The sequence below is a fragment of the Triticum aestivum genome, chromosome 6B, assembly GCF_018294505.1.
Source record: "Triticum aestivum cultivar Chinese Spring chromosome 6B, IWGSC CS RefSeq v2.1, whole genome shotgun sequence".
NCBI lineage: Eukaryota > Viridiplantae > Streptophyta > Magnoliopsida > Poales > Poaceae > Triticum > Triticum aestivum.
Genome location: NC_057810.1, coordinates 624,308,758 through 624,380,257, shown reverse-complemented (window position 1 = coordinate 624,380,257; position 71,500 = coordinate 624,308,758). Strand labels below are relative to the sequence as shown.

General features: G+C 48.6%; 2 protein-coding genes across 3 annotated transcripts; one reads left to right on the top strand and one right to left on the bottom strand.

The window, feature by feature from the left end:
• Window positions 1-27,787: 27,787 nt before the first annotated feature.
• LOC123138363 (protein CTR9 homolog) lies at window positions 27,788-44,975 on the top strand. The gene is made up of 24 exons (XM_044558327.1): window positions 27,788-28,077; window positions 28,641-28,707; window positions 28,859-29,050; window positions 29,900-30,000; window positions 31,086-31,172; window positions 31,251-31,367; window positions 31,458-31,521; window positions 31,601-31,815; window positions 31,961-32,045; window positions 34,278-34,378; window positions 34,459-34,551; window positions 35,938-36,006; window positions 37,352-37,444; window positions 37,528-37,782; window positions 38,891-38,971; window positions 39,039-39,200; window positions 39,580-39,675; window positions 40,930-41,031; window positions 41,113-41,220; window positions 41,289-41,513; window positions 42,944-43,210; window positions 43,301-43,372; window positions 44,085-44,375; window positions 44,581-44,975. Exons 1-24 carry the CDS (start codon window positions 27,937-27,939, stop codon window positions 44,701-44,703), a joined length of 3,207 nt encoding a protein of 1,068 aa, XP_044414262.1. The 5' UTR covers window positions 27,788-27,936; the 3' UTR covers window positions 44,704-44,975.
• Window positions 44,976-51,722: 6,747 nt separating this feature from the next.
• On the bottom strand, window positions 51,723-58,115 carry LOC123138362 (actin cytoskeleton-regulatory complex protein PAN1). 2 transcript variants are annotated; one of them, XM_044558325.1, is made up of 7 exons: window positions 57,722-58,115; window positions 55,236-55,388; window positions 55,068-55,152; window positions 54,903-54,986; window positions 54,677-54,798; window positions 54,253-54,329; window positions 51,723-53,431 (listed from the first exon to the last, which is right to left on the bottom strand). In XM_044558325.1, exons 1-7 carry the CDS (start codon window positions 57,868-57,870, stop codon window positions 52,134-52,136), a joined length of 1,968 nt encoding a protein of 655 aa, XP_044414260.1. In that variant the 5' UTR covers window positions 57,871-58,115; the 3' UTR covers window positions 51,723-52,133. The 2 variants fall into 2 exon arrangements, with proteins under 2 accessions (XP_044414260.1, XP_044414261.1); XM_044558326.1 differs by having other exon boundaries at window positions 55,068-55,131; window positions 57,722-58,112.
• Between the last annotated feature and the right edge of the window lie 13,385 nt (window positions 58,116-71,500).

The following is a 71,500-nucleotide window of genomic DNA, read 5'->3' as shown; positions in this document are numbered from 1 at the left end:
CCCGAACTGTGCGTCTAAGGCTAATGGTAACAGGAGGCGGGTGAGGGAGTCCTGGATAAGGGGGTATCTGGATAGCCGGACTATATACTTTGGCCAGACTGTTGGACTATGAAGATACAAGATAGAAGACTTCGTCCCGTGTCCGGATGGGACTCTCCTTGGCGTGGAAGGCAAGCTTGGCGATCTGGATGTAGATCTCCTCCTCTGTAAACCAACTCTATGTAACCCTAGCCCCCTCCGGTGTCTATGTAAACCGGAGGGTTTAGTCCGTAGGACTCACAATCATCATCAACAATCATACCATAGGCTAGCTTCTAGGGTTTAGCCTCTCTGATCTCGTGGTAGATCAACTCTTGTAATACTCATATCATCAAGATCAATCAAGCAGGAAGTAGGGTATTACCTCCATCGAGAGGGCCCGAACCTGGGTAAACATCGTGTCCCCAGTCTCCTGTTACCATTAGCCTTAAATGCACAGTTCGATACCCCCTACCCGAGGGCCCGAAGCCGTCCAGCGCCCGGGGTCGTTTATTGGTGCTTTCATTGAGAGTTCCTCTGTGCCGTCACGATAAGGCTTGATGGCTCGTCTCGTTGTTAGAGACAACATCACCGCCGGGGGAAGCCTGGCTTTAGGCCAAACTCTCCGGCTGGGCGGCTTCGTTATGACCGCCTGAACGGCTATTGCACCGACAATGACTTCTCAAGTCATTAAAAATAGCCTCCACGTTGATTCAGGATTCTACGAATAGATGGATCCAATGGAGCTTTTCTCCCTCAATGAGATCTTGGATCGCATCGCCGCCCTGGGCGTCGCTATGGGCTATGACCGGATCGGGCTTAAACCCGATCAAAGGGAGATTCACTCTCCACCGGTCACCCATGAGATAGCGGTAGTGCAAGAGCATCATCCTAATTCTCCCTCCACTTTGAGGACGAACTATATCCGGATTTCTGAGCTCTTCGAGTCGGACACCCGCTCGTGGGAGGACATGACCCCGGTCCTGGACTCATGATCGGGGGGCGGGCCGAAAAAGTTGGGTAATGCCCCAGAACCCGAGCCGTCAAGCTCGGAAGCTTCTTTGCCCCTGGGTCTCAGATCGGGTCGGGATTCGGACTCAAATCCACCCACCCACCCAGATTTATCCAATCTTTCCCATATCAGACAAGAGCCCCAAGAAACAGTACATCACTACTGGGCCAGATTCCTCCTTGTGATAAACAGGGTCATGGACTGTCGCGAGGTAGATGCAATCTCCCTCTTTTGCAAAAATTGCACGGACAAAGGGATTCTCAATGCTATAAGCCGCCGTGACATAATACACTTCGCTAACTTAGCGGCCATAGTGCAAAAGTACTGCGCGATGGAAAGCGCCTGGAAAACCCAAACAAGTTTCTGGGACAGTCCGGCTCTAGCCAAATCCCCTGTCCGAACTAAAAGGGTAAACTCTCGTAAGTCACCCGATTCAAGTACCAAAAAAATAAAATCCACCGCAAGGCGCGGAACCATATTGGAAGAATGGCTAAACGGGCCGTGCAAGATTCATACCACACCAGATACTACGCCAACGCATAGCCTTAGAGCATGTTGGATACTCCGGCAGGTGGTAAAGAGCGGTGAAGATCTCCTCATAAAACATCCCTCCGGAGACAACAATACGGTATTTACAGTCTTTGAGACTTTCGCCTCAAATAATAGGCGAAAGCGAGCTCAGCGCAGCCTCGCAGAAGTTTGCCACGTGGCAACAATAAACCCATGGAACGACACGGCTATAACCTACAATGCCAGTGACGAACCCCAATTCCGGACAGTCCGAGCACCAACCGCTTTGGTCCTTAGCCCAATTGTGGATGGCTTCAGGGTTCAGGCTTACTAAAGTGCTCATGGATGGCGGAAGCGGACTAAACCTCATCTATGAGGAAACCCTCAACAAGATGGAAATTGACAAGAGCCGCATTGAACGAAGCAGCACTACCTTCAGGGGAATCATCCCTAGTCGAGAGGCACAATGCGCGGGAAAAATCACACTGGATGTGGTATTCGGCACACCGAAGAATTACAGGTCCGAAGAAATTACATTCCAAGTAGCCCCGTTCAGCAGCGGATACCACGCCCTCTTAGGGTGGGACGCATTCACGAGTTTTCAGGCTATACCCCATTACGGGTACATGAAGCTCAAAATGCTCGGGCCCAACGGAATCATCACTCTAGCTAGTGATCCGGACGTCGCACTCCGCGCCGAAAATAAAATTGCCGCCCTCGCCCTGGAGGCATTATCAGAAGCCCTCGCGACCGAAGAGCTGACAACACTACGAGCAACAGTGGACAGAGACGATGTGATACTGGACAAGCGACCTAAATCCACCTCCTTCAAGCCAGCAGATGAGATAGTCAAATTCCAGGTCCACCCAACAGACCCTTCAAAGACAGCTTCCATAGGGACACAGCTGAACCCCACAATAGACGCCGCACTGCAAGACTTCCTGCACGAAACTTGGGATATTTTCGCCTGGCATCCTTCAGACATGTCGGGCATCCCACGCAGGTTGGCCGAACATAGCCTCAATATACTAAAAGGATACAAGCCAGTCAAGCAGACTCTTAGGCGCTTCTCAGAGCCTAAGCGGCAAGCCATGGGAGAAGAGCTAGCCAAGCTACTCGAAGCCGGATTCATCAGAGACATCAAACATCCGGATTGGCTAGCAAACCTGGTAATGATACCAAAAAAGGACAAATCCTGGTGCTTATGTGTCGATTTCAAAGACCTCAATAAAGCTTGCCCTAAGGATCCCTCCCCCCTCCTCTGCATTGATTAGATAATCGATGCCACCGCAGGACACGATTCATTGTGTTTCCTCGACGCATACTCCGGATACCATCAAATCAAGATGGTAGAGTCCGACCAGGCTGCAACAGCCTTCATCACCCCGTATGGGCCCTTCTGTTTCAACACCATGCCCTTCAGGCTAAAAAACGCCGGCGCAACCTATCAATGCATGATTCATACATGCCTGGAAAAACAAATTGGCAAGACAGTAGAGGCCTACATAGACGACATGGTCATCAAAACAAGACACGTCGAAACCTTAATAGACGACTTGAGGCTTACGTTTGATAATCTCCGAACATACGACATCAAGCTCAACCCGGAGAAGTGTGTCTTCGGAGTACCCTCCGGAAAATTGCTCGACTTCATCGTTTCCAATAGAGGAATTGAAGCCAATCTGGCAAAAATCTGAGCTCTGTCACAGTTGGAAATCCCAACAGACCTCAAGCAGATCTAGAAACTAACTGGATGTGTGGCTGCCTTAAGCCGCTTTATCTCCCGTTTAGGAGAAAAGGCACTACCCTTGTATCGCCTTCTTCGACGCACCGGACACTTCGAGTGGACGGATGCGGCTACGACCGGACTGGAAGAAATAAAGGCACTCTTGGCCACCAACCCAGTCCTGACCGCGCCAAATATGGGTGAACCCATGCTATTATACATAGCCGCAACAACCAAGTTGTGAGCGCAGTGCTCGTCGTCGAACGAGAGGCAGACGGACACAAGTTCCCGCTCCAAAAGCCGGTATACTACGTGTCCACTGTCCTCATTCCATGTAAATCTCGGTACCCACACTATCAAAAGATAGCGTATGCGGTCTTCATGGCATCCCAGAAACTATGATGCTACTTTCAAGAGTGTTCGATCACGGTGGCCTCCGAAGTTCCACTCAATGACATAATAAATAACCGCGACGCAACAGGCCGAATTGCTAAATGGGCTATTGAGCTCCTTCCGTTCGACATAACATACAAACCACGACGGGCCATTATGTCGCAAGTACTGGCTGACTTCGTCGCCGAATGGACAGAAGCCGAACTCCCTAAAGCGTACTCAAATTGGATCATGCATTTCGACGGCTCCAAAATGCTGGCCGGATTAGGAGCGGGTGTCGTCCTAACATCCCCCACCGGAGACACGGTACAGTATGTCCTCCAAATATTATTCACAGACTCCAACAATGCAGCCGAATACGAGGCTCTGTTGCATGGTCTTCGGATGGCAGTCTCCATGGGCATTCAACGCCTCGAAGTGCGCGGGGACTCGAACCTCGCAATATCTCAGGTAAACGGAGACTTTGACGCCAAGGATCCGAAAATGGCGGCCTATCGCAATACCGTCCTCAAAATGTCAGCTCAGTTCGAGGGGCTCGAATTCCACCATGTGGCTAGAGAAAACAACCAAGCGACCGATATCCTCGCCCACATCGGCGCTAGACGCGACCCCGTACCACCAAACATCTTCTTAGAAAGATTGTTCAAACCATTTGTGGCATGGGAAGGGGAGTCTGGCACCATTAGTCCGACTCCGAACACAACCCCAACTTCTGAACCTTCTGACGTAATCGGAGACTCTGCCACCGAAATAACATCTTCGGCCCACGAAATAATGGTTGTCATCGCCCTGTGGACCGAGCCCTTCTTGGCCTACCTTAATAGGCAGGAGCTCCCCGAGGACCAAAACGAGGCACGCTGCATCGTGCGATGCTCTAAAGCCTACAAAGTCCATGAAGGAGAACTCTACAAGAAGAGCGCCACCGGAGTGCTCCAACGATGCATCTCCGAGGAGGAAGGGCGGCAGCTCTTAGCCGAAATCCATTCCGGACTAGGCGGGGCACCACGCGGCAGCCCGAGCTCTCGTAAGCAAGGCCTTTCGGACAGGATTCTAGTGGCCGACAGCCCGGGCGGACGCACAAGACCTTGTCCAACATTGCGTTGGTTGTCAACTATTTGGCAATCAGAGCCATATGCCCCCTACCGCTCTCCAAACGATCCCCATAACTTGGCCCTTCGTGATCTAGGGGTTGGATATGGTGGGTCCCCTCAAAGGGGGAGCCATAAGAAAAATACTTATTGGTCATGGTGGACAAATTCACCAAATGGATAGAAGCCAAACAAGTTAAAACGGCCGAATCCGAACTAGTGATAGACTTCATATCGAAGGTTGTACACCGTTACGGTGTCCCCCACAGTATTATCACCGACAACGGCTCAAATTTTACAGCCGAGGAGGTGAAAGCCTGGTGTAGCAAAATTTGCATTAAGCTCGACTATGCCTCTGTCTATCACCCCCAAACAAATGGTCAGGTCAAACATGCAAATGGTCTTATTATGAGCGGCATCAAACCTAGATTAGTGCGATCCTTGAAGGAATCAGACACGCATTGGGTGGAGGAACTCGACTCCATACTCTGGGGGCTGCGGACCACGCCGAATCGCACCACCGGATACACACCATTTTTATGGTGTACGGCGCAGAAGCAGTGCTGCCCTGCGATATAATTCATGACTCACCTCGCGTGCACATGTATGAAGAGAAGGAAGCCGAGCTAGATCGGCAGGACAACTTAGATGCTTTGGAGGAGGAGCGTGATGTCGCTAAAGCCCGTTCCGCATTCTATCAACAACAGGCTCGAAGGTATCAAAGCAGAGAAGTACAGGCCAAAACTTATAACATTGGTGAACTCGTTCTACGCCTACCTGAGAAGAAGAAGGACAAGCTCAAACCCAAGTGGGAGTGTCCCTTCATCATTGATAAAGTTCTCACCGGAGGAGCGTACCGTCTGCGCAACGCCTCTGACAACAGACTCGAGCCGAACCCATGGAACGCGGCCAGACTCCGGAGATTCTACACCTAGCACCGAACCCAGTGTTCGTCTCCTCATCTCCGCCTCTTCGATTATGTTCCTTTTCCTCCTTTCTCGCCCTTTTTTTTCCTTTTTAGGCACATCCTTAAAACTGTACTGATGCCCTGAGCACCCCGAGCCCCTGGACCTTTCAAAACATCGGGGCAGACTGCGCCCCTCAAGACTCCGCGATAAGGAGCCGCCTTCTGGGAGTCGGCGGCAAGACCGCCGACTATCCCTCACGGCCGAGTCCCAAGGACGACTTCGAGATAAGCCGACTCCTATTGGCGGCTTCCAGAGAAGCTGGCTATGGGGAGTCGGCCCGTGACTCCAACCACCTCCTACCTTCGCCACGATGGACGGGACAGGGTACGGACGCCGCGTGGCCCATCCCCCTCCCGCCTACAAAGGGCCGGCATGGCTACAGTGCGCCGTATCAGTGGAGATCTCCATCCGGCGCGGCACTATTGCCATGCCTGCCCTGACCTCAGCCCCCATGGGCGGCGCATTGTGCCCACGACGGCCTGCCTGTACGACCCAGAGACGGTGGGTCCCACCCGTCAGTGGGGGTACAGAAGACGGCAAGAGCGCCACAAGACGGACCCGTTGGGAGTCGGCCCCGGGGAGTCGGTCGGCCCCTCCCACGGGCCCCACACGCCATTAACCAGACAAGATGGGGAATGGCAACAGTGATCGCCCGTCAGGCGGTGGCATTGTTGCCACGACCACATGACCAAGCCAACGTCATTAGAAGCACGGCTACAGTACCAGGCCTGTCGGCGGGCCCCAGCAGTCGGCGGAGAAGACGGCGGCCTAAGAGACAGACGGCTGGGACCCATACCCAGCCGGATTACCATTGTATCCCTGGGGGGCGGGCCTATATAAGCCCCCCGGGGCACCCATGCAAGGGGGATCGCCCCTTTAGACTAGACCAGATAATATAGGAAGGAGGGAGCTAGCCTCACCTTCTCCTACCTCCAGGAAACAGCTCAAGGAGCGACCTTGTACTCACTTTGCCTTAGTGATCATGCGGAGACCCCGCAGAGGAGCAGTAGGGGTGTTATCTCCACGGAGAGCCCTGAAGCTGGGTAAGATTCGTCGGCGTGCATGCCTTCGCCTCATCCCGTTTCCAGGCACCGACGACGTTCTACTCGCCCCCACCATGATAGGCCATCCTTTGGCATATGTCGCACCCAACCCCCGACATTTGGCGCCCACCGTGGGGCCTGGTGCACCGCCGTCCGGAGACCTGCTCTGGACGGGAACCCTCTTCCTCCCCAGCGAGCGTAGCCAGCCCGGCACGCCCGATGGCGCTTGCCCCGACGCGCTGCAAAGCGTCGATGACGCCTGCGCAGCGAGCTGCCTTGCCGATCTTCTTGGCGAGGCTCGCATCTCCGACGAGCCCGCATCCGATGCGGGCACAGGCTGCCCCGTGAGCCGCCTCGTTAGCCTCCTCGACCAACTCCATGTCTCCGGCGAGCCTACCGCAGACTTGGAGTCGGTCGGCTCCACCGACCTGATGCTTGTTGATTCCGACACAGCGTCGCTCGACGCCTTCCCCTCTGACGATCCTCTCCCATGAGCCGACAGTGGCGGCAACACCGTCACCGAAGTATTCGTCATCAGCCACGGCGCCGCCTCCGACGAGAACGCCCGCGACGCTCTACAGGCCACTTTGCACGATCTGTCCACCCCCATCCTAGCGGACGCTGACGCCGAAGCGCTGGAGGCACGCCGCCTTGCCCTCCTTGCGGAGGGCCAGAAGATTGCCACCATGAGACGCCTCACGGAGGCCCACCAGCGCGAAGTCGACCGTGCCGCCTTTGGCACGCCACCTCCAGAAGGGCCAAGCCGAGTCGGCGTCGTCAAGAAACGTGGCGCGGCCATCGCCAGCATGCTGGGAGCAGACCGCCCGGTCTACGCCACGCCCTCGAGAACCTACGCGCCGCCCAGTCGATCGTTGATGAGCTAAACGGACTGGGGGCCGACGAGCTCCCCTACATGACCAGACGCATCCAGCAGCTGATCGATGCGGCCGCAACCCGGCATGAAGCCGATGTCCGAGCTGGAAGCCCCCCTCGTCGAGAGCACAGCGCGACGTCACGTACGCCGACTGCGGGTGGCGCCCGTGCGAGACAAGAGAAGGAGCCGGCTGCTAGCCGCAGCCGGACTCGTATTACCATCGAGCGCGACGTAGAAGGCCGCCCCCGAGGAGTGGAGCGACGAGGCGACCTGCCGCCTCCTCCGCCTCGCGGGGAAAGATATCCTACCCCGCCGCCTGTCGAGCATCCGACTTGGTCACCGCGAAGGAGTCGGCGAGAATGATGCCCGCCATCGGATCGACCGCCTAGCGCGATCCCTGGCCCTGGAAGAAGAAGATGATGTCGGCCCGCCGTGTTTTGTCCCCCGCATCCGCGACGAGCCCTTTCCCAAAGGGTTCTCGCTCCCAAGAGACACGCCCAAGTACAACGGCTCCGTGAAGCCGGAAGACTGGTTGATCGACTACTCCACCGCCGTTCGCATAGCGAATGGCAATCGATGCGTTGCCATGAAATATGTCCCCCTGATGCTCCAAGTCACGGCGCGCACCTGGCTCAATAGCCTCAAGCCTTACAGCATCAACAGCTGGCTAGACTTCACCGAAGCCTTCATACGCAACTTCACCAGCACATACAAGCGGGCTCCCAAGCCCCGACAGCTCTCCTTATGCGTACAAGGGCCCAGCGAATCGATCCGCGACTACCTCACGCGTTGGGCCGAGCTCCGCAACTCCTGCGAAGGAGTACACGAGGTCCAGGCCATAGAGTACTTCACCGCCGGGTGCCGCGAAGGCACTCTCCTCAAGCACCGACTCCTCTGCGATGAGCCGGTAACCCTTGACGAGCTACTAGTCATCGCAGACAAGTATGCCACGGCCGACTCCTCAATGAAGACCGAACTCCGGGTAAACGCCTCTGGAAAAGTGCTGAAGCCGGCTCTCAAGACGTCGGCTGGAGAATCAAGCCGGCGCCCGTATCAAAACGATCACAAGCGCAAAGCCCCTCAGCCATCTTCCAGCAGTCGGCAGGTGGCCACGATCGAAGAAGAGCAGCCTGAGGGACAGCCGGCTCCGAAGAAGCAGAAGGGCGGTAGGCCGACTTGGCAGCCGGCTTTCTCCTACGAGCAGACTCTAGACGGCCCCTGCAAGTTCCACAGCGGCGCGAAGCCGTCGAATCACACCACACAGAAATGCCACTGGCTCACCAGAATCGCCAAGGGAGACAGCCTCCTGCCTCCTCCGCCTGCTGGGCCGCCGCCTCCACCATCGCCCCAGCAGCCGGTAGCCAGGCCAGTCAGTGCAATACAAGACGAGTACCCAGAAGAGCACGGAGCATACATGGTGTTCACCAGTGTGGCTGACGATCGACGCAGCAGGCGGCAGCAACAACAAGAGGTGAATGCAGTAGCATCAAGTACTCCAGAGTTCATGCACTGGTCCGAGAGGCCTATCAGTTGGAGCAGAAGCTGATCACCTAGAGGTGATGCCGAGTCCGGGCTCCTACACCCTGGTCTTAGGTGCCACTTTTGCCACAGACAGGCGGGTCGCTCGCTTCTCGCGAGTGCTGATAGATGGAGGCAGTAGCATCAACATTCTATACAAGGATACCATGGAGAAGTTAGGAATCAAGCAAAGACAGCTCCAGAGCAGCCGGACTGTGTTCCACAACATTGTTCCTGGCCTTTCCTACTCACCAATCGGCAAGATCCTGATAGACGTCCTCTTTGGAGACAAAGATCATTTCCGCCGAGAGCCAGTTTAGTTTGAAGTGGTGGACCTCGAAAGCCCGTACCATGCGTTGCTTGGCCGACCTGCTTTGGCCAAGTTCATGGCGGTCCCCCACTACGCCTACCTCAAGATGGAGATGCCGAGTTCCAAGGGAATTCTAACCGTAGCCGGCGACTACAGAAAGTCATCCGCTTGCGCGGCCGAAAGCAGTCGACTAGCCGAGTCCCTGGTGATCGCAGCCGAGAGGCAGCTTCTTGACCGGGTTGTGGCAATGGCCGGCAAGCAGCCCGAGATGTCGCCCAACCCCAAGGAGTCTAAAGCTGAAGGTTCGTTCAAGCCGGCCAAAGAGACAAAGAAGATACCCTTGGACCCGGAGCACCCAGAGAGGTACGCTGTCATAGGTGCAAACCTTGACAGCAAATAGGAAGGCGAGCTCGTCGATTTCCTCCGTGAGAATCGAGACATCTTTGCATGGTCCCCTAAAGACATGCCAGGTGTACCGACGGAATTCACCGAGCACAAGTTACATGTCCAATCTGATGTGAAGCCCGTCAGGCAGCCCTTGTGCCGCCTGTCAAAAGAGAAGAGAAGAGTTGTTGGAGAAGAGATAGCCCGGCTCCTGGCAGCCGGCTTCATTATGGAAGTATTTTTCCCAGAGTGGTTAGCAAACCCGGTCCTGGTGCTGAAGAAGAACAAGCAGTGGCGGATGTGTATTGACTACACAAGCCTCAACAAAGCTTGCCCCAAGGACCCATTCGCTCTGCCGAGAATTGATCAGGTGATAGAATCCACAGCCGGATGCAAGCTGTTGAGCTTCTTAGATGCATATTCAGGATATCACCAGATCAAGCTGAACCCGGCTGACAGACTGAAAACCGCCTTCATCATGCCGTTTGGAGCCTTCTGCTACCTGACCATGACGTTCGGCTTAAGGAATGCCGGCGCCACCTTTCAGCGTTGCATGCAGAAGTGCCTCCTCAAGCAACTCGGCAGAAACGCCCACGTCTACGTAGACAATGTGGTGGTGAAGATGGAAAAGCGTGGAACACTACTAGAAGACCTCAAGGAAACCTTTGAGAACCTGCGCCGATTCTAGATCAAGCTCAAACCTGAGAAGTGTGTCTTCGGAGTACCAGCCGGCCAACTCCTTGGCTTCCTGGTCTCTGAACGCGGCATAGAGTGCAACCCTGTCAAGATCAAGGCCATCGAGAGGATGGAGGTACCCACCCGACTGCTAGATGTGCAAAAGTTCACCGGCTGCTTGGCGTCCATCAGCCGATTCATCAGTCGGTTGGGCGAGAAGGCTCTCCCTTTATACCAGCTCATGAAGAAGACAACCTTTTTCGAGTGGAACCCCAAGGCGGATGAAGCTTTTCTCCAATTGAAGAAAATGTTGACTACTCCCCCTGTGCTGGCGACACTGACTCCCAAAGAGCCCATGCTCTTGTACATTGCCGCCACCAGCCGGGTAGTCAGCACAGTCATTATAGTCGAACGCAAGGAGGAAGGCAAGGCGCTACCTGTCCAGAGACCGGTATATTACCTGAGCAAAGTACTGTCGGCCTCCAAGCAGAACTACCCCCACTACCAGAAGATGTGCTACGGCGTGCACTTTGCCGCCAAGAAGCTGAAGCCTTACTTCCAGGAGCATCCAATCATTGTGGTTTGCACAGCCCCACTAGCCGAGATCATCGGAAGCCGAGATGCTTCTGGCCGAGTGGCCAAATGGGCCATCGAGCTGGCTCCCTACACCATCTACTACCGGCCCCGCACCGCCATCAAGTCACAAGCACTGGCCGACTTCCTCGTCGACTGTGCCGAGACCCAGTACCTACCGCCAGCGCCCGACTCCACCCATTGGCGGATGCATTTCGACGGCTCCAAGATGCACACCGGCTTGGGAGCCGGCGTTGTCCTCACTTCCCCCAAGGGCGACAAGCTCAGATATGCGCTGCAAATCCATTTCGCTGCCTCCAACAACGTTGCTGAATATGAGGCGCTCATCCACGGGCTCTGGCTTGCCAAAGAACTCGACATTCGCCCAATCCTGTGTTATGGCGACTCCGACTTGGGGGTCCAGCAGTCATCTGGCGACTGGGACGCCAAGGATGCAAACATGGTGAGCTACCGTTTCCTTGTACAGCAACTCAGTGGATATTTTGAGGGGTGCGAGTTCCTTCACGTGCCAAGAAATGACAACGACCAAGCAGACGCCCTGGCACGAATCGGCTCCACCCGCCAAGCAATACCATCTGGCGTCGCCCTTCGACGCCTCCTCAAGCCGTCTGTCAAGCCTTCACCAGAATCAGACTCCATCTTTGTGCCGGCTCCCTCCGAAGAAGTCGGATCCGACTCAAGAGCCTCAGCAGGCGGCATGAGAATCCTTGCAAATGACTCCAAGAGCGCCGCAGTCAAAGCCGGCCCGGGGACTTCAGAACCCGGCCCAGGGACTGCGGCGACCAGTCCGAAGACTCCAGAACTCGGCCCGGGGACTGCACCAGTCGGCCCGGGGACTTCATCAATCCAGCAAGCGGCCGTGGACTCCAGCCTGCCGCCTCCCAGCCCAGCCGCCCTCGTCCAAGTCGCAGTACTGACGGTTGAAGAAATAGCTGCACCCTCATGGGCCCAGCCCATCCTCAAGTTCCTAGTGAGCAAAGAGCTACCAACTGATGAAATCCTGGCTCGGCAAGTACAACGCCGAGCGGCAGCCTACGCCATAGTCAACAGAGAGTTGGTTAGGCGCAGCGTCACTGGTGTCTACCAGTGTTGCGTCGAGCCAGAGCAAGGCCAAGCAATTCTCAAAGACATCCATCAAGGCGAGTGCGGCCACCATGCAGCTTCAACAGCACTCGTCACCAAAGCCTTTCGGCACAGTTTCTTCTTGCCAACCGCCTTGGAAGAGGCCAAAGAATTGGTCCAAAAGTGCAAAGGGTGCCAGAAGTTCCGCTCCAAGCCACACCAGCCGGCTTCCGCACTCAAGACTACCCCATTGCCTGGCCCTTCGCAGTTTGGGGCCTGGACATGGTGGGACCATTCAAAACAGCACGAGGCGGCCTAACTCACTTACTTGTCGCGGTGGACAAGTTCACCAAGTGGATAGAAGTAAAGCCCATCAAGAAGTTGAATGGTCCGACTGCAGTGACTTTCATCGCCGACATCACGACTCGGTACGGCATACCACACAGTATCATCACCGACAATGGCATGAATTTCGCCAAAGGCGCCTTGGCCCGTTTCTGCGCGATACAGGGCATCCGACTGGACTTAGCGTCCGTTGCCCATCCGCAGTCAAACAGCCAGGTAGAGCGAGCAAACGGCCTCATCCTATCCGGCATCAAGCCTTGGCTGGTCGAACCACTGGAGCGTTCAGCCGGCTGTTGGCTTGATGAGTTGCCAGCCGTCCTCTGGAGTCTGCGCACAACTCCAAACAAGTCAACTGGCTTCACACCTTTCTTCCTCGTCTACGGTGCTGAAGCCGTCATCCCGACGGACATAGAGTTCGACTCCCCACGAGTCACCATGTACACCGAGGAGGAGGCAGAAGAAGCACGTCAAGACGGTGTTGATCTGCTGGAAGAGGGCCGGCTGTTGGCACTCAGCCGGTCCAGCATCTACCAGCAGAGCCTGCGCCGATACTACAATAGGAAGGTCATGTCAGGATCTTTCCAAGAGGGCGACCTTGTGCTCCGACTGATCCAGCGAACAGCCAGCCAGCACAAGTTGTCGGCACCTTGGGAAGGCCCCTTCATTATCAGCAAAGTACTGGGCAACGACTCCTACTACTTGATCGACGCTCAGAAGCCCCGAGCACACAAGAGGGACGACTCCGGCAAAGAGACGGAACGCCCATGGAATGCAAATCTTCTCCGAAGATTTTATAGTTGATGCAGTATGTATCACGCTACCCTTTGTATTAAAGTACCAAGACTTCAGGCCCCCCGAGACGAGCTCGGGGACTGCCCTTTTTGTTATCTGTATGATAAGAATTATGCCTTCGAGTATATTACTCTTTGTTATGCCGCTCGGCACCGGGCTCGACTAGTCGGCCCGGGGACTCGCCGCCTCGCACTATGAAATGCTTCCTGCAGTCGGACAAGTAGTGTGTGGTGCCTAAGCCATCTCCTGTCAGAAGCCGCAGCTCGCAGAGCGACTGTTTGGTGGGCAGGAGTAAGGAAGAATGGGCGCCCACATGAAAAATGGCTAAGGACTCAAAGCATAAGCATAGCCTAAGCCGGCTTCCCGCCTCTCTTAGCAAAGCCGACTCTTGAGCAGCCGGCTTGCCGCTTTCTATCCAACTTGTTAAAAGACTCTAAAAAATGGCCAAGTACTTGCCTTCCCAAAATAGCCAAGCATTTGATCCAGAGGCGGTCCGCAGAGCGGCCGTCTGACTGGCAAGGCGGCGACTAAGGGAAGGCGGCAAAGGAAAAAGCCAAAAGAGCAATGAGCAAGAAAAGATAGAACTCGGATAAATATTTACATAGGCCCTTGGCCGAATCTTCAAGCAGAAGTTCAAAATACACCCCGCGGGTGGAATTGTTCGAATTAACAAGTTCTTCAAAGACTACTAGAACAGATAAAATGAAGGCAAGACGGCAGCCTAGGAAGCGGCAGACGGGTTCGGAGGGTCGGAAGAGACGGCGGTGTCAGGCGCCGGGGCGGCCGGCTAGACGGTCTCGGCTTGGTCATCTCTGGCGGCAGCCGGCTCGGTCGGGCACGGCTTGTTGCTGGAGGTGCGGTCGAGCTGAGGTTGGTCGCCCACTCCGCCTTCTGGCGCCTCCGTCTCACCTCCATCCTCTGCCTCGCCTTCCTCCTCGGCGCTGGAACCGATCAACTCCGCCGAGTCCTCGTCGTAATCCGGGTTCATCCCGAACCACTCCGGCGGCGCCTCCCTGCCGTCTTCAGCCTGATCAGGGACGAAGATGCTGGTGTCGGCATAGTCAGCGGTCGCCGCAGCATGAGCGATGAGGGCGTCTTCCACAGCTACCAGCTCCGCTTGGGCCTCTGACCGGAACGCGGCCAATCGGTCCAGGTCCAGCCCTGAATACCACGCCTTGACGAATTCCAAGGCCTGGCGCGCTCCAGCCCGGGCCAAGGAACCCTTCCAAGCCTCAAGACGACCAGCTGCGACCTCCAGCCAGTCGGCAGTCCGACTGGCAGTGCACAGAACCGGCATGTCTGGCCACAGGGCGGCAATGGCCTGGACGCCGGCACGTTGAAGCCGGCGCAGCATCCGATGGGCCGGCCCCAGACGAGCCTCGATGCTCAGAAGCTGCTCGTCGAGGGTCCGGGGGGCGTTGGCGGCAATCTCCGCACCATCTTCCCTCCGCACCTCGCGATCAGCCTCGATGGCTTGAGTGGCCGCCTGCGAGTGGCCAGGGAAGAAGTCTGCCAAGACAAAAAAGAAGCAAGTCAAAATTAGGAGTTAGCCCGACCCAGAGTCGGCGGCTCAAAGGAAACAAAGAAACTCACCGTCGACGATGTCCTCGATCTCATGGGAGACGGAGGTCAGCTATGCCTCCTTGTCGGTCCAGGAGGAGCGCTCGCTTTCGAACTCGGTCAAGAGAGCAATCTCTCTCTTTGCTGCCTCGTCCTGCGCCTTCTTGAGCAGCTCCCTCTGCTCCGCCAGCTGCGCGGCCAGCAGGTCGCGCTCCGCGGCGAGTTTGCTGCACTCCTCCCTCTTGGCATGCAAGGCGGTGTTGGTCTCACCCAGCTGTTGCTGAAGAGTGGCGTTGGCCTCTGAAGAATAAAAAGGAAAAGACGTTAAGTCGTCAACAAAGAAGGTCGCCGGGAAGATCACTCCGACTCTCCGACAAGTCGGCAGTCCGCCTGCCCAACTCCTCAACATTGCGGTTGAAGGCAGTGACGCGGAGGTTGTGATACTCCTGTGATAGGAATTTGTAGACAAAGATAAGTATTTGAACTCGCCAGAAGGAGTTCCGAGCCGCCTGCTCAACAGCCGGCCCGAAACTCGGGGACTACACCTAGTGGGTGCGCTGGCACGCCCCCACAGAGAAGAACAAGGAAAAACAAAGTCAAAAATGAAAGCATACCCGGACGGCTACTCGTGACGCCAGATGCGCCTTGGTGCAGGCCTAGATGGCGTCGCCCTCGGCTTGCAGTTTCGCCTGAACATCCAGAAGCGCCTGGTTCAGCAGGCCCGTGCCGCCTCCTTGTACCCACCCAACGGGCGCGACACTCATCGCCTCGGCGTCTGGGCTGGCCGAGCTGGCGGCGCCGGTCTCCAGGGGGCGTGGCGCCGAAGTCGCCTTCTCAAGGCGGCGGCGCGCTAGCGAGGCGACTTGGAGGAGCAGCCTCGCCACGGACTCATCCTCAGTCGGCAACATCGGCGGGCCTGTCGGCTGTTTACCCTGCATACTCCCGGACGGAGACGGAGGCGGCGGTGGCGGCACGGCCATGTACGACATGGAGGCCTCGCCGCTTTCCCTCTCCATGATGGGGTTCTCGACGCCGGCCTCCCCAGTCTGCCCCGTGGACTCCGGGGGCGGCGGTGCGGAGTTCAACGGGATGATGAGCAACGTCGATTGGCGGTGCGCGGCCTCCTCAGCTTGCCGCCTTGCCGCAACGGCAGCTTCGGCCTCATCCAGCTTCCTCTGGGCGGAGGCCGCCGCCTTCTCGGCCTCCGCCTTCTCTAGATGGGCGGCCTCGTCCTCGTCGCGCTTCTCCCACGTGTTCCACTCCGTCGCCTCCCAGAGGTCGGCGGCGGGGTCAATCCGCTGAGTAGTGGCGGACGTCTCTGCCGACCCCATGACGGAGGTGGCGGCGACCCTCTCGAAGGTAAGAGGGGCCCTGAAGCAAGGAAGGCATGTAAATTTTTTTGGACAAGATTCACCAGTAGAAAACAAGACAAAGGCGGAGGCACTTACGCGGAGACCAGTGGCGGCTTCTTCAGTTCCTTACGGAAGCGGTTGGCCTTCGCGATCGCCTCCTCCCGCTTGGTCGCGGCGGCCACCCCCTTGAACTTCTTTGACCGGCCGCCAAGCAGGCTCGGCCCGGCCCGGCGCCTCTTCACGCCGCCTTGACCGTCCAAGCCGGCGGAGGAATGAGGCGGGGCGACTTCCCCCTCGGCGTCGTCATCAGGCCAGTCGGCGAAGGTGGCCGAGGGCCTGAAGCCTCCTCCTCTCCCTCCTCCTCCTTCGGCGTCGGCCTCCATCGCCGCGGCCCCCAAGTCAGGGTCGTCGACGTCGCTCTTCGCTCGGTCGGGGACGAACTGACGGGTCGGGCCCGCGGTGCCGGTTGAAGGCTAGATGAGGGGATTCTGACTCAAGAAAAACCAAGAAAATCAGAAGTCAGACTCAGCTGCAAAAGAAGACGGAGCAAAAAGAGAGATGACTTACAGCAGGCGGGGGGTTGGCGCGTGAGTACGGCTCCTTGCCGAACCGCCAATCCACCGTGAGACTGCAGTTCGCGATGTAATTCACCGTGTCCCCCACCTCCGCGTGGGGCATGTCCTTGGAGCACATCCGACTCGGGTCTCGGTGGCCGCTCATCTGACAGATCAGATGAGGTCGGCCTTGGAGCGGGAGGACTCGGCGTGCCACGAAGGCGGCCAGCAAGTCGGCCCCGGTCAGACCCTCCGACTGCGTCAGCACTTAGAGCCGCGCAACGGCGGAGGCGCCGACAGGAGTCAGCGTCTTGACCCAGTGGGACCAGCTGGGAAGCCTCCCAGCCAGTGCGCCGGCTTCGTAAGGTGGCAGATTGGCCCAGTCGCCGTCTGGGGCGACGTTCTTCACATAAAAATACGACCGCTGCCACATCTTCACCGACTTGATCAGCGGAATGGTGGGAAATGGGTTGTCGGCCACCGATCTCCGCATCGTGATGAAGGCGCCGCACTGGGCCGGCACGCTGGCGACATGCGTGCCGAGCTTGGACTGAAAAAAGTCCCCCCACAGCTCGATGGTGGGGAGAACACCGAGGAAGCCTTCGCACAGGGTGGCGAAGGCAGCCAGCAGCACCATCGTGTTCGGGGTGAGGTGGTGCGGCTGGAGCCCGTGAAACTCCAAGAAGGAGCGGAAGAAGCCGCTCACCGGCAGCCCCAGGCCGCGCATGAGGTGCGAGCGGAATACGACCCGCTCGCCCTCCTCCGGCACCGGCGACACTTCCCTCTCCGGCGTGGCGCGGGCTCGCACTAGGTCCGCGCCGGGGAGGCGATGCGTCCTACGGAGGAACTCGATATGGTCGTCGTCCACCTCGGAGCCGTCCCACACGTCGGAGCGCACGGCAGGAGGCGCGGTGGCGGAGGAAGAGCTCATCGCTGCGAGCGTGGCGTGGTTCGGCGCGGCGGCAGCAAGAGGAAGAAGAAGCAAGAAGAAAGCAAGGGGAGTAGGGGAAATGGGCGCGCGTGCTCCGCTGCCCCACCCCTCCCGCCTACTTATAGGCTCGTGGGCTGAGAAGCCGATGGGGCAGGCGTGGGATTAACTATGCACAGGACCCCACGCCCCCCATGATTTACCACACGGAGTAATTGCGCGCAGTTACGACGTGGGAATCCCAACCGTCCGCCCGGCCGCAGTGGATCCGTTCACGTGCCGAGGCGCGGTAGTGGCGGCCCCCGCCCGAAGCCCTGTCTCGTCGCGCGCGTGGGTGGGCAGACTGACCCCGCCACGTGGCGCCACGCGACAGACCCGCACCGGGCGGCTTCCCGGAAGCTTATCAGGCATGCTGCCTAGACCCCGCTGTGACCTTCAAACTCTCTAAGAGGCAAGACGGCTTTCTGCGAGTCCGACTCCAGCTAGTCGGCCTGGAGGAAGACGGCGAGCAAGGTCCAGATTCCACCAGAAGGAAGAAACGGTTGAGACTCCTCGATATATCACCCTCCGCGCCTCACCAGCTTCGGGGACTACTGTCGGAGTAATGGGCCACGGGTAGGCTAACCCGAGCCCCAGAACCTTTCAAAACATCGGGGTAGACTACGCCCCTCAAGACTCCGCGATAAGGAGCCGCCTTCTGGGAGTCGGCGGCATGGCCGCTGACTATCCCTCACGGCGAGTCCCAAGGACGACTTCGAGATAAGCCGACTCCTATTGGCGGCTTCCAGAGAAGCCGGCTATGGGGAGTCAGCCCGCGACTCCAACCACCTCGTGCCTTCGCCACGATGGACGGGACGGGGTACGGTCGCCGCGTGGCCCATCCCCCTCCCGCCTACGAAGGGCCGACATGGCTACAGTGCGTCGTATCAGTGGAGATCTCCATCCGGCGCGGCACTGTTGCCATGCCTACCCTGACCTCAGCCCCCATGGGCGGCGCATTGTGCCCACGACGGCCTGCCTGTACGACCCAAAGACGGTGGGTCCCACCCGTCAGTGGGGGTACAGAAGACGACAAGAGCGCCACAAGACGGACCCGTTGGGAGTCGGCCCCGGGGAGTCGGCCGGCCCCTCCCACGGGCCTCACACGCCATTAACCAGACAAGACGGGGAATGGCAACAGTGATCGCCCGTCAGGCGGTGGCATTGTTGCCACGACCCCATGACCAAGCCAACGTCATTAGAAGCACGGCTACAGTACCAGGCCTGTCGGCGGGGCCCGCCAGTCGGCGAGCCCCAGCAGTCGGCGGAGAAGACGGCGGCCTAAGAGACAGACGGCCGGGACCCACACCCAGCCGGATTACCATTGTATCCCTGGGGGGCGGGCCTATATAAGCCCCCCGGGGCACCCATGCAAGGGGGATCGCCCCTTTAGACTAGACCAAATCATATAGGAAGGAGGGAGCTAGCCTCACCTTCTCCTACCTCTAGGAAACAGCTCAAGGAGCGACCTTGTACTCACTTTGCCTTAGTGATCATGCAAAGACCCCGCAGAGCAGCAGTAGGGGTGTTATCTCCACGGAGAGCCCTGAAGCCGGGTAAGATTCGCCGACGTGCATGCCTTCGCCTCATCCCGTTTCCAGGCACTGGCGACGTTCTACTCGCCCCCACCATGATAAGCCATCCTTTGGCATATGTCGCACCCAACCCTCGACACCAGGCATCTCCTCTTCAGGGCGTCCCGTCAACATACCTGCAGACATAACTCTGTCAATACGCCTCCTCGCCGAACTATACTACAGTTTGTTCAAGCACTTACTATAAATGCCGCGTCGAAGCCTCTGATTCTCCTTCACGGAATCCGTGAGCTGAGCCCTAACATCTTTCAGTTCGACGCTCAGTTTGAGATTAGCATCTTGCAGCTTATTCTTCTCCTGGATAGACCGCGTGAGCACGCGTTCGCCTGCCTTCAGCTGACTTCGCAGATGCAGCTCATTATCTCCCATAATCTCCGGATTTCCTCCAGGATTGTCTGCCGAATATTTTGTCAGATTTATAAACCATGTCGAACACACAAACTAGCAGAATGAAATTCTTACCAGAAGAAGCCTTTTCGGACCCCCCTTGTTCGGCTACATTAGCCTTCATTTGGGCCTTACACTCCTCCAGCTCTTGAGACAACTGGGCATTCTTCTCTACAAGAACCTGTGCATTTACATGATCCTTAAATCAGTTGTGCCAACTGTTTCAAGTCTCAGGGGCTACTACTACACATACTTATTTATTCTCTTACCCGTATATCCTTGACATACTGGTCCCTTGCTCTGGCAAGTCCATCTTGAGCAGCGCAGATATAGGCGTGTCCGGAATTGAAGGCATTGAACGCCTCTTTGGAAAAAAAATACCACCACGGAGTACGGCTCGTTGGCGCCGGTGATTCATGGCGCTCTCTACTTCTGAATTTGTGGCGAAAAGCATATCCGTATCCTCCGCAGGAGGACAGTTCGACACTGTCCCCATGTCAGCCTCCGCCCATGAACCCGGTCCAGGAATCCGGCTGCTGGAGGCATGGCTGGTAGGGTCCCCGGACACAGTCCGGTGTTTCCTGTCGAGGCATAGTTCAAATTGTCACGCCTCGACAAAAAGACCAAATAAACCACGGGGCAAGTTTAATGCATACCTATGTGTCTGCGTATCACTCCTAACCGCCTTCCTTTTAAGCCTACCTTGTCTAGGCGCCCCTTGCTGAGAGGCCCCTGCGGGATCCGCATGACGTCCCGACCACCGTTTCTATAAAAAGTGCCGCATGTGGTCATAAGGTACGGCAAAATGAAGGAATCCTTTCGAAAGGTTGGAACCCCGACATTACTTACATGCGACACGGGAAGCATTCCGGGATAATCCGGAATGATGGCCACTAAAGAGTCGCCACTGCTTGCCTGATAGAAGGTCCTGTCGACGAATTCCACGGATATGTCCGGATCTTCTTCGAGTCCAGGGTCGAGAGCCCGGCCAGGATCCTCTGGCTGCGGGGAAGGGCTGTTGAATTCTTTTACGGCCTTCCTCAGTTTTTGTTTTTGAGACAGCAAGGTAAATAATGGTGGTCGAGGAGGTAAGCACGAATAGAGTCGAGCAACAAATAAACGACTTACCCAACTTCGGGGGTTGTACATGGAAAATCCATCCCGCGGTTTAATGCGGAGGAACTCCTCTTCTTCTCCCTTGTACAATTCATATAGTATCTTCGCCAATGATGTGGCAGAGTCCGGACCTTTGCGACCGCAGCGGGAGGCATTGTCTTCTCCATTGAAGTGCCACATGGGTTTTCCCCTATATTGAAGTGGTTGCACTCCCCTTATAATGCATATTGACATAACTTCGATTATTGTCAATCCTGATTTGGCCAGGGTTTGTATCCGGCTCATCAGATAGGAGACTTCCCTATTTTCCTCCTCCTGGGGGCTCCGAGGGCGCCAACTTTGGCGTTTCTTCAGCGGAGTATTGGTGAACTCAGGAAGGCCCGTCCGGACTAGGTCCGGAAGGGGCACGCCATCAACATAAAACCACTCCGAGGGCCAGTCTTCGGACGCCTTCTTGGGAGTACCGGACAGGTATCCGGTCTAGGCGACGCGCCATATTTTGGCTCCGCCCACTTGATATATAGATCCCTCCTGGTTGCATGGGACGAGGCAAAATAACCTCTTCCATAGCTCGAAATGAGCTTCGCAGCCCAGTAACAGCTCGCGGAGGGCAACATAGCCCGCAATGTGCAGTGTGGAGGCGGGGGTAAGATTATGCAACTGGAGACCATAAAACTCCAGGAGCTTGCGGAGGAATGGGTGGATTGGAAACCCGACGCCTCTTAGCAGATACGGGACAAGGCATACCCGCTCCCCCAGAGAAAGGTTGGGGGATCTCTCCGCTTGCGCCCCGCCATTATAGGTGGCTATTCCGGATCGAATAGGGACCATGTATGCGGGCGGGAGAAACCCTTTGGTCTGCAACTCTATTAGGCAGCTGTGAGAGATGGAACACTTTTCCCAATCCCCTGGCATCGAGCTAGGGGAGCGGCGACTGGTCATGATGGCATGGCCTCTTTTGGGCGCGCTCTGCGGAATGCTTGATCGGGGGAAGATGGTGTGATTTGGATCTGAAGATCCCCGTCTCCTCAAATAGACGGCTCACCTACGGGATTAGGGTGTCAAATGCAAAAATGCCCCGGCCCCTCGTCTTCGATCGACACATGGATGTGGCCATTATTGAAGCACAGAAGCCAAGGAGTACAACCTTATGGGGAGGTCAGACACTATTCGCTACAACGGGGGCACTGGATCTGGAGAAGAACCCGCCTTGCAATGCCGATGACAATCTGTGCACCGGACTCATCGTCATTGAAGCCTGGTTCGGGGGCTACTGAGGGAGTCCTGGATAAGGGGGTATCCAGACAGCCGGACTATATACTTTGGCCGGACTGTTGGACTATGAAGATACAAGATAGAAGACTTCGTCCCATGTCCGGATGGGACTCTCCTTGGCGTGGAAGGCAAGCTTGGCGATCCGGATGTAGATCTCCTCCTCTGTAAACCGACTCTGTGTAACCCTAGCCCCCTCCGGTGTCTATATAAACCGGAGGGTTTAGTCCGTAGGACTCACGATCATCATCAACAACCATACCATAGGCTAGCTTCTAGGGTTTAGCCTCTCTGATCTCGTGGTAGATCAACTCTTGTAATACTCATACCATCAAGATCAATCAAACAGGAAGTAGGGTATTACCTCCATCGAGAGGGCCCGAACCTGGGTAAACATCGTGTCCCCAGTCTCCTGTTACCATTAGCCTTAAACGCACAGTTCGGGACCCCCTACCCGAGATCCACCGGTTTTGACACCGACAGTGGGGGACACGATGTTTACCCAGGTTCGGGCCCTCTCGAGTTGATCTACCACGAGATCGTAGAGGATAAACCCTAGAAGCTAGCCTATGATTATGATTGTTCTTGTCCTACGGACTAAACCCTCCAGTTTATATAGACACCGGAGGGGGCCAGGGTTACACAGAGTCGGTTACAGAGAAGGAAATCTACATAATTGCCAAGCTTGCCTTCCACGCAAAGTAGAGTCCCACCCGGACATGAGACGAAGTCTTCAATCTTGTATCATCATAGCCCAACAGTCCGGCATAAGCATATATTCCGGCTGTCCGAGGACCCCCTAATCCTTGACTCCCTCACCCCCTGCCTTATATAGGTGTGTGATGTCTACTACACAATCTTCTTCTTGTAGAAGTTGTTGGGCCTCCAAGTGCAGAGGTTTGTAGGACAGTAGCAAATTTCCCTCAAGTTGATGACCTAAGGTTTATCAATCCGTGGGAGGCTTAGGATGAAGATGGTCTCTCTCAAACAACCCTGCAACCAAATAACAAAGAGTCTCTTGTGTCCCCAACACACCCAATACAATGGTAAATTGTATAGGTGCACTAGTTCGGCGAAGAGATGGTGATACAAATGCAATATGGATGGTACATATAGGTTTTTGTAATCTGAAAATATAAAAACAGTAAGGTAACTAATGATAAAAGTGAGCACAAACGGTATTGCTGCTTCAAAACAAGGCCTAGGGTTCATACTTTCACTAGTGCAAGTTCTCTCAACAATAATAACATAATTAGATCATATAACAATCCCTCAACGTGCAACAAAGAGTCACTCCAGAGTCACTAATAGCGGAGAACAAAGGAAGAGATTATTGTAGGGTACGAAACCACCTCAAAGTTATTCTTTCCGATCAATCCATTGGGCTATTCATATAAGTGTCACAAACAGCCCTAGAGTTCGTAGTAAAATAACACCTTAAGACATCAACCAAAACCCTAATGTCACCTAGATACTTCAATGTCACCTCAAGTATCCGTGGGTATGATTATACGATATGCATCACACAATCTCAGATTCATCTATTCAACCAACACAAAGAACTTCAAAGAGTGCCCAAAAGTTTCTACCGGAGAGTCAAGACGAAAACGTGTGCCAACCCCTATGCATAGATTCCCAAGGCCACAGAACCTACAAGTTGATCACCAAAACATACATCAAGTGAATCAATAGAATACCCCATTGTCACCATGGGTATCCCTTGCAAGACATACATCAAGTGTTCTCAAATCCTTAAAGACTCAATCTGATAAGATAACTTCAAAGGGAAAACTCAATCCATTACAAGAGAGTAGAGGGGGAGAAACATCATAAGATCCAACTATAATAGCAAAGCTCGCGATACATCAAGATCATGCCGAAGCAAGAACATGAGAGAGAGATCAAACACATAGCTACTGGTACATACCCTCAGCCCCAAGGGTGAACTACTCCCTCCTCATCATGGAGAGCACCGGGATGATGAAGATGGCCACCGATGATTGTTCCCCCCTCCGGCAGGGTGCCGGAACAGGGTCCCGATTGGTTTTTGGTGGCTATAGAGGCTTGCGGCGGCGGAACTCCCGATCTAGGTTTCTTTTCGGGGGTTTATGTTTTATAGGAATTTTTGGCGTGGGTCTCACTTCAGGGGGGTCTCCGAGTCATCCACGAGATAGGGGGGCGCGCCCTCCACCCTTGTGGATGGCTCGGGACTCTTCTGGCCAAACTCTTTTACTCCGGGGCTTATTTTGGTCCATAAAAAATCCACAAAAATTGGCACGTCAATTGGACTTCGTTTGGTATTCCTTTTCTATAAAACTCAAAAACAAGGACAAAATAGGTTAATAGGTTAGTCCCAAAAATCATATAAAATAGCATATAAATGCATATAAAACATCCAAGATGGATAATATAATAGCATGGAACAATAAAAAATTATAGATACGTTGGAGACGTATCAGTGCGGGGCAAAGGCAGGGGAGGGTGGCGCTCCCCCTTTCCTTTCTCCCATGAGAGGGAAGGCAGGAGGGGCTAGCCCTCCCCCCTTTCCTTCCCTTAGGGTCTGCTGTCCAAAGAAGGGGCGCACCAGGGGCTGGTCTGTTCCCCCTTTGGCCCATTAGGCCATATCTTTGCCAGGGGTACCCGAAACTCCTTTCCGGTGACCCGATAAGTACCCGGTACCCTCCGAAACACTTCCGATGTCCGAATACTATCGTCCTATATATCAATATTTACCTATCAACCATTTTTAGACTCCTCATCATGTCCGTGATCTCATCTGGGACTCCAAACAACATTTGTTCACCAAATCATATAACTCATATAATACTATATCGTCAATGAACGTTAAGCGTGCGGACCCTACGAGTTCGAGAACTATGTATACATGACCGAGACACCTCTCCGGTCAATAACCGATAGCGGAACCTAGATGCCCATATTGGCTCTTACATATTCTAGGAAGATCTTTATCGGTTGAACCGTTATGACAGCATACGTAATTCCCTTTGTCTATCGGTATGTTATTTGCCCGAGATTCGATTGTCGGTATCTTCATACCTAGTTCAATCTCATTACCGACAAGTCTCTTTACTCGTTCCGTAATACATCACCTCATGACTAACTCCTTAATCATTTGCTTGCAAGCTTATGATGTGTATTACCGAGAGGGCCCAGAGATACCTTTCTGATACTCGGAGTGACAAATCCTATCTCGATCTATGCCAACTCAACAAACACATTCGGAGATACTTATAGAGCATCTTAATGATCACCCAGTCACATTGTGACATTTGATAGCACACAAGGTATTTCTCCGGTATCCGAGAGTTTCATAATCTCATAGTCGAAGGAATATGTATTTGACATGAAGAAAGCAATAGCAATAAAACTGCACGGTCCTTATGCTAAGATAACATGTGGGTCTTCTCCATCACATCATTCTCCTAATGATGTGATCCCGTTATCAAATGAAAACACATGTCCATGGTTAGGAAACATTAACCATCTTTGATCAATGAGCTAGTCTAGTAGAGGCTTACTAGAGACACGATATTTGTTCATGCATTCACACATGTATTTAAGTTTCCGATCAATACAATTCTAGCATGAATAATAAATCTTTATCATGAATAAGTAAATATAAAATAACAACTTTATTATTGCCCCTCCAGGAATGAACAGGACTATACAATCCACTTTGTTGGGATAAACAAAACCTTCAATTAGCTGGGGATGAATAAGGTCTCCATTTGAGGATGAACTCCACTTCTGTCTTTCTTTTTTCATCTGGATTTGAGTTGGATCCATGAACCTACCGAGTGAAATTTAGTCGAGGAGTGTTGTTGACACACGCATTAACAAGAGTTGGACAATTGAGATGCTACAACTTTTATTTATAATTACCAACTAAAAACTAAATGCACATGGCAATCTTTGCTCTCTCTCGAATGACCTATCATGTACTTTTCATGTTGATTCAATTCTTCCTCTATAATCCATTTTATTAAAGTGTAATCATGTCTTTTAGGGACCCATGGATTATAAGTTGCTAAGTTGTATGTTGCTGTTGGTTTATAAGATTAACATAATCACATGGCAACCTGCCCAAACTTTTTTCTTTTTTCTATGCTATCTTCTAAACACTTAATTTCATGATTACTAGCTCACTATGCTTGGACCAGAGAAATAAGTAAGCTGGTGTCACTTGCTTTGAAAAGTTCTCTTATAGAGTCGTCTAAGTATTGAGGTCATTGAAATCTTTAAGTGAGATTATAGTTCGGCATTTTGATAGCTTCTTAACTATTTGGTTTATCGCAATGGTAAAAGGTCATGAAATTCCTCATTAGATGGTTTTATAGGAAGTCACTAATTTAGCATGTGTGAATAAACATATTATGCACCCGCCAAAAAAAAGAATAAATAGATTATATGTGTTGGGGAAAAATAAACAATCCTACATGGGTAATCAACAAAGTATGAGGCGGTCAACAAAAGTCCAACTCCGTGAACAAGGGTCAATCCATTTTCAAATTTCAAGAACATTTTTTAAAACAGTTTTATTTAAAACTAATTAATGATACTCTTAAATCCGAAACAAGAAAATCGGGATTTGGGCCGGGCCATTACATTGCACCGCTATTCCCGTAAAAAAAAACGCGCGGCAGTAAATGGGCCGCTGCCCAACTAGCTCCCGTGGGCATTTGCTCCTCTTCCCCTGTCATATACAAGATGTGTTTGGTTCGCGGGATAGCTTTGAGTGGCTATAGATATCCCTAACCACCTGGCTAGGGATAGCCATTTTTTCTGTTTGGTTGGGTGAGATGCCAAATGGTTAGAGATAGCCATCTAGGCGTTTGGTTGAAGGAATAAAGAGTAGATAGGTTGTTGCAATAACCTCTTTTGTTGAGGTGATGAGATTTCCCTTTAGTAATTTGAGGAAATAATATGCTAGCGAGTATTCACGCCATAAATACTAACTTCAACATCACAAAATAAAATCATTTTTCTTCTTCAAAAATCGCCCATGTGACAATAATATTTGTAGCAATCTGGAAAGCATTTTAACTGAAAAAATGCTGCTGTGACCGTGAAGCATTTTAAATTAGAATTGTTCTACTACTCGTACCACTTCTCTCCTCAATATCTCCTTCATGCAGCTGCTGCTGTAAAGCTAAGTCATCGTTCGCGTGCCTCAAACAAAACAATGCACAAAGAGACAGATCGAGACCCAACAAAATCGGCACCATCCATCCAACTAGCGAGCTCCCATGCGCCATCAGGCCACCATCAGCGCAATTATGCTTGCTCCGTCAGCCACTGTCCACCACAAGCGATCTGCCGCGCGCCCTCATGCCGCCGCCAGCGCAATCAGGCCTGAGAGAGAGAGAGAGAGAGAGAGAGAGAGAGAGGAGGGCGCGTACGTGCCTGGAACTGGCAGCCGCTACCGCCGACGACTCTGCTATTGGTCTGACCGCCGCTCGCCGATCTGGCGCTGTGGTCGCTGACGAGAGAAACGTTTCTGTCCGAGGAGGGGTGAGAGCAAGAGAAAAACGATTCGGGGGTGAGGCGACGAGAGTGGCTGGCGACGTCCGCGACTTTTCGGCGACTGGGGATAGCCACCGTTTTGAGGAATATTCTGCGAATCTCGGCTATCCCCAACCATCCTCATCCTCCCTATCCCCTGAACCAAACGGGTGGCAGCCGCCCTAAAACAAGTCTGTCCCTGTCCCATGAGGGACATCCCGTGATCCAAACGCACGCTACGATTTTCTCTCCCCTGGGCGGCGGCGAAGGGAAGGGAAGAGAGGGGAGCGGCGGCGGGATGGCGAGCGTGTACATACCGGTGCAGGGGACGGAGGAGGAGGTGCGGGTGGCGCTGGACCACCTCCCCGCCGACGCCTCCGACATCCTCGACATCCTCAAGGCCGAGCAAGCTCCGCTCCACCTCTGGCTCATCATCGCGGTAGGTCCCCTCCGCTCTCAGGAGCCCAAGCTTCCCTCGCAACCTTGCTTAGGTCTAGGTCTAGGTCTTCGGCGGCGCGGATAGAGCAACTTCTACGGCTAGGGTTCTGGCGGAGTCTCGCTCCTGCTGACGCGACCCTTTTCAGCTCCGAGGCGGGCTTTCTGAGGGTTTGACCGATGCTGGTAGAATTTCTCCAAATGCGCGTGCGCGTGCGCCTGTCATTCCGTCCTCTGCTTTGACCTGGTTGTTCAGCCGGAGCTATTTCGGCTAGGGGTGATGCTGGTGACGTTTTGGTACCGAGGATACCATCCTGATTCGTTCAGACGGATAAATTTGAGTGGAAGATCTGAAGAAGAGCTTCTTGCTGGGCCAGAGTTTCATAGCTCGAAATCCCAGTACTTACACTCGTGACTTGCGTTTAATCTAAGCTCTAGTTTCATGGTGAAACTTATTATACTTGCAGATACCCTGTCTGGTAATTTTATAGGTAGTTTTCTTGTGAAATCGAACTATCTGGATTAGTACCTATTTTTTCTAAATTACTTCTGGAAATATTGTCACAGAGAGAATACTTCAAGCAAGGGAAGATCGAACAGTTCCGACAGATTTTAGAGGAAGGATCTGGCCCAGGTTATTTTTTTATTACTCTTTTCCTGTACTGTAATTTATTATCTGAACAATAATATCACCTTTGGTTATACCACACCAGTTCAATTTCTCATTGTTGCTTTAAATTTCTGCATAAATCCGCTGTTGTTGAACCATTCCCTCTCCTCTGCAGAAATCGATGATTATTATGCTGATGTGAAGTACGAGCGGATAGCCATCCTTAATGCTTTGGGTGCTTTTCATACTTTCTTGGGAAAGGCTGAGAAAGCACCACAGAAGGAAGTGCATTTCAAAGATGCGACTCAGTACTACAATAGGGCATCGAGGATAGATGAAACTGAACCTTCTACATGGATTGGAAGAGGTTATACCACTTCAGAACATTTCAGAGCTCTCAGATATGTTGTGGTTTATAGTTTCGTGACTCTTATGTGCATCTCTTTATAGCACACTTTCTTCTTTGGTTATGGTTGCGTAGCACTTCATTAAATTAAGTGTAGCATCATCTTAGATGAAGTGACTGTTTGAATTTTTGTTGTTGATAGTTTGATATTTCTGTTTAATGTTGAATGTTGTTGTATTTGTTTGTAGCTTCTCTATCATAGAAACTCAATTTCAGAATCAGAGACATGCTACAAGACATTATATAACTCTGCCTATCTAGTTCGTGATAAACAGAAAGAATGAGTGTTTTTGTGTTCATTAATTCACCAGAACATTGTAAATTTGAATGACACAAGATCAGCAATGTGTTTGTGAAAGTTTTATAGAATATACCTAAACTGTGATGGCATGGGCCCAGTGAGGCCTGGTAGTGTTGCGGCTAGTCCCAAGTGGCTAGTTGAATTTCTGTTACAAATAGCTTGTAATGCTCAGGAATGATCCAAACCCACATGGTTAACCTCTTCAGATGAAGCATGGATGAAAGCCTAAGCGCTGCTTGGTTGGATGTTCTTTGGGTGTTATAGTCATGCAGTTTTGTTCACTTTTACAACCTTGGTTTTATTTGTTGCACCTGCTATGTATTATGTAAGTGTTGGTTTCTCGTACTGGTTTATTAGACTTAGACAAGATCATACAACTGCTCTCTAGAACCTAGGAGTACTGGACTAAAGGGGGGCACTTTATCTACCAGCAAAGTGCTTTGTCATGTTGCTGTTCTGACTAGAGGAGTATGGCTTTTAACATTTTAATTATTGACGTTGCTATCTAGGTCAACTCTGCGTGGCCAAGGGTGAGTTGCAAATGGCATCTGACTCATTCAAGATTGTTTTGGATGAGGATGGGGATAATTTTCCAGCCCTTCTTGGTCAGGTAATTTTCTTCAGGTTTCTGTAATGCTTGTTTTAAACATAAGTATATAATGTGTACTTTTGAATGACTGCAGTTTGCTTTTAGTATTAAAATACTAGAGTGTAAGGGCCTGTTCGGATTCTCTCCAGCTCTGCGCTCCGTTGACTCCACGGGTGAAGCCGGACAGAACGGCCCAGCTCCACAGAGCCGAGATCTAGGATCTGAGCTGACCCCTAGTACGAAACAGTGGAGCTGCTATTTTCTGGATCCTTAGAGCGCGATCAGTGGAGTTGGAGGAAATTACAAAAGTTTGCCACCACTAAGTGAAAAATACCGATTCATTGTACGCCTCTCCTCATCTGGGTTCTCCACCACCTTCTCACTGCCGCATTCTAACCCGCACAGTCTGCCGCTCATGGACAGTGATGATGCGGAGCTTGCACACAGGGGATAGCTGTAGACAATGATTCGTTTTATGCTTCTCTCCTCGAGTTCCTCCATGACCTTCTTGCCGTCCCACTCTCGCCCGCCCTGTTCGGCGAGCCATTCAGTGCACAGGCTTCTAGCATCTTGTCGTCTCCATACAGGGCATTTGCCTACCACCATGAGTGTGCTCGTGTGTGTGGGAGGGAAGAGAGGGACCACATGTGAGAAGAAGAGGCCTACCAAGGGTGTCTATGCAAAATGTTCTTTCATTCAGCTATTTCGGATGGGACCTGTGTCAAGGTGGCGGAGGTTAACGTGCCACGTGAGCAGGTCAAACATGGTCTGAGCTGCTTAGGATCTGTGATGAACAACATACAGATTTTTGGGACCTGAACCTGCACTTTTGAAGTTGTAGGACTAACTTGACACCCCTCAAATAGTTTTAGGACCTCTCATGTATATTATACTAATGAAACTGCAACCTTCATATGCTTGCTCTTTCACTAGAACAAGTTAATCCTTATGCTTTGTTCTATGCTTTGATGCTTATCATATGATCGATAAAGATGTAATAATTTATCGTAGGGACTAACTAAAAGAAGCCTGTGTTAATCATTATTTTTTTGACATATTTCTTATCAGTTGTTCTAATCTCCAAGTTGCAAATATTGTCAGTGCAGGCTTCTGTTTATTTCCTGATGGGTGATACGGAACAACAACACAAGAAAGCTTTGGAATGTTATAAGAACTCACTAGAACTCTACAAGGTTGGAGACAGCTCAAGTTCTTTTGACAATTCCATGATATTTTGCAGTATATGTTATAAATTTCAATCATCTTTCTAGAGAGCCCTGCGGGGATATGCAGATTGTCCTGCTGCTGTAAGGCTTGGTATAGCCTTTTGTCGATACAAACTTGGTCAGCTAGACCGGGCCCGACAAGCTTTTGATCGAGTCTTACAGGCAAGTTTTTTTATCTGTCTCTTGTTTCATGTAGAATAATTGTCTCTTAAGTTAAATTCATGCCTTTATTCACTTACAATTACTTCACAGTTGGACCCTGAAAACTTTGATGCGCTAGTAGCACTCGCGATCATGGACTTGCAAACAAATGAAGGTAAATGCTCTTTACAGACAAGAAATTTCCTTCTCACCTTTTTTCTGATTATTTTCTAAGTATTGCAACTTTGCTATAGCTGGTGAAATTCGCAGTGGGATGGAGAAAATGAGAAGAGCCTTTGAAATTTATCCTTATTGCACTTTGGCACTCAACCACCTGGCCAACCATTATTTCTTTACTGGCCAGCATTTTGTGGTTGAGCAACTGAGTGAGACTGCTCTGTCTTCAAGCAGTCATGGACTACTGAAATCACAATCCTACTATAACTTAGCCAGATCATACCATAGTAAGGTGATGTACCCCATTCATATACCCATTGAATTAGTTGGGTATTATTTCACTTGTTCTCTGTGCTGACACTTTGGATTTCGTTGTTGAGAGTCTAGTTTACAACCCTGAACATGTGATGCATTTTTGACAATTTATCTGAATTCAGGGTGATTTTGAGACTGCTGGACGGTATTATATAGCATCTGTCAAAGAAGTCAATAAACCGCAAGACTTTGTGTTGCCATTTGTTGGTGAGTTTCTTGTTCTCATTCACTTTTTTTCCTTTTTATTTATTTCATGACGTTGTTCTGGTATGCAGTTTTTAGCATTTATGTACCTCCATGTTTCAAGTAGATTAAGTAGTAGTTAAATACTCGCACAATGCTATGGTCAGAAATCACCCAAATCCTTGCAAGTTAACTCCGCTGTTGTTGGGCTAATAATTTAGGGATATTTTTAATAAGGGGGAAGGGAAGGGGGAGGTGGAGAGGGAGAGAGGTGTATAGTAAGTACTCCCTCCGTTCCTAAATATAAGTCTTTATAGAGATCTCAATATGGACTACATACGGATGTATATAGACGTAGTTTAGAGTGTAGATCCACTCATTTTGCTCCGTATGTTGTCCATATTGGAATCTCTAAAAAGACTTATATTTAGGAACGGAGGGAGTAGATTGCTCCAGCAAAAAATGCTGATATTCTGGTAAAAGCACTTCAAAATGTTGTTTCTTAGTAAAGATAGTACAAATGGTGAGTCAGGACAGTTTATATTTTTAGTGGTACTCATAATCAGCAGTAGCATTGCACTGCCTCATCAACAAGCATACCTAATTAATTTCTAATGTCTAAGGCCACACTGATTTGCTAGTTCTGGTCTTCTGGTGTATATGTTAATGTGCTTAGTGTCTTGCAATCAGTTCTCTGTTAGAGCACATATCATAGTTTTTAAGACTGAACCACATAGCATAGTTATTAAGAGTGAGGGAGGCAGGGAGGGGAGAGAGGGGGGGAGGGCTTTGTATCGTTTTCTCTCTTTCATTTTATGCAGTTCTTTTCTGTGTGTTTGAAAGATGTTATACTCTGTACTAGGTTAGGTTCTGTGCTTTGGTTTAATCTGCTAGTGGCTGTAAGTTATTATGCTGTCATACTAAGTTACTGTTATGATTTAATTTGCTGTTATCTTAAGTTAGGGTCGTATCTATGAAGTCGCCTCGCCATATGCTTTAATAAGTGTTACAAATTTATGAAGGGGGTCGGTTGCCACAAAATGCATCATGCCTAAAAACTATACCACATAGATATTTAGCTTAAAAAGGTCAGTTGCTGCTTGTGTGGTTTGTCCCTCTATTGTTGTCAGTTATCAGTGCATATCGTGCGTCCAGCATCAACTGATAAACTACATGCTTTGTTTCCTAAAGATAGTACAAATGGTACAACCGTAAACTGCCTAGGGGCAGGAATGTAAATGCACATTACCGCTGTAAGCAGGGAGGCACCCCTCGTTTGTGCTTGGAGACTCTTGCAAGAAAGACCAATATATTATCTGCACTTCTTGCTATTCTGTCTACGACGTGCGTCGAGATTATTGCACATGCTGGTGTCATACGCATATCATAGTCTCGATCTCTTGATCCGCTCCCCATGCACTCTGTTTGGTCATGTAGCCGAACCAAGGTGCCACAAGTTCATTGTTCGGTGAGTACTCACCATAGTTACTGCATATCATGGGAATTACCGAACGAGAAGTGATGTCATGAGGAACATCCGATGTCGCTGACAATTGTCCGAGCACATGCCTTAATTATTGTCGACAGTCGGCCTTGTGTGTGTATGAGAACATCAAGTTGAGAGCCATGCCGCCTAAAGGAAATGAATACAAGAAGTTTATTGGTTCCATATATGTACGGCAAGTGAGATAAGCATCTCTGCCTGAGGCATTGAACTACTTAGTGATTGAACGGAATATGCAATCACTGATTGGGCTTGCGGGTACATCGGCGATGTAGAATGGATCACATCCCACATTGATGGGACTTATGTTTGTGATTCGAAGGAGAATCTAATATATGTGAGGTCTCGTAAACTCCTTAGTTGTGAGCCATCTCTCTGAGATGAACTCATCAGTTACTTGCGAAGGGCAAACAATCATGGATAGTATAGTAACTATGGTGGTTATGAATTAATAGAACCCTCAAGGTAAAGCAAGCAGTGTGAGGTCTGATAAAAATCCTGGCAAGTTGGCCAGAAGAAACCCATGTCATTTACAGTAGGTACTCATATCTCATCATCAGTTATGTGTTTATTGTCTTTCTATTGATTTGCTAGTTATAAATGAAATAGTGCCATCTATTTAAAATACATGATATACTTGTCTCTTGATCGATATTTCAGGTGATACTTGGGCACACCCGTACTTTTTTCCATTTTAGAATATTTTATTGTGTATTTTGTTGCTGTTTTGTGACACTTGTGACCTGAACCAGGCCTTGGTCAAATACAATTAAAATTCGGTGACTTCAAACGTTCCTTAGCTAGCTTCGAGAAAGTGCTGGAGGTACACCCTGAAAATTGTGAAAGTTTGAAGGTAAGATGTGTTTCTAATCAAAATTGTTCCAAAGCATTCCATTTGATTATGAATGAAATGATTTATGTTGCTTGTGCTAGGCTATTGGGAACATCTATGCAAACTTGGGTGAGAATGACAAAGCCATAGAAACCTTTAAGAAGGTTACACGGATTGATCCAAAAGATCACCAGGTAGTCATTTGTCTATTTGTCCTTTTTAGTGAATAATTTGTAAATCACCAACACATCGATTTTGTACAATTGTATCACTGTTGCCTGTTACAAAAACCCTACACTAACTGAATTTGTATTCACTTGGATGTTGTGATATTGATGATTAAGAATCAGGAATGCCAATCTTGGATGCATATGTGAACTAGGATGTCTTGACCTAGGAAATTTCATTGGTAGTTGCGCATGCTAAATTGTAGATGCCACACACACACACCTTTTATTGCAGCTCGTAGGTTCGAGGGAATTTTTCAGTTTGAATTTGATTCACAAAACGCGCAGTCTACTTGTCCTAACTAATAATTCCTCTAAAGATTCCTGTTGTTCGATGATTAGATGAAAATATGGAATTTATTGTAGCAGCAGTTATTACCAGGTCATGCAAATTTGTAGATATTGTTTCATTGATGTTGAGGAATACTGCAAGAGTCACACTTTTTATTTGCTGTAGAAAGAGGTATACATTCATTCTATTTGGTTTCCAAACATAAAATGTACAGTATTTGTACATCAGTTACTCCCTTGTTTCACTGCATCCCTTCATGGCCTTAGGATTCTCTGTTTCAAGTGAGCGAATCAAGAATGTAGTTACGGCAATTTTTTCCAGTCTCTGCCCTACTTATGTGCTCTAGAAGAGTGTACAACAATGATGTATTCCTTCAAGCACTGGCTTGAAATGCCTTCAAGAGAATGGAAATTGCAAGGTCGTCCTGTCCCTGGTACTGATACATGTGTGGATTCTAGCGTAAGTTCATAACCACGTCTTTGACGAAAGAAACCTGTACTGATACATGTGTTTTCTATCGTAAGGTTGTCCTGTCCCTGGTACTGATGCATGTCTGATACATGCGATGCACACTATAGCAAAAAAACGGGGAGGAGCTCGGCCGCACGGCGGTGGAACGAGGAACCCTAGCTTTTCGAGTTCTTTCTGTGTCCATGTTTAGTTAATGCAATAGAGCAGAGAGAGATGGAGAGGCAGCGCGCTCAGTGGCATCTGTGCTGTAAATAAGCCAAATATTAGTGGCAAAGACATATAACGCTTCGTTTTTAAGTGAAGAAGCTCGGGAAGGACAGCTTTTTTCAACAGAAAGCCCCTACAAAGCCGAAACAAACACAGCCTAAAGCATCACATGAAAGGTTAACTGGAGTCAAGTGATCTAAACTTCTGCTCCTTTTTGATATTTGATCATGTACTTATGTGAAGTTTGGACGCTTATTTAATAATCCCATCTTCCTGTACTACCTCTGTTGCATTATTCAATACATGGTTCGGTCATATGTCTGATGTTGTAGTTCCAATGTTTGTTTTTTGCATATAATCTTGTTGATTAATTCATTATGCAGGCATTTGTTGAACTCGGTGAATTGTTGGTAGAATCTGATTGGGCTGCTGCCATGGAATACTTAAAGACAGTAAGGCTCTTCAACTAGCTATATGTTTATTGTGTTGACCGGTGCCAAGTTGGAGCTTTTAAAATGCTGTTTTCCCCCTTCTATCAAACTTGTGTACGTGTTTCCGAATTAGGATTAATCACTGAACTTTGTTTCTTAGAATCTTATAATCCACAAATGTATGATTAATATAAAAAACAAAGGTTAACACTACAGAATGTGGATTCATTTAATTATAGGCTTCATCACTCTATCAGCTTAGGTTCTTCTTCCGCTAGATTACCAGTGTATTGGCTGTGGAGTTGAAACCGGCTTTCTCCTAAAAGTTGAGTTGTTCTATCGTGCTGCATCACCTACTCTCTAGGGTCAATTCTGGCAGGATTGGCACATGAAACTATATGTGCTTCTCTTCGAACTTTGAAATTGGTTTGCAGCGTGAAAAACCATATACTTGGTTGTGTTGGCTGGTGATTATAGGTTATCTAAAGTGGATTATTTGGCCATGATTTGCATATTGGCATGGCAGATCATGCATCATTTGCACACGTTGGTGATGCTAGGTTAGCTAAGGCTGGCATTCTGGCTATGATCTTCGTATTGGCGTGGCAAATGTTTGCTGCATTATGTTTGTTGCTGCATGTTAACTACTTCGTTGATCAAATGCATGCGTATTTTACTTGATTATTAAAAAGGAAACATATTTTACTCCCCAGAAGCATTGGCTTTGTCTATTTAGCTTCCTATAAACTCCTTTTGGACCCACATAATCCCCTGAACTCCTAATACTGGGCCACTTCATCTGGCATATCCTAGTTTTGCCACCATCCACCACAAATGGATGCTGCTATCATAATCTACATATCCTCCCTCCGTGTTCCTTTCACATGGCTCGGTTGGACAGGGGGTAGGAAGAAGACGTGGAGATTTGATGATGTCAGTATCCATTTTGTGCTTAAAAGTCGCAGAACCAGGTGTTATGGCAGCCCATGTGGCAATACCACCGTCCACGCTATCAATCCGGCTAAGCAAAACCAGGTTCGACTGGTAGTTGAACTGGTACCGTAACATGGGTTTGTCAAGTTGATCAATAGAAAGTTTGGCGGATTAAAGACGATTAAACGGACACCATTTGATACTTCAAGGGAGCTCATAATCTACTTCTTATAAGATGTGATCTTATCTAGCATTTCTCAGGCACATCAGGTTTGACTGGTTACTGAATAGGTACTTCAGGTTTGACTGGTTACTGAATGGGTACTGAAACATGAGGTTGTTAAGTTGATCGATAGAAAGCTTAGGGGATTAATACTATTAAATGGACTAGATGTTCTCCTTATAATACATAATCTTATCTAGCATTTCTCAGGCATGTACTCTCCTAAGGAAGGCAGGAGAGAAAATACCGGTTGAATTGCTCAATGGAATTGGACTTCTTTATTTTGAGAAGGCAGAGTTTGAGGTTTGTTTACTGTTATACATATAACATTGTGTTTACATTTTCATGTATATACCTGAAAGTACCTCTTTTGTTCATGCTTTCAGTTGGCTGAGCAAAGTTTTAAGGAAGCTCTAGGAGACGGTATCTGGGTTTCAATTATGGATGGGACTGCTGGTAGTTCCATAGCAAACTGGAGTGTGCAGTACAGGGATCAGAGTTTTTTTCACCAACTTGAAGAAAGCGTACCTCTTGAATTACCCTGCGATAAAGTCACCACATTGTTTAACTATGCAAGATTATTGGAAGAGCTTCATGATACTGTGAAAGCCAGCCTCCTTTACCGTCTCATTATTTTCAAGGTACTGTGGTGTCATCCTCAAAACCCTTCCTGAGAGTCCATTCTCTCCGTCTCTCATTTACTTATCTTACAGTACAAATGTAACCAGGGATGAAAGCATGCTTTGAAAGAACATGAAAACAGTGAAACTGTAACCTTCACTTTTTCTTACTTCTTGTTCCTGATGTTTATTGCATCTGCAATCTGCACACAATTTTGTCTGTCATTTCTGATGTTTAGAGTCACCTGCTTGCGTGCATATGCCTTCATGTGTGACTTTGTTTTTTTCAGCTTCTCTAAAACTTGCAGCCAGTTACCTTTAGTTTCATTTGTATTGGTCTTCTCTTGATATAGTTGAGATACCATTGCCATGTTTACCCCATCCAGCACAGATGTATTGGTTACATTGTTTTGCTAGTGATTGAAAGCTCATTTTATGAGAATTTATCTTTTCTATCAGGATATTATGCATATATTCCTTAGTCAGTAACTATGATTCTTTTTTGTGTAGTTCCCATTCTTTTTTCAGTTAATACTATGTTCTTACTTCTGTTTGCCCTTACTGTTCTCGGAATTAACTAGACACTGGTTAGTGTCAAAGCTAGTCGAAGAGCCTTACGAACATTTTTTGTTTGATGTTGCTTACATTGTCTAGAAAAAGTTCATGTTCACAAGCTGCCTTGCGCTGTTCTATTTAAAAAGATCTGTCGTCCACATCATGTCATATCGATGCTTTCTTCTTCTAAGACACAATGACATGCAGTCAGGTGCGTGCTCAAGGAAAAATAGATAAGTCTACATGAAAAAAAGCTCTTAATATTATGTTTTCGATAGAAGTTGGCCCCCAAATAACTATCACAAGTACAGACCCTGAGGAAGTGAAGTTCCTGATTTGTATAAGTATCATTATGAGAAAACTTCCCTACGAAATGTTAAAGTGACAAGTATTCGTGATTTATTTTGGAATTGCTGTATTGGGCATTGGTTTCCTAATAGACTTCTAAAATAGATCTCTGTAGCATTATTGTGTGATGCAGGATTCTCTGTGCAACAATGAAGACAATCTTTTGTATTTGTAGTACACTTGTATTAATATTCTAATCCCCTGTTTTCTTTACTAATAATAACAGTACCCGGACTACATTGATGCCTATCTGAGGCTAGGGTCTATTGCAAAAGAAAAAAACAATATTCAACTGAGCATTGAGCTGGTAAGTACTGATGCTTACATTTGTTGTTCTTCTTAACTGAGAATAATAATGGTTTATTTGTTTCTAGATAGGTGATGCTCTAAAGATAAATAGTAAGTATCCAAATGCACTGTCTATGCTTGGAAGTCTTGAACTCCAGAGTGATGAAACCTGGCTCACTGCGAAGGAACATTTCCGTGATGCTAAAGATGCTACTGACGGAAAAGACCCATACTCTTGGCTTCAGCTGGTATGTGAGCCTACTTCACTCTAGTAGATTTTTGAATGACCGTGGTAGAATTTAATAAGTAAATCCCTTGCATCCTGAGTTATTTGTTTGCAGTTCACAATTACTGTTGAATTAATATAGCTTGTCATGACAGTGCGTCATATTTTCCTTTTATGAATTGGCTGCTCCCTGCTGGCAGGATAAAATGCGTCAAGTAATTTAGACCATTAGTGTATCACCAAATTTAGTGATTTGTTAGGCTTAGATATATAACTCGTCTCCTTGTATTTCCATTTTCCAACAGTTCTACAATAGCTGGTCATTGTAATACAGAATTTTCACTGTAAATGACTTGTTACTTCATTCTTCTCCGACTGATCAACTGCATGTGTTGTTACAGGGCAACTGGAACTACTTTGCTGCCAATCGCCCTGAGAAGAAGGCCCCGAAATTCGAGGCTACTCATCGGGAGAAAGCAAAGGAACTTTTTTTGAATGTATGATATGTTACACTAGCTATTATTCCCAGTTATCTTCTCAAATTCATCAAGTCTTTGAGGTTTTCATGCAATAGATTCTGTTCCTTCATATTTGCTACTACAGAAATAGACCCCACAAACTGTTCTTCAGCAGGTGTCTTTTGTTTCGGTGATTGTGTGTAGGCATCATTAGGCATGTATTATACATGTTCGTTTATATCCACCATTTGTGTTGATGCTCAGAATGGCTTGTCTTGATTGGATCTCTCAGGAACATCTTCCGTAATTTATGTTCCCTGAAGTTCATCTGTGATCATTGCTTATTGTTTAAGATAGAACCGACTATTCTTGGTCCTGATGCCAGCTTGTTGTTTCTACTGTTGATAAGCTTTTTGTTTGTTTGTTTAGTAGCACTTCAGGCTAACAAAGACTTAGCAGGCAAATTGTTCTGTGATCCTTTGTACACGAATCAAATGCTACATTTAATCTATTTTAAACTCCAGTAATTATATTTCTAGCACGATTTCTCATGTTCTTTATTTCCTTAATGCCATCTTTTTAAAAGTGTAGCAAATGCTTAGTTTTTAATTTCTCTTAGTTTTCTAGTAAAACAGTAGTTTAGTTTAAACTCCTGTCTCCATATTTAATGTATTTTGGAGATTAAATCACTGAATTAGGCAATCATATTTGTTTTAAAGAGTAAACAACTCTCCGTTTGGAATGGAACACTTCTACGACTTCGTACATGATCATTGATCAAGTTATGATATTCACTGCGTAAAGTCAAAAGCTTAGGAATTTGAATGCCATAATTTGTAGTGTCTAGTGTGAGAGTGATATTTGTAGTAGGATATCAGGACATCTAGCAAGCTCTTTATTGATTTGTAATGTTACACTTTCGTCATGTTTGCCTCAAATCTCACAGTTGTATTTCTACAGAAATATAATGGCATGCTATTTAATAAGTCAAGTTGAAAACTTAGGAAGTTGGTTGGTACATATTTTAGTTTGAGTTCCAGAGTCATACGCCATCCAGCGAGATGTGATGAATGATGATAACATTTTCTTTTCTGGAGAATTGTAAATAAAGAGGCAACTGAATTGGATGCACTTTGATTAAATTTCTTTTGCACGAGAGCATTAATTTCTTGGAACCACAAAGCAAATGTGTGGTTGAAAGCAAATAATGTACTGCAGTTTGAGGAATTGGTGATGGTATGATCTCTTTAAGTGCCGGTTTGCTCACTGTTGGGATCTTAATCTCTGATTCAGGTACTAAAGCAGAACCATGGTAATATGTTTGCTGCAAATGGTCTTGGAATCTTACATGCTGAGAAAGCCCAATGGGATATTGCGAAGGAGTTATTTACACAGGTTAGAAAGGGAAAACAATATTCATTACTCTATATGACAAACTGTGAACTTTAATAAAGTGCATCATCAATTTGATATTAGGTACATGAAGCTGCATCAGGAAGTATATTTGTTCAGGTACCTGATGTATGGATCAATTTGGCCCACATATATTTTGCTCAAGGCCTGTTTCAACAAGCAGTTAAAATGGTACTCTCTCTCTCTCTCTCTCTCTCTCTCTCTCAGATGAATGAAGTTCCTAATTCCTTTTCTTGCAGTACCAAAACTGTGCGCGGAAGTTCTTCTACAACACAGATGCAACTACACTCCTATACCTTTCCCGAACACATTATGAAGCTGAGCAATGGCAAGACTGCCGGAAATCTTTGCTGAGAGCTATACATTTGGCTCCATCAAATTATTTATTACGGTTTAATGTTGGCGTTTCAATGCAGAAGTTTTCTGCTTCTACTCTACAGAAGACAAAACGAACAGTTGATGAGGTCAGTACTGATACTTTTCTTTGCCTGGTTTCTGATTCTTTGATTTATGAAGTAAGAGAAAAAAGGTAATACCACCCAAATCTCCCTAGTTTTCGTATATACCATGTGGCTCATTTCAATATCCTCCAAACTCCACATTTCTCTCCATTATCCAGCTTTCTGAGGCGATCCGCCATCCCTGTGTTTTTTAGGGAGAAGTCGTTTTTGGTTTGAAGGCTGACGGTGGCACTGCTCTTTTTTTTGGGGTGATAATTGGACTGATCAACTTTTGTGGAGAAGAATCCTTTGGCTGCATTCTCTTGCCCTTGATAATCTGGTCTCGGTCCATGATGTGCTTACCACCCAAGACTCTTTTTGGATATATTCCACCTCCCTTTCCAGCCAGGCTTTTGTTGAATTCCATGAGTTCAGACATTTCCTGGTCAGCTTGCATCTTTTCCTGTATGCTGCCTATTCTTTGTCCTTCTCATGGGGTTAACTTTCTCATCTTCAGAAATCTACAAGGCTCATTTTCAGAACCTCCAAGCTCCATCCTTCACCTCTTGCCATGGAATTCCAAGTGCTCCCCTAAGCTCAAAGGCTTTTGCCTGGCTCCTCCTGAATGAGAAACTTAACACCAAGGACATGCTTCAACATTGCCAGTTTAATTCCTCTGGGGGCTCCATTTGCTCTCTGCCAATCTAACTCCTTCAAAGCTAATCACCTCTCCTTAGCTTCAGCTCCTCATGCTGGCAGTCTCTCAGACTTCGCTTTGATATCCACATTTCATCCATGGAGGAGATTGTTTCCCAGGCGAAACTTATGATCAGCAAGCCTTTCTTCCTTGAGATTCTTGTGTTTGCGGTGTGGAATATCTGGAAGCAGAGAAATGCTAAAGTATCTGATAGCATTACTCCTGGTATGTCCTCTTGGTTGTTTAACTTCAAGAGGGGTCTCTTCTTTCTTACAGAATGAAGGATTAGCTTGCCGCCTCTCTGAGGCTCTGGCTGGATTGGCTTGATTCTAGCCCTAGTCCTTCTGTCTAGTTTCCCCTTTTGTACAATCCCTCCCCCCCCCCCCCCCCCCCCCCACTCCTGCTATTATTAATAAAATCCCCTGTTAAGATCTATACCAAACTTTTCCGTGCTGCAAGCTACAGAAGACGAGACTACTGTAATGTTTTGGCAATATAAATTGGGTAGTCCCATCTACAGACTTATTATAGCATAGATCTGACCCTGATATGCTGAAAGATGGTATTATGAATTACAGGCTTGCAGCTCTATTATAGGGAATAAAAGCCTCATGGCAGTTTTTTTCCTTCACTAAATAGATCGCTTCTTTTAGAGGCCATCGCCCACCTTCTTGTTTAAGATATGACAATCTATCATCTTGTATGTACTCTTTACTAACCACAGAACTCATTTTTGCTGCATGCTTTCTTTTTCTAGGTTCGTGCAACAGTCTCTGAACTTCAGAACGCCATTAGAGTGTTCAGTCTGTTGTCTGTTGCATCAACCTACCATTCCCATGGTTTTGATGAGAGGAAAATAGAAACTCATGTCGAGTATTGCAGACATTTGCTTGATGCTGCTAAGGTTCATCGTGATGCTGCTGAACAAGCTGAGAAGCAAACCAAGCAAAAATTGGAAGTTACCCGTCAAATTGCTTTAGCTGATGAAGCTCGCCGGAGGGCTGAAGAGCAGAGGAAATTCCAGGTCCTGTTCTTGCTGCATGTATTTCATCATAAATGTCTGTTTGTGTTTGAAAATATTATATGCTTATGGCTAATGTGGTGCTGGTAACAGTTAGAAAGAAGGAAGCAAGAGGACGAATTAAAGCAAGTAATGCAACAGGAGCAGCACTTTGAGCGTGTCAAGGTATTTTTATATATTACCATGCGTGTTTCAATGAGAGCTATAGTTGTCAATGGGTTCGTTCATAAGTGTTAAAGAATGATTCAAATCTACCCGTGAAATCGGCCTATACAAAGTTTTGAGCTAGAGCTACTAGACTTGCCTGCACGTACCAAAAATGAACTAGCATCCTTCCATCGGTTTTGGTCGGGTTGATTACAACCTGAGATTGAACACGGCTGTTCTTTGTTCGCCAAGGAGGACCACCTGTGATATGCCACTCCATTATTGAGATATGCTTGTTGGTATTGGCCCCAGGCCATTTGCGCCTACAGAAGACATAGTTTCTTTATACTGTGATGTGACACATTTTTATGGTTGCTTATGTGGAAAAGACTATTCAATCACAAATAAGTTGCAATGTTTCCTCATGCTATTTGGAACCCTTTGGGAACAAGTTTCTCTATAGTATCTGTATTCTCATCTCGCACTATTGCATCACTGAATAATAGGCACTTTATCGGGAAATCAGTCAATAGTCTTCCAAGAATTTGTTATGTATAGCAATGGTGACAGACCATATTTTTCTTGTCCATTGTGTGAAAATCTGCTTTTGATCATGCAACATAAGTACCTAACCCAGGATTAGTTTCTCCAAAGCTGTAATGTCACAAGCACATTTGGTTTTTGCCTGACAGCTTAAAGCATGAGTTGACAATGTACTGTTTCTCATTAGGAACAATGGAAAACATCCAACAACACCCCTGGTAAGAGAAAAGATAGGTCCAGGAATGAAGATGAAGATGGGGACAGTGGGAAGAAGAGGAGGAAGGGTGGCAAGAGAAGGAAGGATCAGAAGACAAAGATGCAATACGAAGATGATGAAGAAGATCAATACAGAAATGAACCAGACGAAGATGATTATGCAAACATGTCAAGGGATCCTGGCGGTGACAAACCAGAGAAAGCCCCAGATCACCTTCTTGCGGCTGCTGGTCTTGAGGATTCTGACGCCGAAGATGAAACGGTTAGGGTTCCTATTTCTTTCCCATAAAGTCAAAATACATTTATTTCTGCATCCAAGTTTGCTTGTTTTTCCTTTGGGGAGCTTTGATGTCTGTTTCCTGCTATGCAACGGAAGTTATTTTGCTCCATACATATGTGATTTAAACTGTTCATGCTCATCAGTGCTTTGGTGCAAAGTTGCCTTCATCTACTCTTTTGTATTGTAGGGTCATCCTCAATCCGTGATAGAGCGGAAGAGACGAGCATGGTCAGAATCTGACGACGAGGAACCAGTGCAGCGATCAGTGCAACCTACTACTAGCCCAGGCCCGAATGATCTGAGTGAATGAAATAAGTAGAAGGACAAAGCTCGCTCTTGACAGTGATGATACATTAGGTTATGATGTTGTAGAAGTCCCAACAGTTTAATTTACTTTTGGGCTGTAACAAAATAATTTCTGTGGTAGTTTTTTTAGGGAATTCGCAGTAGTTCTAGAGCTAAGAAAAGATAAACCTTAAGGGCCATGTTTGCCCCATACTAACCGAAGCACTGTATCCAATTCATGATACGTTTCTACGTTATCCTGTAGTATGTTTTATGAGTATCCTGTCTTTTCTGGTCTGGGCTTGTGTTGTAGTTTTTGCGGGGTGCTCCGTGTTAAGGGTGGAAATGCAAAAGCTAGCAACTTTTTGAAATAAAACTACGTTCCAGGTATGTGTGAGGCCACTTCATACCCTCACCTGCCCTTCTTGAGCTTACCCATCATCCTTGTCCATATTTGCCAACGGGTGCAATTTATTACCATACCCATTACTTGACAGGATACATATACCTGCGGGTAAAATTACCTATGTTTGCAAAACATCAATTTGAAGAACTCATATCAACACATACTTATAAACAACACATTTAATAAACAACATCATTTCTTGCAAACAACAACACGTCAAAGCAACATCACATAGTCATAAATGTTAACTCATAATCATATATTTTGAGTTCACAAATTCATGACAAAGTGTAGAGATAATTTGCCCATATTTGTATGATCCCATACCCACTTTACCCGATGGGTTTCAGATTTCCTTATTTATATACCCATGGGTAACTTTTTGTTCTATGCCTTTACTCTAATAGGATTTTTACCTGTAGGGCAGGTGGGTAATAGGTACCCATTGCCATTTTTAGATGCATAATTGTGCTTCCTGAGGTGGGGCATATCAAAACTGGAAAGGGAAAACAGGAAAATCAGTACAATCCTCTCTCCTTTCATGTGTCGAACGCGGGGCGGAGATCGGCCTTGTTGTGATCCCCACAAGGCTTGCCTCTTATCCATCAGACTAGTCCTACACCATTGGATAGTGATTTGGGCAGTCCTACGTGGAGCACACAAAACCATGCTTCCCAAAAATAAAATCACGATTGTGCTTCCACTTGAAGCATGAAATGTGCTTACCGAAAAGTGAAAGACGGAGTTGCGCTTGCCAAAAAGTGAAAATCAGAGTTCTGCACCGCGTGAAGCACACTTGTGCTTCCGTGCGAAAATCCCCCTGTGCTTTTAGAAAAGTGAAAAGCACAATGTTTACCGCGTGAAGCGCAAACTGTGCTTCCATGAAAAGTGAAAATCACGGTTATGCACCACGTGAAGCATGAAGTGTGCTTCTCAAGAAAAGTGAAGCGCAAAACGTGCTTCCGGTTTCCATTTTTATGTTTCCCTTCTTTTTTTTCGGTTTTCATTTTTCTTCGAGAAAAAAAGTTAAGAAGACCTATTTGCATAAGATCTAGTTTCAAAAATCTCAACGAGAAATGTGACAGTGAAAGCGGTTAATGATTTGGACACACAATTCAAGAGATAAACCATTCCGAAAAAAGAATGTATCAAAACACACACATGAAATTCACATGTTGCAACAAGCGTCACATAGGGGCATAGCTCCAGGCTGTCTCGGCTGTGTCCCGAGGTATAGCAGGAAACGCTTTGTTAACTATAGCAAAAGTATGGTATTGTAGCTACAGTACCACTATAGCCATAAGATTGGCCCACAGTGTCAATAGATCCTACCTACAGCACAGGAGTCACACATGTAGTGCGTCACTTGTCACACAAAGTCACAAACGAGATGAACCAGCGGCTCACGGCTGAGTACAGCAGAGAGGAAATTAAAACGGCGTTGTTTTAGATGGCTCCTACTAAAGCACCAGGTTCGGATGGGTTCTCGGCGCACTTCTTTCAAAGACATTGGGAGCTCTGTGGGGATGAAGTGTGCACAATCATTCTGAAAATCTTAAGGGGTGAAGACGAAGTTGAGGAGTTGAATGTGTAGGGAAACGTTGCAGAAAATAAAAGATTTTTCCTACGGTTTCACCAAGATCCATCTATGAGTTCATCTAAACAACGAGTGATACAAGAGAGATGCATCTACATACCACTTGTAGATCGCGTGCGGAAGCGTTCAAGAGAACGGGGTTGAGGTAGTCGTTCTCGTCGTGATCCTATCGTCGGAGATCCTAGCGCCGAACGGACGACACCTCCGCGTTCAACACACGTACGGTCAGCGTGACGTCTCCTCCGTCTTGATCCAGCAAGGGGGAAGGAGAGGTTGATGAAGATCCAGCAGCACAATGGCGTGGTGGTGGATGCAGCAGGACTCCGGCAGGGCTTCGCCAAGCTACTGCGGGAGGAGGAAGAGGTGTAGCAGGGGGAGGGAGGCGCCAAGACTTAGGTGCGGCTGCCCTCCCTCCCCCCTCCTTTATATAGGCCCCCAGGGGGGGGGGCGGCCCTGGAGATCAGATCTCCAAGGGGGGGCGGCGGCTAGGGGGGGTGGAGTGCCCCCCAAGGCAAGTGGGGTGCCCCCCACCCTAGGGTTTCCAACCCTAGGCGCAGGGGGGCCCAAGGGGAGGGGGGTGCACCAACACACTAGGGGCTGGTTCCCCTCCCACTTCAGCCCACGGGGCCCTCCGGGATAGGTGGCCCCACCCGGTGGACCCCCGGGACCCTTCCGATGGTCTCGGTACAATACCGGGTGACCCCGAAACTTTCCCGATGGTCGAAACAACACTTCTTATATATAATTCTTTACCTCCGGACCATTCCGGAACTCCTCGTGACGTCCAGGATCTCATCCGGGACTCCGAACAACATTCGTTTTGCTGCATACTCATATTCATACAACCCTAGCGTCACCGAACCTTAAGTGTGTAGACCCTACGGGTTCGGGAGACATGCAGACATGACCGAGACGGCTCTCCGATCAATAACCAACAACGGGATCTAGATACCCATGTTGGCTCCCACATACTCCTCGATGATCTCATCGGATGAACCACGATGTCGAGGATTCAAGCAACCCCGTACACTATTCCCTTTGTCACACGGTATGTTACTTGCCCGAGATTCGATCGTCGGTATCCCAATACCTCGTTCAATCTCGTTGTCGGCAAGTCACTTTACTCGTACTGTAATGCATGATCCCGTGACCAAACACTTGGTCACTTTGAGCTCATTATGATGATGCACTACCGAGTGGGCCTAGTGATACCTCTCCGTTATACGGAGTGACAAATCCTAGTCTCGATCCGTGTCAACCCAACAGACACTTTCGGAGATACCTGTAGTGCACCTTTATAGTCACCCAGTTACGTTGTGATGTTTGGTACACCCAAAGCACTCCTACGGTATCCGGGAGTTACACGATCTCATGGTCTAAGGAAGAGATACTTGACATTGGAAAAGCTCTAGCAAAACGAACTACACGATCTTGTGCTATGCTTAGGATTGGGTCTTGTCCATCACATCATTCTCCTAATGATGTGATCCCGTTATCAACGACATCCAATGTCCATAGTCAGGAAACCATGACTATCTGTTGATCAACGAGCTAGTCAACTAGAGGCTCACTAGGGACATGTTGTGGTCTAAGTATTCACACGTGTATTACGATTTCCGGATAATACAATTATAGCATGAATAAAAGACAACTATCATGAACAAAGAAATATAATAATAATCATTTTATTATTGCCTCTAGGGCATATTTCCAACAGAATGATACTATCCTAGTTCTCATTCCTAAGGTAACCAATCCCACACTACTGACGCAATTCCGCCCCATCAGTTTATGCAATGTACTCTACAAAATTGCGTCGAAAGTTATGGCAAACAGGTTGAAGTCCATCCTTCCTGTGATCATATCGGAGGAGCAATCGGCCTTTGTGGCTGGAAGGTTGATCATAGATAACATCATCTCAGCTTATGAGTGTTTAAACTTTATGAAGAGGAACAGATCAAAGAAAAATGGATTTTGTGCTCTCAAGCTTGACATGATGAAGGCCTATGATCGATTGGAAAGGGGCTACCTTCGAGCTATCATGACTAAACTGGGGTTTGCTCTTGCCTGGGTCAACTCAATTATGAGGATGGTATGTTCAGTCAAGTTTTCGGTTATGTTTAATGGAAAGAAACTTGAGCAATTCACACCTTCACGAGGAATTCGACAGGGGGATCCAATATCACCTTACCTATTCTTGTTGGCAGCAGAGGGCCTTTCGTGCCTTTTAAAAAACCAGACAGAGTCATCTCCAGTGCATGGGATCAAAGTGGCAGACACGGCGCCGCCGGTAAGCCATCTTCTTTTTGCAGATGACAACCTGTTGTTCGTCAAGGCTAGTGTTGAGGGGGCTATTCAGGTATCGTCTTTGTTGGAAACCTATTGCCAAGCTTCAGGACAGAAAATTAACTTGGATAAGTCTTCAGTTTTCTTTAGCAAGGGTTGCTCGCAGAGTGTTAGAGAGAGCATGAAAAATATTTTGAATGTTCACAATGAGAGCCTCTTAGAAAAGTACTTGGGCATGCCTACGGATGTTGGTAGCAGCAAAAATGGGGCCTTCAAATATTTGAAGGACAAAGTATGGAGCAAAGTTAAGGGATGGATGGAAAAAGTGTTGTCCTCTGGAGGGAAAGAAGTACTTATAAAGTATGTAGCACAATCAATTCCTGTTTACTCTCTGGCATGCTTCAAGCTACCTCGGGGCTTTTGTCTTCATATTAATTTCATCATACACAAGTTTTGGTGCGGAAGCAAATGTGGTGAAAGGAAGACAAGTTGGGTCTCCTGGGAGAAGATGACAAGGCCAAAATATGAAGGTGGACTGGGTTTTAGGGATATTGAACTGTTTAATCTTGCTCTTTTGGCAAGACAGGCGTGGAGGATCCTACAAACACCAGAGACACTTAGTGCAAACTTTTTGAAAGCACGCTACTTTCCAACTACAGATTTTCTTGATGCTCCACTGGGCAGCCAACCATCTCAAATTTGGAGGGCAGGGAGATCCTCTCACAAGGACTCATCAAACGCATTGGTGATGGCAAAGATACTTTGATATGGAAACATAATTAGGTTCAAAAAGAGGCGTCCCTAAGGTCCATTGTTTGCTTGAGTCAACATAGGCCACAGTTCGCCGCCGAGCTAATCGATAGCTCGAATGCCAGGTGGAAGCAGGACGTGGTTCGAGCGGTCTTTCTCCCAATTGATGCGGATGTGATTCTCAATATCCCACTAGCTACTCGACAATGCAGTGACTCCTGGGCATGTGCACATGAGCAGAAGGGTTCTTTCTCCGTCCGCTCGGCATATCGGATGCTCATCAATACAGAACTAAGAAGGGAGGCGTGGCTTGATGGCCGACCAGGTCCGACTAATAGGACGAGAGAAGAAACAAGTTGGGCCAGCCTTTGAAAGATTGTGGTTCCGTCAAAACTAAAGGTATTTCTATGGAGACTTGCACAATGCTCTATACCCATGGCGGATGTCCTCAGTCATCGTAATATGTCCACATCGTCGCGATGTGCTACCTGTGGAGACGAGGACTCGTGGATGCATTCATTGATAACATGTACGATGGCTCGTTGTGTATGGGCGCTAAGCGACCCAGAGCTGGTTGAGCATGTGATTGCAACAGCAGAACCTAACGCAAAGGCGTTGATCTTCAGCATGCAAGAATCGTTGCCACATGAGGAGTTCACAAAGCTAACCGTGACACTGTGGGCCATCTGGTCGGCGCGGCGAAAGCTAATCCATGAAGGGGAACACCAGAGCCCGCTGGGGACACATTCGTTCATCACACGCTACTTGGCAGACTTGAGTATTGCTTTCTCGTCACATGAAATACCAAAGCCAAGGACAATTCCAGTGCGGGCACAAGAATGGATACCACCACCGGCAGGTCACCATAAGGTAAACATCGATGCAACTATCTGTAAACATCCTCCTGTGGGGGCTATTAGTGCTGTCTGTTGGGATTAATCAGGAGCATATGCCAGGTCAGCGGCGGTGGTCTTCCCATGGTATGATCGATCCGAACATCTTGGAAGCTCTTGCATGTCACGAGGCTATTGCACTAGCCAGGGACCTCGCACTCACTCATATTAGGGTGGCTTCAGATTGCCTCTCGGTGGTCAAGGACATACAAACTGGAACTATGGGCACAATTGCCCCAATTGTGTAGTAGACCGACGACTCGAGCAGGGATTTTCAGTTCTGCTCTTTCACCCATGAGAGACGTCTTTCCAACAAGGAGGCTCATGGCTTAGCTAGACATGCTTTAAATTTAGGGGAGGGTCGCCATGTGTGGCAGTTATACCCTCATGATACTTCTATTATTCCTGTAATCCGCTCTATTGATCAATAAAGTAAAGCATGCTTCCCTCAAAAAAAAAATTGTCACCACCATAGGAAGTGGAAGTGATCTTTGCAAGAGGCATTCCTTAACTTAACTAGTGATTTTGTTTAGAGATTGTATTTGAGACCACATATACAAGGGACCAAACATCCATGCAGAGAACCAACTAAGCCCCAAACATGCATGTACGAGGCCTTGGTGATCGATCATGTTTGGGTTTGTTTTGAACAGCAATACAATACGACATAAAGCGGAAGTGCCGAACTAAACCCTCTTTTAGGGCTTAATCGGTTAATCTTCTCCCAAGAGGGTTGGAGAGGATTGACAAGGATTGGGACGTATTTTGGCTTAGAAGGGGCTTAAACCCCCCTCGAATCCCTTCAATCCTTTCGGATCCAAACTCAACCGAACAAGGCCTTAAGGAAATAGGACCATACCGTCTTTTTAAAAGAAGAATCCTTCAGTCTCCCAGCCAAAAGCACTAATTAAACTGCACCTTGGATGTGAGTGTTTGGTTAGCTTATTATCGCTGCACAAATGTAAGGTAGTAGCTTCCAGAGCTTCCATGGTCATGTCAAGATAATTTCGTCTAGCAAATGGCATGCTCACAAAAACACCATGGCAAGGCAAGATCAATGAAAAGATACGCAAAACGTTTGCGTATCCGCGGTACAAAAAAAGGAGTGGCAATGACCAGTAAAACCGCACGCAGAAGGATACGCGGGATGGCTCGAATGATCTAGCGAGCACAAGAAAGTCTCGACTTTCCCATGATACACGCATGTTTCAACGTTACAATGCAGCTAACTACATGCTTCAGTTCACCATGCCCCTAAGCCAGTGTCTCAGAAAACATCACAGAAAGGGAGTCGTAGCACCACGCGCCATCTCACAGGATGTTAATTTCGCCCTTTAGATCAGAGCTCTATGCCTCCACAGCAAATCAGTCATGCTGGCTTGACGATGCTAAGATTAAACACTGGTTCGACGCTTAAACGACAGTGATAAGTTACTGCTAGTACCAGTACTACCTACCTATAGTAAGCACTGACCGGGAATTTAATCCAGGATAAGCAGGGTACAGGGTGATGGAGAAGGAGTTCAGTCATCATCATCGTCAGAGATGTCTATCACGGCAGGCCAACTTGTTGGATTTGGAGGTGTTAGACCAGGCGGGTCAGCCGAACGAGGTGGAACTGGAACCACCTGATCAGCGGCGATGGAGCACGGAGCTGGTGGCTGTGACTGATCTGCATGGGCCTGAGCCATCACCTGGTCAGCAGGAGCAGCAGCAGCAATGTCCACGCTTGAAGATGGATCAGGTCGGCCTCCATGGTCCGCGGGAGGGATGACAACGTTCATGGATGGAGCTGGTGGCTGGGACTGACCTCCAGCTCCAGGGTCTTCAGCCAGCACCTGATCAGCGGGAGGAGCAAGAACATCCATTGATGGAGCTTCAGCCATCACCTCGTCATCGATAGCAATGACCTCCAAGTGTAGAGGCGGTGGCTCGGTTTGTCCAGACGAGACCTCCTCATCCGGCCGGGCCTCCATGGAGCGTGAATGTGCTGCTCTCTGAACCAAGCGTTCCCTGTCCCTTCTCCTCTGCACCGTTCTCTTGTTCACGAGCGGCTCGGCCGATCCACTGGAGCACTCTGATTCATAGAAGTTCAGCCACAGGCTGAAGCAAACGTACTCTTTCTCCTTGGCAGAGCCCCTAGCTTCGCTTCTCGCCGCCTGCCTCGCCGGCGCAGCCCGGTTCGATTGCTTCCGTTTGCTCCGGGTCAGAGGGGCGGCAGGCTGAACGGTTATCATCGGAGAGTCTTCAGGCCGATGCTGCCTCCGTGTCTTCATCGAGGAGCTGGATTTGGCCGGCTGCTTGACCGTGCTTTGAGTGGCAGCAGGCCGGGAAATGTGCTTCTCCAACGCGGCCAGGCCTTGCCCTAGCTTCGGTTTCTTCTGAGATGCAGAAGGCTGCACACTGAATCTCTGAACGTCCTTCCTGGAGGTGTTGCTTCTCGGCGAGTTTGCATTGTTGCAACTCCTCCCCGGAGAGAAAAGCCCGTGCTCCTCCGACGTAACCGATGATTGCTTCCGTTTCAGCCGTCTGCTCCGAGGGGCAGCAGAGAGAACAATTGCCTTCTGAGAGTCATCCCCCTTCTTTGAGGTGCTACTGCCCAGTGACTTTACGTTGTTGCTAAGCAAATGCTCGCGCATCGCCCATGCGACAAGCTCTTGCTTCTGCTTTCTCCGAGGGGCGGCCGACACAACAATTGCTTTCTGAAAGTCTTCAGGTATATTTCTCTTGCGTGCCTTCTTCAGGGAGCTATTCTCTTGCACTTCATCTGAATCTGATTGCTGTACAGCTCCTTGTTGTGACTTGGACATTTTGGTTGTACCTGAAGAAGTCATGTTGTAAGTTGATATGGTAGCAAGTTACCTGTAGCAAAGAATTGTCTTTGGGGACTACTGTGAAGTCTATGTTCTTGTTGGCGAACAATATTTCGCACTAATGCTGGAAGTACCAAAGTTCACATAATAAAATTAAACAAAAAAATCACTATAGCAACGCGTTTACATGACCCACCAAGTTACGCGCAAAAATAGTTACCATACAGTGGACTTGATCTTCATTTGTTAGATATCATGGTTTCAGTTTTAATGCCACTCCTGACACAAACACCTGTTTTTTCCCTTAGTTGTATAGCATAAGCAAAATAATCTATAATAGATAAAAACACCTACAGCATCAGCCAAGAATTTTATAATACATGGTAGCTATCTTGATTCTTGAATATTTAGGGACTATAGCTGATATATTTTTTGTTAGATATCATGGTTTCAGTTTCAGTGCCACTCCTGACACAAGCACCTTATTTTTCACTTAATTGTATATATAGCATCAACAAAAGAATCTATAATAGATAAGAGGTCACACCTACAACATCAGCCAAGAATTTTATAACACATGGTAGCTATCTTGATTCTTGAATGTATCAAGCTACAGAATAAAAAACAAAATGTGGACACAAACAGTTGCATGCATGCTGACAACTTAAGATACAAGAATGTAAGAATAACCATAAACGGGACAGATTTTAGGTGAATGCGTGTAGTGGTAAAACTGAAGCAGAGGAGCCAGGTTTGACCTCTATTCTCGTTATGGTTAGTTTGGAGCTCATAACCGATGGCGTATTAGATAATTGATTCTGACATTTACCTTTTGGAGCCATCTTTTGTCCTGGTGTCACTGCTGGTTTGGTCACCACGTATTTACCACGACAAGCCTTCTTGTGGCTGCAGAAAATAGCATCAGTCAATACACCTTTGAAGTTTTCTCAAACACATACACCTTTGAAGTTCACCAGGCAAACATTAGTTGAAAGTAAACATTATCTAGAGACACCAGTCTCTGAGAGTATTAAAAATAACAAACAAACGGCATATGCATCTAGTTACGAGTTTGAGACGTCATTCTGCATCTAAATGATTCAGAGGCAAATTTCAAAGAGAAATGAACCACCCAGAGTTCAAGCCTTCAGCGGCATATCTTGTCGACTTTGTGCGAGGAAGAAAATCAAGAGTGTGAGGTACAATAATTAAGAATGTGAGTTATATGTCAGGGTAAATTTGTGCAGTCTTACTTGTGCCAGTGGCAAAGCTTGTTGCGACAGGTTGGATGTTCGCTAACATTCTCGATACAGCAGGAATCAGATGGAGGTCCCAGGCCCTTGGCCCTCACAAGTGTATTGCCACACTCGTCACACTGAAATATAAAAAATTGAACATGCCAGTAAGAGGTAAACCAGATTGAAATTTACTAACAAAAAGGAAAACACTAAAAAGAGAAGTATGCATGGAAAGTAGTACCTTCCACAAAAAACCCTGCATGTTGCAGGATTTTTCCTGACTGAAATCATGGGTGGTGGTGATACAGTAGCCACCTGTTGGTCTCTGGGTAGTGTGGCGCAAGCAAAAGCCAAAATCATCAACGGACTGAAATGGTTAAAAACACATCTGCCAGAAAATACTAACCGCGTAATCCTCGACGGAGCTAGTGTTGATAGCATCCATCCAATCACGGAAAGCAGGACCATGGCTGCATGAATGCACACGAAAACTTAAGCATCAGGTAGGCAGGCATGCTAGGAGAAGACTAAGATTGGAACACATAATCTTACTTGAAAGGACACAAGTATTTACCCGAGGCTCGTCAGACCACGCTTTACGAATACGATTCCATGAATCATGAGATGCAGCAGGGCGTTCTTCAGATCGGCATTTGTGCGATATCGCGGCATTGGCTTGTAGAGTGTTATTTTGCTCAGGCCTCCAAGGGAACAGTATCCGAAAGAACTGCTTGTGTACAATCGAATCAGTGCTTTCTTTATATTATTTTTCATAATAAACCAAGTCAATTTAATAATTGAAAAAATAATACTCCCTCTGTATACTAATATAAGACGTTTTAGCTCACTATTTACTGGCCTAGGGATTATATTACTAGATAACACACTCACGTTTTATAGCCCAGAATCAACATACAGTAAGGAAATGCTCTTGCTAAAGTCTACATATCTAGCTAATGCGATAATGAGTGCAGAAACTACAGCAGCCAAAGTGTAAAGGTGGCGCCGGTTTTAGAGACTTCAGAATGTTCAATCAAGCCCTCCTTGCTCGCCAAGCTTGGAGGCTACTGACTAGGCCGGACAGCTTGTGTGCACAACTGTTGAAGAGCAAATATTATCCGAATGGGAAGTTGGAAAATACTGCATTCGCAGGGAATGGGTCTTCAACGTGGACAGCAATCAGTTATGGTCTTGAATTGCTAAAGAAGGGCTTAATCTGGAGAGTTGGAGACGGGAAAAGTATTAGAATTTGGAGGGATAGTTGGATCCCTAGGCCCTTTTCATATAAGCCAATTTCTGTTCAGGGGCGGTGCAGAATTCGCTATGTTTCTCAGCTGCTGAATGACAATGGGTCGTGGAATGTTAACACACTGCATTCAGCCTTCTTACCATGTGACATATCAGAAATATTGAAAATCAAAGCTTCACCTAGACCAGGTGAAGATGTGATCGCTTGGGGGCCGGCTAGAAGTGGTACTTTTTCAGTCAAGTCGGCGTATAATCTTGCCTTTGAAGAATCTTGCAGATCGACAGCTCAAGCATCTAGCTCAGCACCGGATGGACGGCGTAGTTGCTGGCAGATTATAATTATTTGGAAAAGCCATGTGCCTCCTACTGTCAAGAATTTTGCATGGCGTGCATCGGTGGACTCTCTCCCTACTTGGCAGAACAAATATAAACGGGGTCTTGAGTTATCAGGGACATGCCCTGTTTGTAATCGAGAAACGGAAGACACTTTCCATGCTCTCTGCTGCTGTCCCTTAGCTGTGCAAATGTGGAAGTGCATGCAATTGAATTGGCGGCTGCCGAATCTGGAAGAGGTTCAAAACACAGGAAGGGAGTGGCTGCTGAATGTGCTCCATCCTTTGCCTGAGATTGATAGGTGCATGCTCTTAATGACCCTCTGGCGGGTGTGGCACAACCGAAATGAAGTGACCCATGATAAGGTCCCTCCTTCGTTGAAGGTGTCAAGGAGCTTTGTGGTTAGTTATGTGGACTCATTGGTGACTCTCAAAAACTCAGATTGCGACCAAAACAAGGGGAAGCATACTATCTCGTATGAGCATCTGTCCAACTGTACACACACTGCCACGGCTGCAGTTCCTGATGTCAAATGGACAAAGCTTAACATCGACGGGTCTTGGACTACTGATGACCGAGCAGGTGCCGGAATGGTTCTTCGCGATAGTACTGGGAGCATTATTTTCTCTTCATGCAGATGCAGAGTACTTTTCTCTTGCAGGAATGCTCTTGAATCTGAACTTTCTGCTTGTATGGAAGGTTTATCTATCGCTTTACAGAGAACTGATCTTCCAATACAGGTGGAGATGGATTCTTTGGAGGCAGTAAATATGATCAATGATGATAACACGAACAGATCCATTTTTGCTACTTTGGTGCGTGAGATTAAGCTATTAAGGGAACTCCGTGAGACCACCTTTATGCACATTAAGCGTAGTCAAAATAGTGTTTGTGATTTCTTAGCAAAGTTTGCTACAAGTGAAGAAAGAACCGTTGTTTGGTTAAACTCTGGCCTGTCAGAGGTTATTGAACTTTGTAATTCAGACTGTAGCCTTGCTACAACTTGATCAATAGAATTTTCACCCGCAAAAAAAAAAAGATAATGAGTTCATGAAGGAAGTGCTGCGATCTGTAAAGAAGGTCGAGCTGAGCTCAAGCAAGCAATCAATGGGGAAAATGCTATATTTAAAAAAAAAGTGAAATCAAGATTTGACGCCATTGCACCATTGGACGGAAAAATCGACTTAGACCGAAATAAAATCAAAATCTTTTATGCAAATCGAAGTGGGGAGTGTCAAATGCTGCTAAACAACGAACATCTTTTGAGGCGATTAGGGAGAATCTATAGCGCCGCCATCCTAAGCAGGATTGTTCTTTGAAAGACGCTAGAAAATAAATTCGTCGGGCAAGCCATCTCCTAACGGCCGGGGAGTCGATCGGGGTCTCCAGCAAAATCCTGGAGCCCACCCCGACGGTCCAACCCCCCCACCCACCCCCGCAAGAGTCAAAGAAACGGGAGCCCAAGAGGCGGATGCGCACCTGATCGTCTTGGCGCGCGGGGCGGCCCGCTCGACGGAGAAGCCGGCGCCGGCGAGCGCGCCGCGGAAGTAGAGGTCGTCGTAGTGCCGGAACAGCTCCTGCAAGCCCGGGTTCTCGTCCTCGGCCTCCGGATCCTGCCCCGCCTCCATGGCCTCCCCCGCCTCACAAGCCCACGCCTCAGGCGAGCGCCGGCGGCAGCTTCGCGGGCAAGGATAGATGAAGCGGCACTGCGGCAGCAGCAAGATCTCTCCCTCCCTCCCTCTCTCCTCTCCTCAGGCGAGCGGCGGCGGCAAGGAGAACCCGCGAGGGGGAAAGGGGTGCGGGGGGATTGGGGTTTTAAGGCCTCCGCTGCCCCGTGCATGAAAGAATGGCGAGTGAGAGTGAGTGAGAGAGAGAGAGAGAGGGGGTAGAGTAGGAGCCTAGGAGAGGTGCGTCGTGGGAGTGTCAGCGATGCTGACGCGCGGGCCCGCGTGGAGACGCTGGTTCCGCGTGGGCGCTGCTGTACGGACACTCGTGCGTGTGGAAGAGAGGCGCAGAGGGGGACGCTCTGGAGGCGCTGCGTGGGCGGACGGCTGGGATGCCGCGACGCTTGGCGTGGGCGCGGCCTGAGCCGCCGGATTGAAAAGGAAAGGTCACGCGCGGACTTGACTTGGCCTAGCATGTGGGTGGGTGGGCCCGCGCCCGGCGGGAGCTACAGGAGTAGGACTCGACGTGGGAATGAAAAGGGGCAAAGGCGCTTCCGCAGAAAGGACTGGAAGCGCATACCAGAAGTGCGCAACTTCTTTTTTACTGTGCCAATCCTGTTCAACTTTTGTTTCTACCGCGTACTAGCGTTGAAAGCAAAACTTTTATCTTTACTGCGCTCACGCTTGGATTTAGTGGATTTTACTGGATTCTCGTAGCGAGCTCGGTTCCCGAGGGATGGTTTTATCTGGCCCGTTTGGAGCAGAGGGGAAAAGCACCGATGGAATTTATTCCAAGCACTGTTTCTGCCACAGGGTTCCGCAGGAAACCGGAAAAATCCACCCGAACCTGTGCCGCACTGCGTACGGAGGAGGCGGAGATGCTCAGGCCGACTCGAGCTCGGCCGACAAAAATGTTTCTTTCTTCCATATGGTCTTTTTAATCAATCAAGAAACCGGAGCAAAACCACAAGCTAGTTTCTTCCTCGCAACTGAAATTTTACATTGTAAACGAATATGACCACCTTTGAGATAGAAATGAAGACGAGAACAAGTATCACATGATCGAGAACGTTGCTACATGCACGACAATGGCTGCGCGTTTTTTGCACCACAACTCAACTCGGCCTTCCATCGTGTGTGTTGGAACATGGTTGTTGCATCACATGTCCTCTGACAATCAGGTTCAAGGAGTCGTGTGTGAAATAGTTTCACATGATTAAGTGATGATATTTAGGCTTTGTCTCTATTGTCCCCCGCGTCGCTCCCGTGCGAGCGGCTCGGGCGGAAAAGCAACCCTAGCTGCGGCGCAGAATCCTTCCTCTCCTCTCCGCCGCTGTCGGAGGAAGTTGCAGGGCGAAGCCTCTGCGGCCGACGGCGGCGGAGGAGACCTTGCTCGCGTCGTGGGAAGGCCTCGAGCACGACAGAGCCCTCCCTCGGTGACCGCGGCAGCGTTTTCGTGTGGGTCTCGTTCTGGCACAACCAGCTCTGGCGACCTGCATCTCGTCCGTGCCGTGGCTTGGCCGCTCGAGCACGGCGTTGGGGTGGTGGAGCGGCGCAACGGATGACCCGGGTTTGATCGGAGACTGCCCTGTTGCGGCGCAGGCGGTCTAGATCCACCTGGATCTGGTCTTTGGTGGTCCGCGCCGGGTGTTGGGGATGTTGCGCTCAGCTGCTTCTGGTCCCGCTGTGTGACGGGCTACCAGGACAGGCGCTACTCAGATCTGGCATTTCTCTAGCTCGGGTCAACCATGTCTCACGCCATGGCCTTGCCGACGTCCAACTCGGAGCTCCGGTGGCTGCTGCTCGATGGCGTGGTGGTGGCACGTCTCGGGAGGATCAGCTCTGCGCGGCAGGTGGGATGTGGCTGCTGGAGGTTGTGTTCGTGCGCAACTCATCACACTCAGCCGTCCGTCGAGTGGTTGTCGGATCAACCGTGGCGAAAGCCATGCTCCATCGGGAGCCGGCGACGGCGACGCCCATGGGCACCGCTAACCTCCTTGGAGGCGTCATCGCTAGGTTGTTTCCTCCTCGTCATCGGACCCCGGAGTGGTTTGATTCTCCAATCGGAAGCCGGGTTAGCGGGGTGTGATCCTCTCTGGACCACCTCGTTCCTGTATGACCCTCTCCCCTCTTTGGGGAGTCATTGGGTGGCGATCAGACGACCAACGTTCAAGGCTCACCTTGCTTGGTCGGATGAACATGGTAGTTTAGACCCCGGGGAAACCCCTGGCCCAAGTCCTCCTGGTGTGGATGATGGCGGCGCAACCGACGTCGCGACCCTTCTTGAAGGCATCATCTTGGGGTCTGCTTGGTTGACGTGTGGGTGTTGCTGCAGGGATGTTGGTGGTGGTGGTGAGGCCAGATGGGTCGACGGTGGTATGTGTTCATCTCTGGTGGTGTTCGTCGGTGTCGCCCCTGTTGAAAGGATCAGTATGGTTGACTAGAGGGGGGGGGGGTGAATAGGCAACTAACAATTTTTAGCTTTTCTTGACCAAATTAAATTTAGCATCAAAGTAGGTTGTCTAGATGTGCAACTAGGTGAACAACCTATATGATGCAACAACAACAAGCACACAAGCAAGCAAAGGATACAACACAAAATAAGCTTGCACAAGTAAAGGTGAGAGATAACCAAGAATGGAGTCGGTGGAGACGAGGCTGTGTTACCGAAGTTCCTTCCCTTTGAGAGGAAGTACATCTCTGTTAGAGCGGCGTGGAGGCACAATGCTCCCCAAGAAGCCACTAGGGCCACCGTATTCTCCTCACGCCCTCACACAATGCGAGATGCTGTGATTCCACTATTGGTGCCCTTGAAGGCGGTGACAGAAATTTTACAAACAAGGTTGGGGCTATATCCACAACTTAATTGAAGGCTCCCAACGACACCACGAAGCTTCACCACAATGGAATATGGCTCTGAGGTGACCTCAATCGTCTAGGGTGCAACACCCAAGAGTAACAAGATCCACAAGGGATTAGTGGGGGGAATCAAATTTCTCTTGGTGGAAGTGTAGATCGGGGCCTTTTCAACCAATCCCTATAAAAATAAGTTTGATTGGCTAGGGAGAGAGATCGGGCGAAAATGGAGCTTTGAGCTACAATGGAGCTTGAGGAGGGAAGAGGTAGTCAAGTTGGGGAAGAACACCCCCTTTATATAGTGGGGGGGACGATAGATCCAACCGTTACCCACTTATTCAGCCCACGACATGCGGTACTACCGCACAGGCTCGCGGTACTACCGCAGGAGCTTGCGGTACTACCGCTTGGCCGTGCGGTACTACCGCTCGCGAGGCAGAGACTAGACAAGGCCCTGTTGCGTATAGCAACGAGCGGTAGAACCGCCGAAACGGTACTACTGCGCGCCCTGCGGTACTACCGCAAGGTAGGGTTCAACTGGGCTGGTGTAACACCCACGATGCGGCTATATCTCCCACGTGTCGAAGCACGACTTAGAGGCATAACCGCATTGTGGTTTTGTCGCAAGAAGGGTCATCTTCACACAATCCCATGTAATGAACAAGAATGGGATAAAGAGTTGGCTTACAATCGCCACTTCACACAATGAACATATAATAAATCATACGTCATTTAGAGTACACACATGGTCCGACTACGGACGAAGCCAAAAAAAAAGAAGATAACCCAACTGCTAGATCCCCGATCGTCCCAACTGGGCTCCACTACTGATCAACATGAAACGATACATAGCAACGACCAAGGTCTTCGTTGAGCTCCCATCTGAGCTCAGTTGCATCATCTGCACTGGTATCATCGGCACCTGCAACTGTTGTGATAGTATCTGGTGAGTCACGAGGACTCAGCAATCTCAAAACCCATGAGATCAAGACTATTTAAGCTTATGGGTAGGAAGTGGTAAAGTGGTGAGGTTGCAATAGCGACTAAGCATATATGGTGGCTAACATACGCAAACAAGAGCGAGAAGAGAGCAAACGGAACGGTCGTGAAGCTAGCAATGATCAAGAAGTGATCCTGAACTCCTACTTACGTCAAACATAACCCAAAACCGTGTTCACTTCCCGGACTCCGCCGAAAAGAGACCATCACGGCTACACACGCGGTTGATGCATTTTAATTCGGATCTGGTGTCAAGTTATCTACAACCGAACATTAACAAATTCCCATCTGCCTCATAACCGTGGGCACGGCTTTCGAAAGATAATATACCCTGCAGGGGTGTCCCAACTTAGCCCATCACAAGCTCTCACGGTCAACGAAGGATATACCTTCTCCCGGGAAGACCCGATCAGCCTCGGAATCCCGGTTCGCAAGACATTTCGACAATGGTAAAACAAGACCAGCAAAGCCGCCCGATGTGCCGACAAATCCCGATAGGAGTCGCACGTATCTCGTTCTCAGGGCACACCGGATTGTCCAAACTTCCAGTAGGCCAGCCCAGAGTTGCCCCTGGTGGCCACCGGCGGTTGACAGGTTGGACCAACACTCACGCCGAGCACTGGCCCGGGGGGGGGGGGTAAAATAAAGATGACCCTTGAGTCCGTAGAACCCAAGGGAAAAAGGCTTAGGTAGGCAAATGGTAAAACCAAGGTTGGGCCTTGCTGGAGGAGTTTTATTCAAAGCGAACTGTCAAGGGGGTCCCATAAATCACCCAACCGCGTAAGGACGCAAAATCCAGGAACATAACACCGGTATGACGGAAACTAGGGCGGCAAGAGTGGAACAAAACACCAGGCATAAGGCCGAGTCTTCCACCCTTTACCAAGTATATAGATGCATTAATTAAATAAGAGATATTGTGATATCCCAAAAAAATCCTGTCCATCATGAAGCAATCTTCAACTTCACCTGCAACTAACAGCGCTATAAGAGGGGCTGAGCAAAGCGGTAACATAGCCAAGCAATGGTTTTGCTAGGAAGGGTGAAAAAGGTTAGAGGCTGACATGGCAATATGGGAGGCATGGTAAACAAGTGATAGGTAGCGCAGCATAGCGATAGAACGAAGTAACTAGCAAGCAAAGATAGAAGTGATATCGAGGGTAATGGTCATCTTGCCTGAGATCCCGCAAGGAAGAAGAACGATTCCATGAAGAAGACAAACGAACGTAGCCGAACGAATCCTCACAACTCCGGAACGAAACCGAAGCTAACGAGAGAAGCAAACCGGAAAGAAGCAAACAATATGGTAAACAACCATCACATAATCATGGCATGATGCACAACCAAATATGATGCATGTCCGGTTTAATGAGGCATGGCATGGCAAGGTAAAGCAAACAACACTACAATTTAAGTGGAGCTCAATATGCAACGAGTTGCATATTGACGGAACACCACATCAATTATTTAGTTCTCTCTCGGTTATGATACTCAACAAATATTAAATGTTAATTAACATGGCAAGGGGTGAAGCATAAGTAAACTAACTATTTAGGCAAGTTTAAATGAGGCCGAAAATAACAAACAACAATTCCGGAAAGTCCCCATGTCATTTAGCAATTTAATGCAAACACAGTTTTAACCATTTTAAATGTTGTTAACATGATGCGGATGACATATACAAGTTTTATGCAATTTTTATGAAAACGTTAACATGAGCATGATACGAGGCATTTGTCGCCATGGCGGAAGGAAAAAGGTGGCACGGTGGTGAAACAGAAATGGTGCCATGGCAACATTCCGGTCCCGATAACTCATGGAGGCACCGGTGCAAAAGGAAGTGTGACGTGAGCGTGTCATGCAAGGATGGTGGGGTGCTCCCGAAGTCCGGGTTCCCACGGGTCGACGGCATGGCAAACGAGGAGGAACTTGCAAGGACAAACGGGCACGGTGCAAACACGAGCATCTCATACAACACATGCATTCGTTCACGGGCGGTCGTCATCTCGGGATTATACCTTCGAAGCGTGCATTCGGGATGGAACGAGTTCGATGCGGTGTAGATGGAAGTAGACGTTCTTGGGACGGTCGTAGTGGAAGTAGTCATTCACGGGTCGTCGTGGGAAGTAGTGGTACTCGCGGTCTTGGCGACGGTAGTTGTACACATTTTTCGTAGATGTACGGGGTCGTCGGTAGAGGTACTTGGCGGACCATGTAGTCGAACTTGGCGCATCCGAAGGGGTACTTGACGAAATCCACCTCGGATGTAGTCGTACCCGTGTAGTCGGACTTGACAAAAAAAATGCACACCGGCTGCAGTCACGGTACTTGGTGAATTCCACGCTCGGTGGTCGTTGGACTTGGCGTCAACAGCAACAGGGGCGCGATGCAGGGGCGACGGCCACGGGACTTGGCGCTGAGCTCCTGTGCAACTTGGTGCGGCCATGGTGGTCCTGGACGGCGGCAGCGGCTTGCTGGAGGGTCCTGGTGGCCGAAGGTGACGAGGACGAGGCAGGGGGGTCGGCTTGGCACCGGCGCCAACAGCAGGCAGGGGCTTGGCGCAGCGGACGTGGCTCCGGCGGAGCTGCTCGCTGGCGGCGGCCGGAAACAGAGGCGGGGCCTCGGAGCCGGCGCGCGAGGACGGACGATGCGAGGCAGCGGCCTCCTGGTGGTCGCCGACAGCGGCGAGGCGCGAGCGAGGCGAAACAGGAGAGGTCGCCGGCGAGGTAGGAGAGCAAGGGGAACACGGGCTCCTGGTGGAGCTCATCGGCTACGGCTATCACCGGCACAGCGCGGCAGGGTGCGGGTGGCGATGGGGACGCGGGGGAGAAGGAAGGGCGAGGCCTTGGGCGGAGGCGGAGGCGCGAGGAGCTCCTCCCTGGAGCGATGCGGGCGGGCGTGAGGGAAGGAGGAGGGATCGAGCGAGTGAGGGGATCAGGCACGATGCGGGATCGGGAAGAGGGACGCTCGCGCGAAGGGTTCTGGCAGCACGAGGGGAGAGGGGGTCGGGCGCTGCGTGTGCGGGCTAGGGTTAGGAGGGGGTTTAAGTGGGCTGGGCTAGCTGCACGAATGGGCCTTGGGCTGGCTTAGGTGGAGAAAGAAGTGGCCAGAGGCCTGGCTGGGCTCTCTCTCTCCCTCATATTCTTTAGCAGAAAAGGATTAGAGAGAAGAAAAGAAGAGAGGGTTAGGGAAAGAATTTGGACATGGGGATTATTTTCCCGAACTCGCAAAAATACACTTGTTCCAAGAAAATAGAAAGAGGCATGATTGAAAGATGTAAATTCAAACTCATTTGAATTTATTTCAAATGGGTTTGAACTAGGACTTGATAAAAGGAAGGTCCAAAAATGTTCGGATTTTTGGCGGAGCTCCGAAAAATGACAAAAGAATTATTGGCAAGGTTAGAGAGCCAAAACTTGAAGAAGAAAAGGCCAAGGGATTTAATATGCAAGTGGGTTATGGTTAATTCCAAATAAATGGAATAATTTTATTATAGCTCCCTAATAATAGTAGGAGACTTTGAATATGTTTTAAAGAGAAATCACCATGTGAATATCCCTCGATTTAAATGGACCGAAGATCCATGCAATTTATTTAGCTGAGTTTTAAAAATTAAAGATATGATGGCATGATGACATGATGCAATGCAAAAATAAAAGAGCAAGCACAAAAGAAACACACGGCAAAACTCGGAATAGCTGGAAGTCTTCTGAAGCATCGGTCTCGGGGCGTCACAGCTGGGAAGGCACATACTAATAAAATTACATTTGTGGCCACTTCCGCTGAGATATGGTCTGTGCAAAAACCCGGCACGGTACTATCGCGTAGGACGCAGAAGTAAAAAATTACTTCCGCACCTACTTCCGTGTGTGCTAGCGTTCTGGGCTAGAGGCCACGGTACTACCGCTCGACAGGAGCGGTACTACCATGCTGTGCAGTACTACCGCTACCCCGGGCGATACTATTGCTCCCTTGAGCAGTACTACCGCACGCCACAGAACCTACAACACTTGGAGGCCTTCATCTTCGCATAGACAAGGGAAAACGACCGGTGCTCCAAAGAAGCGAAGGAAAGGTAGTGCAAAGGAACAGATGTGTACGTGATGATTCCACCTGAACCTTTCCGAAGCGTACCCCCTCTTAATAGTACGGCTTTCCTACGACTCAAATCCACAGAAAAGAAACGAAGGAAACCGCCGTCTTCGATAGGCTCTGAGGGGCACCGAATCATCTTGTGCCTAGACATGAGATCTCTGAAATGCTCAATGCACATGATTAGTCCGCAAATGCATTGTCATCAATCACCAAAACCGCATAGGAAGAAATATGCCCTTACAATCTCCCCCTTTTTGGTGGACTGATAATACGGGATTTGCACATAAGGATATAAAATGAACATAAGCAAACCCAACATCTATAAAATATAGAAATGCTCCCCCTAGATGTGTGCACTCTAAAGATATGCTTTGGACTGCATGACACACATACTAGGATCAACACTCCCCTTATATTTTATAGACACGGCAAAACTTGCAACAATATAAGTGACAATAAGCATGGAGGCAAGGTAAAGTAAGTGAGCATGAAGTAGAGGGCACAAGATAGCATAAGCTCACAATCTACTAAGCAAACTAGACAATGAGATAAGCTTGAGTGCATATGTCTTACATCATATGATAGTCTCCTGGTCTCGCACGAACACAACCACAAACCAACAAACCAAAGCAACAAAGGTTCTACGGAACGAAAGCAAAGCAACACAAGACTCGCAAATCCTACACTCTCTCCCCCTTTGGCATCGAGACACCAAAAAGGCATAGAGGACACCTACGACACAGGTGGTGGTGGACCTCCAATGCATCACCAGTATGTTCCACCTCCTCAGACTCCTCCGCGGCACGGGATGAAGAGCGAACTCCAGTATTCTCCTCATACTCACTCCACTGATAGTTCTGTCTGATCTAGGGTCCCTCATCGGTGATCCTCTCCTTGGAGCCACTCTCAACCTCCAGACCAACCTGCCTCATAATAGCCTTGTCGTGACGATGAGCCATCTTGGCATTCAGATGAGCCTTGTACTGGCCCTTGGCCTGCATACAGAACAAAGCCTTCATCTTGGCCTTGTGCTTCTTAGCCCAAGATGGCTCAACAGAGGGAGGAGCGTACCCCTCAGAACTGTCCTCAGCCACCTCCTCCTCAAACTCATCCTCATCGACATCCATCCGTGCAGCCTCAGCCTCATCCCGAGTTGTGGTGTTAGCCCACTGGTTCTTCTAGCACAGCTTGATGGGCTCATGGCGAATCCAGTTGGGAGCAAGGAACTCATCATACGGAAAGAGCTTCTCCCAAGTCTTCGAGATCAAAGAGGAACAAGTAGGGACCATAGATAGGCACCTTCCTATGAAACACCGCAATATGAAGCTCACTCCACATGATATGAGAGACTTCAAGAGGCTCAGCCTGATGGTGACGCGCTTCCTCACACATGAGCATCATGTCCACGAGATAGGAGTGCACCTTGTCCTTATCGCCTATGCGAGGAAAAAGTGACTTGCGGAAGATCCTGTGCATGATGTCAAGAAACGTATTTAGAACGAAGGACTTCTTGCCACTGGGGAGGGTCTTCTCAACGAAGAAAGGTTGAAGCTTGTCCTTGTTAGCAGACTCAGCGTTGGCATGTGGGCAGGCACCAACGGGCACATCAAGCCCCTCATCACGAATGTTCAACATATCTATGAACTCTTTACACTCAGCATACATCCTCTTGCCATTCGTCATCCAGGTCATGGTCCGCTTCTCATTTGTGTGGAAGTGGACAGAAGCAAAGAACTGAGCCACCAGCTCTGGGTCAAAGTCAAGATGGAAGGTGATGATGTCCTTAATGCCAAATTGCTCCACCAAATCCAAAGCCTCACCAAAGAATCCATGGTTCTTCTTCAGATAATCCATATCAATCCACTGAACTAGCACATAGATGTTCTTGTTGCCCTTGATCACATCTAAGAAGATGAGATTCTGCTGCTTGGTCCAAAACAAATCATTGCCCCTTCTGAGTTCTCTAGGCTTGACATAGGGGTTGAGCTTTCTTCGAATCAGAAACTCCCCTTGAGGCATTTCATCCATGCCGATAGATGGCTCCTTGAGCTTGTTGGCAGTGTGCTTGACATGACATTGCGGGGCACTAGAGCCCTCAGGAACTTCTTGGTTGCGAAGCCACTTGGAGCTTGTGTCACGACTGGGATTTGAGCGCCTTGCATTGGAACCGAAGCCACCACCTAAGACACACAAATCCAAACACATGAGAAGAGCAAGAAGATTAATGCAAAGACCAAGGCCAAAACCAAATAAAACAGGTAAAAATGAGATTGGGTTGGGCAAAACAAAGGAATTTTGAACTCAACTGTAGTACCGGGCCTGGATGCGGACGTAAAATTTTACATCCGCTCTAGCCGCGGTAGTACAGTGCCGGGTTGGCATGGTAGTACTGTGCCTGGAGCGGAAGTAAAATTTTACTTCCGCGCACCGGGCGCTAGTACCGCTCCAGAGGAGCGGTAGTACTGCACGGGGTGGTTCTCGCACGAGCACGCGGTAGTACCGCTCCAGGAGGAGCGGTTGTACCGCACAGATCAAAACTCGCAAGAACAGGCAGGAATGGATCTACAAACATCCGTAAAAATAGACCGGTACTACCGTTGATCAAAACTACACTGGTGCATCCAACCAAATAGCATCTCTACCGCACTAGCACTCTCCAACAATCTCCAAACACCAAAAGAACAACACATGCATCTCCCAAAACCTAGATTCACAACAGCGGGGAAAAGAGAGAGGGATGGAGGGACATACCGGGTTCCATGGCAAGAGGGCGAGGTGGGGATCGATCCCATCAGACGGAATGCGAGGAGAGCGGCCGGAGACGGAGATCCGGCGAGGTCCTCCGGTGCCGTTCTTGGGTAGGAGAGAGAAAGAAGAAGTGAGGGGAAGAGATGAATGGGTATGGGGGAGTTGGAACTCCCCCCGCCCGCTCTTAACCCCCACGTGCGGTAGTATCGCGGTTCATTGCGGTAGTACCGCCCGGGCGGAAGTACCGCACACAGGGCGGTAGTACCTCTCTTCCAGCGATAGTAAAAAATTACTGCCATGCTGGAAGCGGTAGTACCGTGCTGGGGTTGCAGATGTGCTAGCATAGAAGTCACTCACCTCCTGCGGTAGTACCATGGCTAGCCATGGTAGTACCGTATGCCCAAGAAAGTGCAAGTTTCGACAAAATAGAAAAAACATGGCCTTTGCAAAGCATACTTCAAGCAACCGGACACACACGCGAGCACTCAAGAGGCAACTCAAACACAAACACGGCTCAAAGGAAGGCAAAAGACAACAAGAACAAAGCCCAAACCAAAGCCTCTCAAGGAGAGAGGTCGGTGGCCGGAGCCACCTATGTTTGAGTCAATTGGTATGGCACCGCGAAGAATTATCCTTGGGCCCATGACCAAAACTCGTCTTTGGAGCACAAGTACCATAAAATGGCTAATGTGAAAGAGTTGATCAATTTATGCAAAATGGGGGGAGGGAGAGTTCATTGAGAGAACAACACTCCCCCTATGTCCATGCCTACACCTAAAAAAGATATCAAGATGAGTATGGTGGGGTGTGCAAAGGTTCAAGCCATATTGCTCAAATCAATGATATTTAGCTCATGCCTTAACTCACGATATCTTGCTTCATCCAAGGGCTTCGTGAAAATATCTGCATGGTTTTCATGAGTGTTGACATATTTGAGCTCGATCTTCCCTCGCCTAATGTGATCCCGGATGAAGTGATACCGAATCTCAATATGCTTCGTCTTGAGGTGTTGCACCGTGTTGAGAGAGATCTTGATGGCACTTTCATTGTCACACCAAAGAGGCACTTTGTCACGAATGACACTGTAATCCTTTAAAGTTTGCCTCATCCATAGAAGTTGAGCACACCAACTACCTGTGGCCACATACTCCACTTCGGTGGACGAGAGAGACACACAACTTTGCTTCTTAGAAGACCAACTTTGCTCCGGAGGTTGACTTCCTATCCACTTTGTCTCCCGCCCAATCCGAGTCCGAATAGCCAAAAGGTTGAAGTTAGCTCCTCTTGGGTACCATAAGCCAAAGTTTAAGGTATGAGCCAAACATCAAAAGATTCGCTTGACCGCCACATAGTGGCTTTCCTTAGGTGCGGCTTGAAACCATGCACAAATTCCCACACTCAACATGATATCCGGTCTAGATGCACAAAGGTAAAGCAAGGAGCCAATCATGGAACAATATACTTTTTGATCCACCGCTTTACCATTGGGATCAATGTCAAGTTGGCATTTCACGGGCATTGGAGTGGAAGCCGGCTTGACATCACTTAGCTTGAATCTCTTGAGCATGTATTGAGTGTGTTTGGCTTGGTTGATGAAGGTTCCTTCTCTTCTTTGTTTTATTTCGAACCCGAGAAAGAACTTCAACTCTCCCATCATGGGCATCTTGAACTTTGAGGTCATGAGAGCGACAAACTCCTCACTGAAAGCTTTGTTAGGAGAACCAAAGATAATATCATCAACATATAGTTGGCATACAAACAACTCCCCTTTGACCTTCTTAGTAAAAAGAGTGGGGTCGATTTTCCTAATTTCAAACCCACGATCTTGCAACAACTCGGTAAGGTGCTCATACCATGCACGTGGGGCTTGTTTAAGGCCACAGAGTGCCTTATCGAGTTGGTACACATGATTGGGGAACTTGGGATCCTCAAACCCCGGGGGTTGTTTGACATACACCAACTCATTAATAGGACCATTAAGAAAATCACTCTTCACATTCATTTGTTGCAGCTTGAAGTTATGATGAGAAGCATAAGCAATCAACAAACGAATAGATTCAAGGCGAGCAATGGGAGCAAAGGTTTCACCGTAGTCGATACCCTCGACTTTGGAGTAGCCTTGTGCTACCAAACGAGCCTTGTTGCGAACGATAATCCCATGAGCGTCTTGCTTGTTCTTGAATATTCACTTGGTTCCAATGACATTGTGATTCCCCGTTGGCCTTGGCACCAATATCCACACCTTGTTGTGCTCAAACTTGTTGAGTTCTTCATGCATGGCATTGAGCCAATCAGGATCCTTGAGCGCCTCATAGACCTTTTGGGGTTCAACACAAGAAACAAACGCGTGATGTTCACAATAGTTTGCTAATTGTCTACGAGTGCTTACCCCCTTTCTTAAACTTCCAAGCACATTCTTCATGAGATGATCTTTGGTAGTGAGCTTGGATGCAATCTTGGCGGCATGGCGCTCCAATTCCTCCTCAAGAGAGAATTGAGGAGCGGTAACTTGATCATCTTGAGCTTCATCTTGAGCTTGTTCTTGATCTTGAGCTTGCTCTTGATCTTGAACTTGCTCGGGAGGGAGAACTTGACCTTGGGAAAAACTTGGTGGTTCACCACCATCTTGAGATTGATCTTGCCCTTGATCTTGTTCACTTGGTTGAGGGCCTTCACTTTGTTCTTCGGAAGCGTGTGGGTCTTGGGTTGGTGATGCTTCCACTTGAGTGGAACATTGTCCTTCTCCTTCGGCCACAAGGGGTTCCTCAATGGGTAGGATATGAACAACACCCATTCTTCTTATGGCTTGGGGAGGAATTTCATCACCTACATCACAAGTACCACTTTGCTCCACTTGGGAGCCGTTATTTTCGTCAAACTCCATGTTACACATCTC

Excerpts from the sequence above, each read along its gene's own strand:
- LOC123138363 (XM_044558327.1), top strand. The coding sequence starts at position 27,937 with ATGGCGAGCGTGTACATACCGGTGCAGGGGACGGAGGAGGAGGTGCGG. Across the intron at positions 30,001-31,085 it reads TTCCAGCCCTTCTTGGTCAG|GCTTCTGTTTATTTCCTGAT; the intron begins GTAATTTTCTTC and ends TTGTCAGTGCAG. Across the intron at positions 43,211-43,300 it reads AAGAGCAGAGGAAATTCCAG|TTAGAAAGAAGGAAGCAAGA; the intron begins GTCCTGTTCTTG and ends TGCTGGTAACAG.
- LOC123138362 (XM_044558325.1), bottom strand. The coding sequence starts at position 57,870 with ATGGAGGCGGGGCAGGATCCGGAGGCCGAGGACGAGAACCCGGGCTTG. Across the intron at positions 54,987-55,067 it reads GCTCCGTCGAGGATTACGCG|AGACCAACAGGTGGCTACTG; the intron begins GTTAGTATTTTC and ends CACACTACCCAG. Across the intron at positions 54,799-54,902 it reads TGCAGGGTTTTTTGTGGAAG|TGTGACGAGTGTGGCAATAC; the intron begins GTACTACTTTCC and ends TTTATATTTCAG.